General features: G+C 44.0%; 1 protein-coding gene across 2 annotated transcripts; it reads right to left on the bottom strand.

The window, feature by feature from the left end:
• Positions 1-15710: 15710 nt before the first annotated feature.
• On the bottom strand, positions 15711-40690 carry ATP6V1C1 (ATPase H+ transporting V1 subunit C1). 2 transcript variants are annotated; one of them, XM_081116449.1, is made up of 13 exons: positions 40492-40690; positions 32410-32580; positions 31205-31272; positions 27153-27238; positions 26722-26816; positions 25008-25099; positions 23869-23967; positions 20975-21043; positions 19559-19651; positions 19374-19467; positions 18557-18654; positions 17611-17737; positions 15711-16504 (listed from the first exon to the last, which is right to left on the bottom strand). In XM_081116449.1, exons 2-13 carry the CDS (start codon positions 32539-32541, stop codon positions 16409-16411), a joined length of 1149 nt encoding a protein of 382 aa, XP_080972575.1. In that variant the 5' UTR covers positions 32542-32580; positions 40492-40690; the 3' UTR covers positions 15711-16408. The 2 variants fall into 2 exon arrangements, with proteins under 2 accessions (XP_080972575.1, XP_080972574.1); XM_081116448.1 differs by having other exon boundaries at positions 40496-40690.
• Between the last annotated feature and the right edge of the window lie 31399 nt (positions 40691-72089).

Raw genomic sequence — 72089 nt, 5'->3', positions numbered from 1 at the left:
GACTGGGGATGGACTGGGATGACCTTATGGCCACTTTGAGCTCGTGACATATTCAGGGGGCTCTGCAGAAGGGGCCCTCTCCCCTCATTGCACGAACCAGGTCACCTTGTCTAAGAAAGCAAACTGCATTTTGGTCTCTAGTTCAAATTTTGTGCATAAAGAAAAAAAATTATTAGTTTTTGAATAAACTTTACTGAAGTATAATTTTCACACAATCAGCTACACCCATTTTATGTATAGTTTCAGTTTTGATAAATGGGTACACCTGTGTCACCATTATCCTAATCAAAACATAGGACATTTCCACCTTCCCCCAAAGCTCCCTCATGCCCATTTGCAGTCATGCTCTCCCCTCCCCCCAGGTGTCACTATAGATCCCTTTGTCTTATTACAGGATTTCATGTAAGTGAAATCATTCAGTGTGTGTTCTTTTGTGTCTGGCTTCTTTAGCTCAGTGTAATGTTTCTGAGATTCACTAATGTTATTGCATGTATCCATGTGTAATTATTTTAGTGGCTGGATAGTATTCCATTGTGTGAAAATGTGACAACTGATTTATCCATTCACCTGTTGACAGGCGGTTGTCTCCAGTTTGGACTATCTTGAATAAAACTGCTATGAGCATTAAGGCACACGTCTTCCTGTGGAAATATGCACTCACTTATTTCCCTTGCGCACATACCTAGAAGTGGAACAAACTGCATTTTTTAAGAATTCATCAAACGACCAGGAATGTGGGGGAAATGTGGTTTCTAATCACATGGCAAGTTATTAGAAAAGAAAATTATACTATTATAATACAGTGAGGATCCGAATGGTGTGGACTCCTGTGGGATGGGTGGGATGGCAGCAGGACAGGGTGTCCTGGAGCACACTCTGGATTTAACATTTCCTTGCTTTTCTCCAGTCTGCATGAGCTTGGGCAAGCCCATTACCTTCTGGAACCACCATAAAATGAAAGCACAGCAGGTTCTCAAATAACATCCTTTCATTCAATGTCATTTCGATATGTTAATGAGATACCACAGGGACTTATTAGCCTACAATAAAATTGGTTTCTTGTTTTGTTTTTTTAGTCATTTTATTTTTCAATTACAGTTGACATACAGTATTATATTAGTTTCAGGTGTACACCCCAGTGACTAACCATTACATTAACTTACTAAGTGATCACCCGATAAATCTCAAACCCATCTGACACCATACAAAGTTATTAGAATATTATTGACTATATTCCCATCCTGTACCTTACATCCCTATGACTATCCTGTAACAGCCAACTATATATTTATTTATTTATTTATTTATTTATTTATTTATTTATTTAAATATATCTTTATTGACCTCAGAGAGGAAGTGAGAGGGAGAGAGAGAGAGAAACATCAATGATGAGAGAGTCATTGATCGGCTGCCTCCTGCACGGCCCCTGCTGGGGATCAAGCCCACAACCCAGGCCTACGTCCTGATGGGGAATCAAGCCTCGATCTCCTGGATCCCAGGTCAATGGTCAACCACTGAGCCACGCTGGCCGAGCAATACGACTAGTGTTTTCAACCCTGCAATAGCAGGTTGCTTGTCTCCACTTTGTTCCATTCTTTTTCTGGAGTTTTAGTCTGGTTTAGTCTGGAGTTTTAGTTTAGTTTGGGATATATTTCTTTGTCTCCTCATCTTGGCAACTTCCCTGTGTTTGTTTCTGTGTACTAGGTAGAGCTGCTGTGTCTCCCAGTCTTAGCAGAGTGGCCTTATGTAGCAGGTGTCCTGTAGGGCCCAGGGGCACAGCCTCCCTGATCACCCCAGCTGGACACTCGAGGTGCACCCCCATGGGGGTTTCCTCTGTAGTTGAGCCTTGATCGCTGTTGGCGCATCAGCCGGAGGGATTTACCCCCCAGGCCGATCAGCTGCAAGGACTGGCTGCAACCACTGACCACCGACCACCCATCACTGTGGAAAACCAGCTGTGCAGGGGCCCACCCCACAGAGCAGGGCTTCCTTCAGCAGGGCTCTGGTGCCCACTGAGTCGCCCCTTGAGTGCGTTGCCTGTGGAGGTGGTTGGGTGGTGCTTTGATGTGGTCAGAAGCTGCCCACCCAGTATGCTGGCTCTGGGGCCTCCCAGGAGGTGCAGGCCAAGGTCAGCCCTGGCCTGTGCCCTGCCTGGGGCAATCTGGCAGGAGCTACAAAGTGATCTGTAGATGGCTGCTACTTTGTGCTGGGCTTGGAGGTGCCCAGGTGAGGCCAAGCTGCGAACCAAGGCCAGCTGCTGCTAGTACCAGGCCTGGGGCCACTTAGTGAGAGGTTCAGGGCACCCTGAGGCCAGATGCTGCTTGTTTGAGAGATTTTAGGAAAGTCTGAAGCATGAGCCAAGTCAGGCCATTTGTATGGAAAAGCCACTGGAAACAATTTGGGTGGGCCTGCAAGCTGGCTGGGGCAGGGCCTCGGGGAATCATCAGGGCAGCTCGTCCTGGGCTAACCTCCTGAACCTATCTCCAAGGCCCGCCTTTTTCTCTGACTTCCCAGTGAGCCCAAGCAGCCCAGCCTAGGCTCTCCTGTTGCTGCTTCTAGGCCCCTTCCTTGTTTCACTGCCCTAAGTATATTTTTATTGAGGTCAATAAATTTTTGCTTTCTTTTCTACACTTTGCTTTGTGATTGAAATCTTTCAAGAAGACAAGAACCAAAGTCGGGAACCTACCCTCCCACCTGAGCTGGGAGACAGGGGTGCTGTCTCCCTTGATGTTTACATTTCAAAGAGATGGCTCCCAGGTTCCTGAGGAAGAGTTCCTGGGTCATAAAGCTGACAAAATGCCAATCTTGTCTCGAAAGGATTTATATATTTTTCAAAGAGGGGAGAAGGAACTTACAATGACACGTTTTCTAAAGTCAATGCTCGCCCGGCTGGTGTGGCTCAGCAGTTGAGCATCGACCTAGGATCCAGGAGATGGCAGTTCAATTCCCAGTCAGTGCACATGCCCGCGTTTCGGGCTCGATCCCCAGTGGGGGGTGTGCAGGAGGCAGCTGATCAATGACTTTCTCATCATTGATGTTTCTCTCTCTCCCCCTCTCTCTTCCTCTCTCTGAAATCAATAAAGATAAATAAAAAAAATTTAAAAATTAAAGTTAATGCTTAAAGAAAAAGGAGAGGGAAATCGCTTCCTTTATTTTCAACAGGGGAAGTAAACGTCTTCTCCCTAATCTGCATTTGTCCTGACAGTTCACAGTGAATGTTCCCTAAAACTATGCACACAAAATAGCTCATTTTTGCTCCCAGATCCCAACCTGGAGCCTCAGGCTTTGGGATGAGCGAAGCTGAGGGATGGGAATGAGCTCCAACCCCCTGCAACCTCTGGCTCATGCACCGGACCCTGTGCCCAGCATCCGTCTTCCAATCCAACGCCTTCCACCTCCAACTTGCTTTTATTCATGAGGCGGCTGCTCCTAAGAAACCACCCTCCTCTCTCCTTCCGTTGCTGGCATACAGGCTTTGAGTTTTGCTCGAGTCCCTGCAATCCTTCAGGAGCCCCAGCAAGGTCCTCCCCTCTGGAGGCACCTGGGGTCAAGAAGGAACAAGACTCTCAGGGTGGCCGGGCGCTTTTTGGTTCCTTGACTGGACCTCTGAGCCAGTCACAGGAAACCCTTTAGATCCAAACCCGGCCATGACCTGCACTCTCTTTCCTGAGCTGATTCCCCCATTGTTCTGTCTGAAGAGAGACATCTGTAAGCTGCCTGATCCAATTGCTGCAGTTTCTCTCTAAAATGCTACCCATTTCTAAACGGTTTTAACTGGAATTGGGTGGCTTCCCTTTCTAATTAACTCAAGTGGCCTCTTCCCTGCTGGTGGCAGCTATAATTACGCCCCCCTTAACTCAGAGAGGGCTGTTTAAAATGGGCGAATGTACAAGGTGACCTTGCTGTCACCCCTTGTTTATCTGGGCTTGGTTTCTGCGGAAGAGAATGGACATTGCTGGACAGATGGGTTATTTTCTCCCTTTGGCTCAGAGGGATGTGCGGCGACATACACGTGTCATTCGCTTCATTTCGGCCCCAGAGCAGCTGACTCCGTGGGTGCCGCGGAGAGATTGTGTTCAGTGATGTGTGACACCGCAGGAAGGGGAAGACGGTTGATACTGTTATTATTTAAAATCACTTCCACCCACTGGGCTGAGTCACTGGAACGTCACTGCCTGGGGTTTTGCATCAGCCTCAAAAATATGCCCCTGGAGCTTTCCACTCCGTCTGCGCCCTTGCCTCTCTCGGGCCCCCCTGAAGGAGGGTTGCGGGGATCGTACGCACAGCTGCTTCTCTCAGGCGCCTACGTAGGGCCCCTGCATCTTCCTGACAACAGCGATGCCCATGCTTGTGCAGCACTTGACGTTGCCAACCTGAGCCTAAACGAAGGTTCTAGGAGGTTGAGGGACTGGACCCAAGGCAGCCGGAGAGCAGTCTGGACCAGAATCCAGGTCTCCTGCCTCCTAGCCTAATTCTGGACCAACAAGACAGGAAAAAGGACCTTTGGGTCTAAAAGCAGAGAGCCCTGGCCCAGCTGGAGTGACTGCGTCGGTTGAGCACCGTCCTGTGCACCGAAGGGTGGCCAGTCTGATGCGGGTCAGGGTGGGCACGGAAGGCAGCCTGGTGTTTCTCTTTCACGGGGACGCAGGCCTTTCCCAGCACAGCTCCCTCCCGCGCCCTGTCTCCTCTGCTGGACCAGCCCCTGGCCCACCCTGGCCCCTGCCCTGGCCACGCACGGAAACTCGCTCCACTGGCCGCTTTCGGGTCTTCCACAGATGTAAGGAACAAAGGCTACGTCTGTCCCCTCTGGTCCCCAGGGTGGCGCTCCTGGGGTTGGAGCTCCTACAGTACAAGGGGAACAGGATGGGGGACCCAGTGCTTCGCAACCCGGGGTGGTACCATGCCCCTGGGGGCATTTAGAAATGGGGGTAGGGGCCGTTCCAGTGAGCGGGCAGGACCAAACACCCTCCAAGGCACAGGAACAGTCAAACACCAAACGGCAACGGTCCCCGCCCCGAGACACGAAGACCATCTCGAAGGACACCCGCCTGCCAGACTAGAGAGTGTGGGAAGGAGCGACCAAATTCAGAAATGAGACCAGAATCCATGAGATGGGCAGGACGGCCCAAAGGAGGGCCCACAATACAGGACGTTCTGAAAACCCAGCAACGGCGACGTCAGAGCGTGGTCCCTGGCGCAGCGGCGGTGGCGGCAGCAGGTGGGTCCGTGGCCATCACCTGGGACCCGTTGGACGCAAAACCGCGGCCCTCCCTAGGCCTGCTGGACCCGGAGCTCCAGCCGCCGCACCTGCACCTGCGGGGGAACGAGCCCTCGGGCGACTGAGGAGCAGGCAGGTGAGAGCCCTGGTGGAAGGGCCGCACAGGAGGAAAGCGGTGCACAAAAGAAACGAGAGTTTCTGAAAACAGGAGCGATACACAGCGACACATGCGACTGAGTCGCGCAGAGCAGCCACTGCATTTGATCAAACAGGACGCCTTTGACGACTTCACCAAGATTAGCTTCAGTGGATGGGCGACAGTGACTTTCAGCAGGCCGAGGGCTTACTCGCAGGTAAACAGAGCAAAGAACGGGGTGTAAAAGCAACAGGCGGATTCAGTAGGGGCTACAGAGGGACATCGGACCGAGGGAGAGTTCTTAGGATAAAAGAACAGACGTATGCTCATATAACACAAACAGGAAGAGGAAAAACACTGGAAAGAGAAAATTATAGGAGTAAACACAGTGCCAGAGACCGTGCACCCAGAGGTGGGTGCTGGAGGGGAGATGGGAGCCGAGTGCGGCATGTGGAAGGGGCCGGGGGTGCCGCGGGGAGCAGGACATACCTTTCCAGAAGCGGGAGCACAGGGGCACGGAGCAGCCCGGAGGTGCTGGGAAACCAGGGCGTTTAGCACTTGGCACGAGCACAGTAGGGTCCGAGGAGTAACAAGCCCAGCTGTTTCCAGTTAAACCCCAGCTTGACCATTCACTAGTTGTGGGACCTTCGGCAAAGTAATTAACCTCTCTGAATCTCAGGCTCTCCCACCTGTGAGAGGAGAGGGCGGACCTCAGGCGAAGAGCAAAGGGGCGGAGTTGGGACCAGGCCTTGAAAAATGGAAGTTTGGAACAATTCCTGTGGGGACTGGGAAACAGTGGATCAGAGACCAGTAAGAAGAGAATGTGCAAAGATGGTAAAAAGGTTCACGACCAGAATGCAAAACCAGAGCGATGGAGAACAAAACAATGTCACAGCTCTGAACTGAGATTTTAATTTTTTCTGTTTTGGTTCAGCTTCTGTATCAAACAACACATAACCCAATAACCCCAAACCCAGGATTGTGTGGTTACTGAGAAAGCAAGAGCTGGCTGTGATGGGTTAATCTGACGTGCCAACTTGACTGGGGTACCCAGAGAGGTGGTCAAACATTATTCTGGGTGTTTCTGTGAGGGTATTTTGGGGAGAGATTAACATTTAAATTGGTGGACTTGAGTAAGCAGATTGCCCTCCCTAATGAGGGTGGGCCTCATCCTATCAGCTGAAGGCTTGAGGAGACACAAAGCTGACCTCCCCCCAGTGAGGGAGGATCCTCCTGCCTGATGGCCTCTGATCTGGGACAGCAGCTCTTGCTGGTTTCATAGCAGCTTCTGGACTTTGGACTCGAAGCAGGATGCTGGCTCCAGAAGTTTTGGACTTTCCTGCCTCCATGATCTTGTGAACCAATTCATTACAAAAGCCGACATATTATGTATCTCCTATTGGTTCCCCTCCTCTGGGAAACCCTAACCAACACACTGCCTAGCTGCAGGGTCTATCAGTCTTCCTCTCGACTTCAGCAAATATTTGAAACGGTTGCTTAGCAACACCAAGTTTCAGGCGCGCAGGCTTCCTTCCAGACTGCAACCCTCACAGGAGAGAAGGCAGGTTTGTTGGAAAGGGGTTCTGAAATAAAAGGGGGGGCAAACAGAAGAAATCACCCCGGTGAAGAAGTCAGAAGGGCACCAGAGTGTTTAAAAAAAAATTTTTTTTTGATCATACCAAATTAAGCAGCAAAGAATAGGGGAAACTAGAAAACCCAAAAAGGCAAGAAAAATAAGTTAATAAACAATGGCATTAACGAAGGAGGAAAAGAGAGGAGTCTAGTAAGTGTGACTGTTGCTTTACGGCCTTCGGACGGGATCTGGTGAGTTTTCGGAGGCTGGCTGAACCAGCACAGCACTGTGCGCCACCTTAGAGCTGGAGCGCTCGCTTTCCCAGGCAGGAGGAACTGAAGCTGGCTGCCTGGGTGTAAAGATAAGAGCCTGCCACATCATTTATTTTAGAAAAGAAATTCTGACGCAAGGGCAGGCAGCCAATTAAAATCTGGGAAGCTGTGAGTATGGAAAATGTGACACTTCCTTTCCACAGCAGTACTTAGTTACACCAGCCCCATCCCAAGCTGGACAGGAACACTTCTCAAGCAATCAATTCATGTACCCCAACATATCTCTGGAAGAAGGTCAGGATCCCTTAGAGCTGAGACGAACAAATACCTAAGCGACTCTAGAGGCAGAGGCCACAGAGCAGTTAGAGCAGCAGCAACTTAGACGATGGGACTTTCACTTCTTACATTAATGAGTGGAGATCAGAGCCCCTTCCTCCCAGGAAAAGCCTGTAGCAGTTTGGAGCAAACAGACAACTTTCCCCTCTAAGAAATGTGAATGTACCACATCTGTTTATCTGTTGGTTTAGCATAAGCTGATGGGCACTTGGGTTGTTTCCACTCTTTGGCTATCATGATAATGCTGCTACAAACTTTTGTGTACAAGTTTTCGTTGGGATGAGTTTTCAGTTCTCTTGGGGATTAGAGTGAGATCGCCAGTCCTATGACCTTGGTGGGTTTTTTGTGGGGGAATTTCCTTCCAAACAGAGTTAGTTAAAGGAAAACTAATTTCAATTCACATAAGATATAGAAGGCAAGAAGCAAAGAACAAACAAAAATCAAGTCCTATTTTAAAAATGATAGTACTAACAAAAATAGCAGTTAATACAGGGGAGGGCAAAGGTAGGTTTACAGTTGTTCGTGTGGGAAATAATACAAGAATAAACTGTTTCACAGATGCACAACTGTAAACCTGCTTTTGCCCCACCCTGCAGGCTGGACCCCTCCTCTGTGCCGGGTACCTTGCTAGAAGTTCCTGGGTACAGTGAGGTTTGATCCTCACAATAACCCTATTGTGTTACCTTAACTCTCCTACAGATGAAGCAGCTGGTTCAGGACCCAGGACGCCCAGCTGCCCAAGGTCACGCTCAGAAAGCACAGCTCTGAACCTGGCAGGTGGGGCAGCTCCAAGGGGCAGGAGAGAACAGCAGACCACCAGGGGAGCGCTCACAGCCCGCACCCCCACGGCCTAACTCCCCCGTCAGAGACCCTGGTCAAATTAAAAAACAAACATTAAACAACATTCTGCTTTTAGAAAAGATATAAAGAGGCAAATTAAAATTTGAAAAAGGAAAAATTCCAATTTGAGCACGGGGACTTCCTTCTGGGCATAAAAGAGGCGCTCTTCGCTCTTCGGGGCTGTGGGCAGCGACTTGACATTCCTGTGGGGCTGGTTAGCGCAGGCGGCTGGTTAGTTATTAAAGATCGAGAAGGAACCTAAGCCTCATGGACTAGGAAACTACGGCTTCCAGATACTTGGGGGACAGCTGCCCTGCCTGCCAAGGGGATTAACATCCCCCTTCCCACCCTGAGGAGGGAGGCAGGACCGGCTTTCCCACCCCCCAGGGGTTACTTTGGGGGAGGACAGTCAAGGGAAATTCCTCTGCTGAGGCATGCGCAGAAGCTAAGGCTGTGAGGGGATGGGCCCGGCACAAGCCCGCGAAGAGCCAGGAAAGAGATTGGATAGTTTGAAAGAAAGCTCACCCCTTCCCAAACCCAAGGAGGTGTAATCAAAGCTAACAAAGGCCGGGGCTTTATTCCCTGGCTCGCTCGCCCTCGCCCTCGCCCTCGCCCTCGGGTGAGCCTGGGTGCAGGGGTGCAGATGGGGAAAGGAGACAAAGCTGGACTAGGGAAGCCTGGAGCCTGTGCCCGGATGATGGCCCAGCATCCCCAGCATCTCTGGACCCTGGCCCTCCTCCTGGAGTTGGCGAGGACAGTGTGGGCCTTCAGCTCCAGAGGCTGGGCTTCTTTTGAGATGGAGCTAGTGAGATGGAGCTAGGCCATCTGGTAGTGGATGGGACATCGGGCACCTGGGGACAGTCTCTGTTTTCGCTCCAGTAGATCTTGCCACAATACAGCCCCTCCTCCTATGCACGTACCCTGGAAATGCGTTTCCTGCGATACCCTGAAAGAATCCTGTTTCCACCAGCAACAGGGTGAACGAAAGGTGAGCAGGGAGGGGGACAAGGCGGCCAGTCAGTCGGAGGCTGTCAATAGACTGGGAAAAGGGGGGCTGGGAGTGGAGGGAGGGAGGGCCCCTGAATGCTTGAGGGTCTGAACGCGAAGGGTGAGAGACAAACAAGGTGCAGGGAGCAGAGGTGGAAGCAGCAGCTAGCGGGGAGGAGCGTGCGCACTGACTGCGCTCCTTGCTCCCCGGTGTCCCGCAGAGTGGCGCCCCTGGACTCAAGAAAGGCAAGATCCACGCAACGTATCACTGATGAAAACCGCCCGCAGACAAGGTGCCAGTTCTGCACACAACTTGCCACTGTCCAAGGGATCCCTATACATTGCTAGCCTTGTTAGAGGCCCGAACTGTTCAGTATTTTATGAAACTTTTAAGTTCCTAAGAGCCAATAGAGACAAATAACGTGTTCAAGGACCCGTGCTGAGGCCTCCTCGCCGTCTCCCTGCAGAGCCTGGCGCAGCGCATGTCCCGCTCACAGGGAGCTAAGTGGGCACTGGCTGCCAGAAGAAATGATGCTCCTATCAGAACCACACAGCTGTGTTTTCAACCCCACTCATTCAGTATTTCCCATCAGAAATAGCTTTTGGTCTTTCAGTATTGCAACCAGTTTACCCTCTTGCACACAGAGGCACAAAGTAGGTGTAGTCATCTTCTGTGATCAAAGAGAAAGAAAGCTGTTGTGCAGCAATCTGAGGCCCATCAGCAATGATTGAGAGAGCAGTCTTTTCCCGTCCTCGTTTCTCAGACTCGTAGGGAAATGACATCTGACGATCAAAGTGAATAGAAGCCAGGCTGGCTCTTCCAGTCACAGGAACAGAAAAAGCCAAAGGCTATGGGCATACTGGAAACTCAAGGGCAAATGGCTCATTACTCAAATGTGACCAACTGCACCTGCACTGTCCAACGCAGTGGCCACTAGCAACATGGAGCTACGTACATTAATTCAAGCTAAATAAGACTTAAAATGAAGTTCCTTAACCAGCCACATTTCAAGGGGTCTACAGCCATAGGTGGCAGAAGCTACCACACAGGGTGACAGATATAGAATGTACATCATATGTACAAATCAACATACAAATCATCAATGTCCAAACCTTTTGGACAGTGCTGAACCAGACCAACTGTGTAGTCAGCTGAAAAAAAGCATGGGTCTATTCTGTACCCACTGACTGATGTTATAGGACTTTTCTAGACATATATCCTTAAGTATGTTTTTAGACTTTGGATTTCACAGATCAATAAAATACTTTTTCTAATTTTGGGGTTGCCAGGTTTATATTTTGTCAAGTAAAGCTGCCACCAGATCACTAGGTTCTGAGGCCTGCCAAGGCAGGCACTGTGCCTTCTTACTGCTCAGCATCATATCCCAGTACCTAAAACAATGCCTGTTCATAGTACGTGCTCACTATTTGCTGAATATATGCTCATATATATATGAAAACACACAGACAGAAATAAATACATATATCTTTAGTATTTTTCATTTTATCTTTGACAAGTGAAAATCTTGTCACTGGTTGGCACCAATCACCTGAAAGGTGTTTGGTTTCTACACACACACACACACACACACACACACACACACACACACACACAGAGGCTGAATTAAGTCACAGAATGAATGAGTCGTCTGACATTTTCTGAGAACTTTATGTTAATAAACACTTCTAAGAAAATATTCCAAATCAGAATGGGCTTCTCTAAATTGGCTGTGTTTCATAACCATGAAATAGCTCTGCTAGAAACTGTTGGCTTTTCAGCGGCACCAGAGTGCCATCTCGTGGTAAAATCAGTACCTGTGGATGCAAATCAATTATTATTTTAAAAAACAAGTTACTTTATGCTTCTAGTAACATTAAAAACCCGTACTGACGTGTAATCACTCCGAGAATCAGCCCAAATATGTACCTAAATAGTTTAATATAAAATCTGGTGAGCTGTGTTGGTGAAAAAGATAAATGAAAGACCATTTGTCAGAACTTGCTAACCGAGTCATCCCCATACCAGGAAATGGAGAAATAAGTGAAAGCTGCTCTTGGATTTAATATTCTGGATCATTTCTGTTTATAAAAAACAAGCACTACTTTCAAGTTCAAGTAGTGTTGTGCATAGTTTATTCCTTTTTTTTTTTTTTTTGTCTAAACCAACAATACCCCTGGCTTTCTCCAGTGCCTTTTCTCTATCTCAGGATCTTCGCTTGGCTTCCCCATGCACACCACCTGCTGCCCTTCGAAGGTCTGTTTTGGGTGCTCTTTTAAACTTTACAAGAAGTGATAAATCACACCCAAAGTGAGTTTTGAATTAAAAGATAAATATGTGACCTCGATCATTTCAGACAGTATTTGCGAATTTCAGTTTGATATACTATGGGCCTTGAAAGGGTACAGGACGCCTACATCGAGGAAGAACTTTCTGGTTCTATTGATTAATGATGCATAATGCTGCTTCAGGTGACGGGGTAGGGAAAACTGACCCATAATGATCGTATTGAGTATGATCTGTGTGAAGTAGAGAAGAGTCACAATGTGAGAGGGACCTCAAAAGGCTCACAGATCATGTCAATGACCCTATCTGGGGCTCCAGAGGAAGAATCTTTAAAAGGCCGTCTCAGACTGCAGTTTGGTTGACCGCGAGCATCCGAGTCTCCTGGGTGTCTGTTAAAAATGTAGATTATTTCTCAGACCTACTCAAGACCGCATTTCTGAGGGAGTTTGGCAATGAATCTGCATTTTTATTGAATTCCCCAAGAAAGAACCACTGTGGACATAAGTAGTTTCAATATTGAGCAACTGTTTGTGGTTTGCTGCCTGCCTTCTGCTTCGTTTAAACTTTTTTCTTCTTGCCCCATTTGACCATTCCTGGTATGAACAATGCCGTCCAGTTGCTCCTCAGCTCCATCTTCTCCAGCTCACCAAGCCCGGGTGGTATTCTTACAGCTGCTAAATCACTTCCATGGTGTTACTGCCCCTTTTCTCTCCTACGTCATGGAGCCCAGCACTAAAAATACTTCAAGGATAAATCCACTGGTGAAGAAAATGGTTCTGATGTCATGTTGTTTTCTTTTTTTTAAGCCAGAATTACATTCATATACTAACCTAAAGCTGTCTATGCTAGAAAAAATAATTTACATTATTGAAATGGGTAAACTTCAATACAGAGACAGATATGAAATTAGGAAAGTTTTCAGTAAGATTTCAATACATACTACTACTGTTATAAACAGTCTAGGACAAGTCATCTTTTACTAATGCTAATAGAAACAAAAACCACATTTTTCTAAACACCAGCAAGGTTTCACTCATTATAAGCTATCTTATAATATCTGGGTATATGGTTTTTAACCTTGTGTTATTTTTATTTTTTTAAAGGCAGCTGAGAACGAAGAAAAATAACCCCATACTTAGATCAATTTCTTATATTTTATTTCCAACATCTGGGAAGAGCAAAGACAAGTTCACATTTGCTAAGCATTTGTTATATACAAAGTATTAAAGGTAATTCTTGATTTGTGATCATTCAATAAAGCCACGTGGGTTATGTTCCACCCAGCCCACAGTGTCTGCTTCAGGGCAACTCTAGCAGGTGCAATCAGAGGCAGAGAAATCTCCCAGGTTGAGTAAGTTAGGCTACTGAATTAGCACCCAACACCTAGACACATCAGCGCCCATCAGCGACGAAATGTTCTGGGCTCCTGAGTTCCTGCCAAACACCCACACAATTAGTATCTCATGATCCACACCCAATGTCTTTTTCTTCTCAATCCTCACCTGAGGATATTTTTTCCACTGCTTTTCAGAGACAGTGGAAGGGAAAGAGAAACACCGACGTGAGAGAGACACATGGATTGGGTGCCTCCCACACACGCCCTGACCGGGGCCGGGGATCGATACTGCAACCGAGGTGCGTGCCCTTGGCCGGAATCAAACCTGGGACCCTTCAGTCCGCCGGCCAACGCTCTAACCACTGAGCCAGACCAGCCAGGGCCCCAATGTCTTTTCTATAGCGCTAACTTGGGCTCTGGTTAAGGAATGCGCTTGGCTCACTTACACAGTAAGTACCTAGTGGAGGGCAGGAGACATGGTATAAGGGAAAGATCTCGGCTGTCAGAACTCATAGATTCAAATTCTGATTGTGACTCAAAATTTGGGAGTTTTAACAAAGAAACCACTTAACTTTTTTGACCCTAAGCCTGTGCAGGTATAGAGTGTGGAACACCAGCCCTTCCAGCGTGAACAGGGGAAGGGACGAGGCAAGGGTGGGCGCGCCAGCTGAATGGTCTCAGCTCTGTCCCAGAGAACCAGCAGATTCGTCACAAAGCGGGCAAGCAAGGGGAGCAGGCCCTTTCCAGAGCGGCAGCCGCCATTGACAATATAAGGACTCCAACGCGACTGAAGCTCCGAGACACTCCAACTGCTTTAATGTTACATTACAGACGCAAACTACGAGTCTTCATCCTGCCCGCCCCCCACAATTACTTCTTTCTAGCCCTCACACTCCACAATGGCATGGACGGTGAAATTCCAGACTACACACAAGTGAAGCAGCAGCATAAGTGCATGTTTCAAGCACTTACCAGGCAACTTCCTAAGCTCCTTACGTGCATGTGGGAACTTGTTTACTCAGCACAACAGCCCTATGAGCTGGGAACCCCTAGTCCGTGACGGAGGGGCTGAGGTGGAGATCACAGCTGCTCCCTAGCAGGGCTGGGGTCTGGCGTCAGAGCCGCACTCAGCCCTCCGCTGTACTGCGACCCTGAGAAGAGTTATAGTGGAAGTGCCATAGTTCCAAACACGCGCTGGGATTTTAAACTTGACCCAATTCCTACCCACTCGTATCAGAACAGTATTAAAGTCTAAACCAAACCTCAAATCATTGTGTAGGCCTACAAATCTTTTACTTCAGTCAGCAAAACACATTACCCATGAGAGAGATTATACCCCTTTTACAGATACTAAGGCTCAAAGAACACTTGCCAAAGACAGAGAGCCAGAATTTTCTGATATCAAAACCAAAACTTTTCAGCTTCCTCTTATCCGAAGGAAAAATGAAAATAAAACCTGCATTCCATATTATGCAGCCGTAAAGAAGAAGGATCTCATACCCTTTGGGACAGCATGGATGGACCTGGAGAATATTATGCTAAGTGAGATAAGCCAGGCAGAGAAAGACAAACATCACATGATCTCACTTATATGTGGAATCTAAAGAACTTAATAAACTAATGAACAGAATCGATTTGATGACATGGAAGCATGGATCAGACTGACGAATGTCAGAGGGATAGAGGAGGGCGGGTTGGGTGGAGGGGGAGAGATTAACCAAAGAATTTATATGCATATATGCACAGCCCAAGGACATGGACAATGGTGGGGAGAGGGACTGGGAGGGGGGTGGGACAGGGTGGAACGGGTCATTGGGGGAAAAAAGGGACATCTGTAATATTGTTTTAAAAAGTAAACAAAAATAAAAACAAAAAAAACACCTGCATTCCAAAGATGTCTTGAATTAACATTAATAGATACCTTGGCAGTATGTGTCAAAATTTACACACACACCCTCTGACCTTCCAATCCCACTTCCAGGATCTCTCTTACAGAAATACTAATATGAGGAAACAAAGATATCTGTGTAAGGATGTTTACTAAAGCACAGTTTATAAGAGCAAAAATGAAAACCACCTAAATATCCATCCCATCGGCTGTATTATGGCACAAACACATGACAGAAAACCACGCAGCTGGTTAAAAGAATGAGGTAGCTCTAGACACACTGACATGTAAGATCTCTTCCGTACACGAGTAAGCAAAGAGGTGACAGAATATGTGCAGTATGCTTATTTTTATTTAAAAATAAACTCTCGTGCGTGCGTGTGTGAGACATACATGCACTGTGGGGAAACAGAAAGGCCTGGACAAATACATTTGAATTCGTGTCCTTGGGAGAAGCAATTAGGCTGGGGGCGGGGCGGGGGGAGCAGGCTACATCTCTCAGGTTTTACTTTTAAGTCTGTATTGTTTGAAGCTAATAATTACTTTTGAAATACAAAGGATTCTGTAGACTGATTTTCTAGAGAAAATAGAATAGTCTATAAATGCCCATAAAATAAAATGTAAAGTTCTTTCTCCCCCTTAACAGGCAGTGAGGGCACAGGAAGGGCAGTGTGGCCACAAACCCTCCTTTAAAAGCTCTAATGACGAGAAACTAAGTCATGCACTTAAGGCTGCAATGCTTCTATTTTCGGGCTGTCGTAAATGTCAAAATAAAGGCTTTTATAATTACAGATCTTTAAGATGTGTAAAATGCTAAGACAAAACAAATGACTCAAGCTGCATAGTTTTGCTTTACTTTATTCAAAACTGGCCCTACTTCCTAATTATTTGAAAACTGAGTCTAGTGTTCAAATGTAAATACTCATCCAGACAGTGGCAGAGCAAGTGAGCTGTGACACCATTCATTAAACTCTCGAGCTGGACTGCGACCCTCTGAAGTTACACACACACTACACCTTTGCACAGGTAATTTTATTCTCTCCTGTGGGTGTCAACGAAGCGCAGAGATTACAATTTGGAACATTCAGAAAGCACATATCTGAATATTGTCACATTTCTTTACATCACGATTCAGTAACTATTAAACAATTATGTCTACTAAATACAGTGAACAAAATGGCATAAACATTTACACCATTCCCTTGTAAACAAGGCTTTTGTGCACAACAGTAACAAATGGAATTATGCATATCACAACATAGATGAGGAAAGACCTCTTTAAATAAACTACTCTGTTTATAAATAGACTCTGATTTTTTTAGTACACATTTACAGACCTGATCAATAAAAAGAAACAAGACATACATTTTTCTTTTAAAAGAAAATGTTCAGAAATGGACCACGACGGGAGAACTTACCTAGGAAAGGGGGTCAGAAGCAAGCAAAGGGTAATAGAGTTAAAAGCACTGTCATACTTCAGCCTATTTCTGTTAGCATACACCAACACAAGGACAGGACTGTCTGAGAGGGGCTCATTTTTACTTGAATTCCAGCAAGTTGCAATCAATCTTGTAGTACACATAGGGGTAGTATTCCTGCTGACTCAGGTTTAAGCCTGGAATGTCCATAGGTGCCTATGAAAATCAGACACATTATTCCATTATGTACTCACAGAAAGCAAACAAAGAAATAAAGTATTGCCATTTACCCTCTATTAAACACCTACTCTGGACTAAGTTTATGCACTTATGCTAATTTAATCTGAGGTAGGCATTAGTATCTCCACTTTGCAAATGAGGAAACAATCTCAGACGGGTTGACTTGCCCTAGGAAGCACACACAGGGAGCAGTAAGGCCAACTTCAAGCATGTCTGACTCCAAAGCCTGTGTGTGTTTACCATGATCCTACCCTCCCTGTTTATGTACACTATAAAGAATTTTTTAATCTCAGGCTTGGGGTATTGAGTTTACGTGATACAAGGCTTATAAAATATTAGATCAAAATGAACCAAGTACTGTTTTAAAGATACCATATATTATATATGCATGTTGTAAGAATTTACTGGTAGGAAATTATGTAGCAAATATTTCAAACTTATATTTTATCGACAATTCCATGAAAATGAGGAAGGTCATTTCTTGCATTTTCTTTATCAAAAAAAACCTGATTTTTCATGGGTTCTAACTAATGCACAGGTGAGATATATCATCCTAAAGAGGAAAAAAAAATCAAGATATTTGAAATAAAAAATATAAAAGCCCACTACAATTTTACACAACAGCAATGACAAAAAAACATACTTTGCTTATATTTTCTGTTTAAAAGATGACATAAACACATACCATTTTAGAAAAAACAATTTGCTTTACGATGCTCATCTATTAACTCATCACCTCTACCAAATAAAGTTAAAATAACTACTATATTCTCAGCAATTTATAATTTTTGTAAACAACTAGTATCACTGGTTGGTTCATGTATTTCTGCCACTATGAACATCTGACTTACAGCAAGATAATGACTGGCTTTTAGAAATCCCAGCTCCAACTAGCATAAACAGGGTAAACAAGGTAAACGACTTGCTATGTTTATCTAACAAGCTAATTGGGAATCTCAAAATAATAATTTTAAAAAATGGGTATCACAATAGTCACTATCCCTTTTCTATCTTTTCCAGTAATTTTTTTTTCTGAAATTCCTCCAGTTCCTACTCTACAAGGCTATCTAATAAGTACTTACATCAATAATAGCAGCTGCACTGCTATCTAGGTGTTTATACAATTCATATAATACTTCTCTTAGTTTCTTCATTGTTTTCTTATTGGGCTGAAGTAGCATTGCTTGGAAGTTCACTGGCAAGCCATACCTTATAAGGAAACACAAACACAGTATGTAACACAAGTAAACACACAGACTTCATTTTAAAAAAAAATATCCTTACTCTTCTTTAATCATAGCTAATGGGGAGATGGCACCTCATTTTAATGACCACCTTTACGAGTTCAACTAATATACACAGAAACTCAAAACTTCTTTGGTCCTCCCTGTCTACTAGATATTTTCTCTAAAATGAGAGCCAATTGTCTACTAGGGATTACTTTAATTACTCTTCAATTTTTAAGGGAATCTATGAATAAAACAGTGATAATATGTAAACTTAGTAAATACTTTCACAATAAACAACATGAGATTACCCACATCTACTCCGAAAATTCAAACTACTTTTAAAACAGCATAGCTGCAGATCAGTCTGTAACAACTAATATGAGTAACATGTATAGAGGATCACAAGACGATTTCAATTTTATGTCAAAATATTAAATATTTTAGGTTAAATGAAACAATAATTTCAAAAAACTCATTAGTATACTGTGTACTACATGTAAATATCTAAAAGATCCTCTTCTAAACAAACACTGGATTATATTATATGATCTACTTTTAACTTAAATACATAAGAAAAGCATCAGAGAGTAGAGCAGCATGGACCTCTTTTCCTAAACCTAGGGCTAAGACACACGCTAATGTGCATGTCACAAGCTGTGTGATACTGACAGTCCCTCCTCATGACTGGCCCTTTGGTTTCTGTAAGTCAGTTCCCTATTACTGCATTATAATAGAGAGGTCCAAAATAAAGGCAAGTATGAGCTCTTCACATCCAAGTTTCTCAATTAACTTTCTTTACCTTAAAACAGACTCAACAAAAACCCTCAACGCTTTCACATGAATCCACGCAATAAATGCTTCACTGAAATTCACTTTCAGCCACCGCACAAGTGGTCCCTATAAAAGAGGGGGGAAAATTACTACAAATTTGGTTTTGAAAATGGCAATCAGGAATTAGATGAACCAACTGGCTTTATGAGACATTACTTGGTTAGGGTTAGTTTTCTCCCAACTAAGATAATATGGTTCATAAAGTACTTAGAAATAATTTTAAATAAAATTTGCCTTTATCTTCTTTTTCACTACAAGAGAATCACCTTTTCACAGGTCACATCTCCTCTTCCCTACAATCTTTTAGTCTTCACAATAATCCTGCATTTGAAGATGGCAAGAAAGGGGACACCAAATCCATTCCTGTTCCCCATCCTGCCTAGAACATAATAATTCTCCAACGGTTTAAATACAAATTGCTCAGGAAAACATTGCGGCATTAAAAAAAATTTGCCTCAAGAAAAGGAAAATTCTTACTGGAAAGAGAAAGTGACCACTTAAATAACCCCTTCCACTCCAGAGGCTTTAACCAAACAGTGCACTTAAAATTAACCTCTGACATGGATTTAGATGGGGAGTAATTTTAGGTTATGTACTTTAAGATAACTACTCGCAAATCTAAGTTTGTTTAGAGAAAATTCATTCTGATTATTTAATAGAAAAAATAATTAAAATCAAATGTCTTAAGGCAAAATCTAAGTTTTGCTTTCTTTTAAATCAAATAAAAGCAGCACCAGCTTTTCTTGTGCGTAACATTGATAATACTAAATATTAAGAACACATACAAACTGCTTTTTCTTGTCAGTAGAAAGCCTGTTCATTTCCTCTTTATCTGCTTTCATCTCCTCTTCATTATACTGGAAGTCCCGAACAATGAACCTAAATGTGGGGGGAAAACAAAACTGTCCACACCGTGTATAGGTGACTGAACAAGTTAAAAAAAACAAACAGAAAAAAATAATGATCTTACTTGTTTTCCCTGGCTTTGTGTCTGAAGTCATCAACTGCCTTCCTAAACAAGGTGACATTACAGAGGTAACTATCCTGGTCTTCGGAGAGAACACTAGGGAAAAAAGACAAAGGCCACTTAAAACCCTGTTAATCTGCGCGCTCACACCGGAGAGAACGCAGAGACGGGGGAGGGAGAACCGGGTGGCAGCCCTTCCCAAGCCGTCCCCGCGCTGCTCGTCTCTCTCGCCTCGGACACTGAAGACACGCGTGCCTCTGCTCTCTGTTCACCATCACAGCCCTGTATTTCATCTACTGCGTCCGAACCAATGACACTAAACATTAACTCAGGTACAGACCCAAACTCTAAGAACCATGCTTTTCAACCTACATCAGCACCAGGCTGGCAACTGACCAGCAGCTGGTTTGTTCCCAGAGTCTCCTTGCTTCCCTGCTAAGCACCCCTTCTCTCTGGAAACCTCGTTCTCTCTCCACCCCAGCCCAGCCCAACCCCCTGGGGCCTGGCCCACCCTCTACACTCCCATTACACCCTAGATCAAAAATTGACTAACACAACTGTCTAAATAACTTCTGAAAAAACGCACTTTCACGCATCCCAGATCTCCATGGTAAGCTTTAGAACAGGGGTGGGGAACCTTTTTTCTGCCAAGGGACATTTGGATATTTTTAATATCATTCGCGGGCCATACAAAATTATCAACTTAAAAATCAGGTATGAAAAAAGCCTAAATTTATTGAATTTTGAGTCCCGCCTACAGTTGCCTTGGCAGGGCCAAACCAAATGATTTTGTGGGCCCAGAGAAGTTAAAAGACTTACCCCAGGTCACACAGCAAGTTGGTAGCAGAACGAGCAATAGAACTCAGATCCCTGGGTCCAGGACTCTTTCCATTATACTAAGCTACCTCCCATATGACACAATGAAACTGGAAAAGAAAATATTTCATGGGCCTGGCCTTACTAATGCCACTTCCTTACTATCTCCTATACTTCAGCAGCCATTCTGGTACACTTCCTTCACAAGGTAAATGAGGTATTACAGACACATCACAGAGATACAATCATATTAAATGAAGAATTTTCAGAAGGTAGCACTGTGCAGCAGAAAAGGTGCCACACCAGAGACCCGGGTTCTAGTGCCAGCCCTGCATTAACAGATGTGTGACTCTGGGCAAACCACCTCCTTCTGTGGCCTCAAACTTCTACATCCATAAACATGAGTGGGTCAGTTTAGACTGTGCACTCCTTTCCAGGTATACATGTATGATAGTTACTATAACTCATTTATAAGGTGAAAAAGATGCTTCTAAAACTACCAATTTACCACACAGGAAAAAGGAAACATATTTCCTAACCCAACACCCAAACTGTAAAAGGAATTCTAGGAAAGAAGCGGGTTTTACAAAGACCACGACTTACTTGCTAGACCGTGGAACCACCATCTCAGCCAGCGTTTCGTACTGCTTCATCCAGTCATTGTGGTTCAACCTGCAGGAAAGGTACATAAGCACTGGAAAAGAAAACCAGTCCTGCCTCCCGCCATACCCAGAAAGAGAAAAATGATGGGACAAACAGGAAGTCTGGCTACAGTACATATACAGCAGATCTATTTAAGAAAAATATTAAAGTTTCCTACTGAGAATGTATTTCAAATGCATTTTCTGAGTGAAGTGGGAACTACAGCACACCCAGTAACTATTGCAGAGCAGGCACATCCTAGAACTAAGTTTGGAAAGGAAGTAAGTAAGGCAAAGTACAGATTATAAATTACTTTCAAACTTTAGGGTTGAAGCATATTACCTCATTTAAAAAAAAGAAAGAAGCCCAGCTGGCATGGCTCAGCGGTTGAGCGTCGACCTATATGATCCAGGAGATCCCAGTTCGATTCCCAGTCAGGGCACATGCCCGGGTTGTGGGCTCAATCCCCAGCAAGGGGCCTGCAGGAGGCAGCCGATCAGTGACTGTCTCATCATTGATGTTTCTATCTCTATCTCTCTCTCCCTCTCCCTTCCTCTCTCTCTCTGAAATCAATAAAAAATATATTTTAAAAAAACAAAGAAAAAGTCACACCCAACCATTACCATTTCTCGCCAGCCGCTGTTAAAAAGGCTGGGTGAAGCTGTATTTCACTGTAAGCACAGCACCAGGAAGTGCTGAGTAAATAAAGTGCCGGTAAACCACGCTGCCCCAGAGCGTTGCGCAACACCCTTCCCTACAGAACACTGGCTTTGGGGGTGTGGGAAGTGACAGTTATGTTCGTAATTTAAAATAAAGAACTGCAGCACCTGTAGGCCAGGAGAGAGAATAATCCATTGTTTAAGGTGCCTCGGTCCTATGTTTCAATTATGGTGTACAGAAAATTATGAAAACTTCTGGTTTTAAACACACATTTTAAATAACGGTTGAATGGGACAAATCTTTTATCTGGGCAAAGGTTATTTCCCTATGTATTACAAAAACACAGATACACAGAAATTTATTATAAATAATCAGTGTTCTAGTATAGCAGGGGTAAGTTACATAACTAAAACACAAAACAGCCAAACCTTTAGCTTTAAGCCCTTCTCCATACACAAAGAATACTGTATTTTTCAGTAAGGGGAAAAAATGCAGTCCTGGCTGGTGTTGCTCAGTGGTTAGAGCTTCAGCCTGCAGACCGAAGGGTCACAGGTTTGATTCCCAGTCAAGAGCACAGGCCTGGGTTGCAGGTTCAATCCCTGGCCCTGGTAGGGGTGTGTGCAGGAGGCAACCAATCAATGTGTCTCTCTCACATCGAAGTTTCTCTCTCTCTCCCTCTCTCTCCCTCTCTCTCCCTCCCTCCTTTCCTTCCACTCTCTCTAAAAATCAATGAAAAAAATATCAAGTGAGGATTAAGGAAAGAAAAGGGGAGAGGGGGCAAACAGAAGTCACATTATATTTTAGCCACTGTAAATTCGATGGAGGTGCTTTCTCTCCCTTTCCAGCAGGCATCATTTTCCAATATTCTCAGTTTCCCAACCAAATAAAAATGGAGAGCACAGCAAAGGAGCCAAGTAATTATGCTGCTCTGAAGAGCACCCAAATTTCCCATCTCAGTTGGATCCAGTTTAAGTCAGAAGTGAAAACATTGTGTTTCTCTCTCTCTCACACACTCTTATACACACACACACACACACACAGAGTTCTAATCTTCTAGGTGTCCAAAGGTTTCATTTTACCAAGATTAACTATGATCAAATGTTAACACAGAAGGTGTAATCTAAAAGAGATTTCAAGGGTTATCTAACCCAGCAAACTATGCCCACAGCCTGTGCCCATTTTATAAATAAAGTTTTATTAAAACACAGCCATATCCACTTGTGTACGTATTGTGTATATGGCTGCTTTCTGTTAAAACCACAAAGCTGACATGGCAGAGATGAGTAGTTATAACAGAGACTGCACAACTTGCAAAACCTAAAATACTCTCTGGCCCTTTACATAAAAAAATTTCTAAGCCCTGATCTATTACAGTCTTTGCTTTTTATTTTTTTTTTTAAGAGAGGGAAGAAGAAAGGGGTGGGGGCAGGGGAGAACAACACTGATGAGAGAGAGACACATCAATCGGTTGCCACCTGTATGCACCCCTGAAATCTAGGGGATTGAACCTGACATCTAGGGGATTGAACCTGAAATCTAGGTATGTGCCCTGACCAGGAATCAAACCCATGACCTTCTGGTGCATGGGACACTCCGACCGAGCCACACTAGCCAAGGCCATCCTTTGCTTCTTAGTTTAATTCATCCTAACCAATCATAAAGACTTTTCAAAAAAACAAATACAGCCTGGCTGGCGTGGCTCAGTGGTTGAGCACAGACCCATAGGATCCAGGAGATAACGGTTTGATTCCTGGTCAGGGCACATGCCTGAGTTGTGGGCTGGATCCCCACTGGGGTCCATGCAGGAGGCAGTGACTCTCTCATTATTGATGTTTCTATCTCTCTCTCCCTCTCCCTTCCTCTTCTGAGATCAATAAAGACATATTTTAAAACAACAAAGAGCTTTGTATTTTGAAAAATTGAAATCTATTTTCTAAATCAAATAATTTAACATTACTTAACTTTCTAATGAGTCAACTCTATTAAGCTGCTAAATTTGATTTGGAGTCTCAATTTATAACTGATGCCTCAAGTTATAAATTCTACTGTCCCTGCCACATGCTGGTTGACAGAATGAATGACAGGTAATAGTCCCTCTACACTTGGCTGTTATGGAAAACTTCAAATTAGAATATCAGATACAAATGTTTTTCTTGTATTTTAGCAGGTAAATATCTTTGCAGTAAAAAACATACTTGGGAACGACAACCAGCAATGTGACGAGATACTCTGAGTCGAGAACGAAGTCATCTTTCTTCACGACTTCTGCTAGACTCCGAGTCAGCAGACTTCCACTGAGGAAGGAGAGAGAAGCAGCAGACAATAATTACGTGCTTCAGTGACACACGTAAGGAAACACAAGCTCATTATATTCACGGACTATAGAGACATCTCAAAGAGGCATTAGTCTAGTGAACATTTTTCACTTTGTAATCGTCAAAATGTAGCTATTTCTCACCCCTGCAACCAAAGAAATGTCAACATTTATCAAAATCTGCCTCTAGTGTCTCCCTTTGTGTTTGCTTTAATTAATGTAACTGGGTCTTCTCTTGATTACATATATAATATCTTGACTAGGAAAGTGTTATTCATTAGATATCAATTAAAGTCTACTTCGTTACACTTATGAAATTATATCATTTAAGCACAACCTTTGGTTTTACTCCCTCTCCCTGGCTATCATTTGATACCAGGTAATTTGGGTTAGTTAACCCAATGACCAACTCTTTCAGTCAGTCTTCATTTAGTCTCCCAGGACTGATCCTTTCATAATGAAAATGTCTTGCCTGCTTGCACCACTGGTAGCATACATATCAACCAACTTTTCCTCTGGGACATAAATGCTTAACTTCAACAGTTAAGTGCTTAAAGCTACACTTGTAATAGTCATGCTACAAGATCAAAAGAAGTGTGTTCGATTTTAAGAAAACCTAATGTGTAAAAAACCTCAACTTGGAAAATAAATGAAGAACACGTATTACATTATAAAAGAATTCCTCGATAGAATTATTTTAAGCAGATTATGCCATCAAACTATGATTTTTTTAAAAAACAATTAATTTTTAGACATTTTTCCGTCAAGTGCATAAAAGGATAAACCAGGGCTGAGCTCATAAGGATCACTCACAAGTATTATTTATGAAACAAGTATAATAAATCAGTCTCACATCTGTTTTGACTACACTCAATTAAGAAACTTTTCTCCCTGAAGTGAAAAAATACCATTTTGATTATAGAAACAGCTGGAACTTACTAAACCCCAACAATATCTCATTTCAGTTATGCTAGAGTGCTTCTCTAATTCTTAATATACACAAATACTTGGTATGCTTACGCATTCTTTCGTTCCAAATTCTGAAGATTCCCTTTCAGGTTATTATATGCGGATGCTCGAGATTTCAGGTCATTGTCGATCTGAGTCACTCCCTTTAAAAAAAAAAAAAAAAAGGCAAGATTTTCCTAAACCCACCTCTACTAATACAATTAAAGTAGCTGTACTAAAACACTAACTTTAAAAAAAACAAACACAACTACTAGTTCCTGGTGTAAAAATATTCTATTTTAAAAGCATAACTTTAAGAGGCCATTTTTAAAAATAGCCTACTTTATTTGTAATAACCATGGTAATTTCCATATGAATTTTTTCTACTAAAGATAATGTTTTAGTCCACATGTATTTTAATTATTTACTGTATTACTCCTTAAACCTAAATGGAATCTAGGCCACCAGGTTAGAGATTACTAATTAAAAGGCTTTAATTCATACGGCTGAAGGATTAACTCCCCAAAGGAACTAAATTAGAGTTTTGTTGTCCAAAACTCCACTATTATTACACAAAATGTTTTCTCAATGTAATCTGAATTGTAGTTAAATTTATTTATAAATGTTACAAAAGCTGATTTTTCAGAGAGATGACTAAAACTACTAATACTTTAGAAGAAAACGCAAAGCAGTAGATTTCACATTTGAGCACCTTGAGCCTGGCGCCTTAGACCACTCAGCCATCCTGACACCCTGATTGGATATTTGAAAAATTGGCTTCAACTCAGATCTCCCATTATCAGCTGTGAGGTACCGGGTGAGTCCCTTCGCTTTCTCTGAGCCTGTTTCCTCATCTACAATAGTATTAAGAAGAACACTGTACCTTTGATAAGGTTCAAAAGAAAATAAGGCTCAGTCACAGTAAGAACCAGTTTATATTATCAAACCTCATTTTCATTAAATTATATGATGACTTTAGTTAAAATTCTTGATAATCTATTCAGTTACATTTCGCTATAGAGCACATGAATAAAAATAAAGTCACTGCGAGTCAGGGAAAGTCTGTCCAAGTAGTTTAAACCATATTTTTCACTCTTTCCAGGTCATAAAAATGTTGACAAACAATAGGTCTTTGTCTATTTGCCTCCTGATAATTTCAGGTAAGACTTTTACATTTTCTCTCAAGCTCCAGGACTTTGCAACATAAAAGGAGCCTTTAACTCAGTGAGTTCATGGCTGGGCTTCAGGGTCTATGTACTTCCTGAAACTGTACGTAAAATCATGTGGTATATGAACACAGCATCTTTCTGGGTAGAGAAGCAATACTGAATGTCAGAAGGCGTCAGAGAACACATAAAGTTTAATGTCTAAATCAGTACTGCACATAAACCTACTTAAGTGACCACTGCCATCTACATGACTCATAAATCCTTAACAGATTCCAATTTCCTGTTCTACATGACCTCAGTTACCCTAAAAACTTGTATAAATAATAGTTATAGAATTTTAAAGTTTCTTTTCTTATTTAAGCATTGTTGATGCAGTATTTAACTAAGTAAATAAGTAAACTACACAATTTGGATAATCTACATATGAAAGTGTTATACTTTTTAACATCTTTTTTTTTCTTTTTTAATAAAGTAGTAAGGGTGCCTCCTGTTTCTATCAATCACATATAATTAAGTTGCCTTGTCAAAACCTAGAGTATTTCCATAGCTAAATACTTATAAAATAAATGAAGCCACTATAAATCAATATGTCCTACCTGTATCATTTTTTATCTTACCTTGGCAATGATTTCAGAAATATTTTTCAGAGACTGCTTGATTGGATATTTAGCCATGTCCCACTGAAACCTTGTTATATAAGTAACCAAGTCGACTGAAATAAGGAAATAAGTTAATTACCGAGGAGAAGCAACAGAATTTTTTGTAGTTTTCTACACAGTAAACATTCAGATTTTAATGTTGAAATTGGCATTGAGAAAATCAGTCAAGACATGTCATCATTTCTAAAACATTCTGATTAAATAAATCTGGGACTATATTAAGTAACATGAATTAACTAGTAGTATCAGTAATTATTCAGTTATTATATTTTAAAGACCTATTATATTTAATATCCTATCTATAAATTTTTTTAAATTCTTTTTTTGTTTTTGTAGCTTAGTCATTCACTTTGTACAAGTCAACATCAAATCCTGAGACATTAGCTTACCTCCATTTGCCAACAGATTCTCCTGAACTTTATCTTTACTGTCCTCCAATACGTCAGCCATATATTGAGCCACTTTCTTAACCACCCTTGGGAGAAAAAAAAAATCAACAATCATTTTCAGGAAAAAGACCTAAATTCCATGCTATACAATGGACACATTACATAAAGACATGAATTTGACTATTTATGTTCCCATTACACATATCTATACAATATAAAATAAATGGGTCCTAACTCCTATAATGTTTTAAGGATAAAATAGACCAAAATTTTGTTTTATGCAAAACTCAACTGAATAACTATAGAGTTTTAAAGGGACTACATGACATGTTTATTAGTCTGGAAAAAAAGTAGTGAGAAACAGTCTACAAACAGCCACATATTATAAACTGAAAAACTGGGCAAGGGAGCTGCAAGGACCAAGAACAGAGGAGGAGGCAGAGCTAGCTAGCGTTCACCCATCATGTGCTTTCACTGAGGATGGAAGGGGTCCGCAGGCCACGGAGTACAACAGTAATGACGCGTCAACACTTGCAAGGAGCAATCCTATACAAAAAACTTAGTGCCAAGCTTCTGAGGCACTAGACATCACCCTGTAGATCCCTTCATTTTATAAGACACCAAGTTATAAAGAGAGTGACTTAGTCGCAGAAGTCACAGAATCACAAAACCAGTTAGTGGCAGACCTGTGACTAGGAACGTGGTGTCCTGACTCCAGAGTCTGGTGTCCTTTCCCCCATTCATGTGTGCCTCAAGGCCCTGAGTGAAATTCAAAGTATACAAGACAAAACCACTAACTTCTCATTGGAGAGCTACCAAGACATAGAAATGACTAAATATGAGGCGACCTGGGGTAAGAGCCAGGTGAGATTCCCAGGTTACGGAGAAGGGAGCATGAAGGAAAAAGGGTGACTCCCAGCTACTGTGACTGACTCCTGCTCCTGAATGGGTACCAAAGGAAAGGAGCGGGTATGAAAGGGTGACTCGCCAGGGAGCAAGTGCACTCTAGCCACAGGGCAGCATACGAGCCCAGGCCAGGAGAGGGAGCAAAGTCACCGGCATTCAGAGGAGGAGCCCAGGCTGCCTGGAAATGTCAGGCTGAAAAGGGGAAGTTCCGCCAGGAAGGTGGGCTGGGGCCAGACTGCAGACTTAGAGAGAGAGAGAGAGAGAGAGAGAGAACATGGTCAAAACAGGGTGCCAGCCAACCTGCTGACTGTATGTCAATGGCAGAGGGCACACTGGAAGACAAATTAAGAAACTCCTGCACAAGAACCAATAATAAAGACCAGAAAATTTGATAGAAAGGCGAAACTTGAATGGCCTCAACCTAAGTGGAAAAATTTCAGATAAAAAAGGAAAGCCATAAATCTTCAACATGTTTAAATGTGGGATTTGTACGTACACTTGGCTGTGCCTCCAAAACTCACCTCTTCCTCCAAAGGAGACAAACTACTATTCCCATACCAATTAAGAAGTATCTATAAACAGAATCATTTGCTATGAACATTAAAAAATGTGCACATTTACCTTAGAAATAGAGAACTTTCTGCTGTCAAATCTATAAATTTTAACACTGACTCAGAACTTCACAATCCCCCTATCCATCTCTACAAGCCTATGTCGAAGTATGCATGGCCACCTTTTAAAAAATCTGCTATCATGATTAATTACTAAAACAGAATAAACTATAATTTATTCCATACAGCACAATGTTTAGACTTTAAAAACTGGTACACTGAAGTCAGTGAGAAATCATCCGTCAATTCTACCAAGGTCCACCAACCACATGATTTTAAATTCCTCCCATCTTTCAGGAAGACTGATGAAGACAAGACTGCGTAACAGTGCAGAGAAAAGCTGACAAACTATACAGGTAACTTTCAATTCTACAGGCTAAACAAACTACATGGCCCCACTTTTTGTCCTGAACCCAGAGGAGTCTTGAGAAACTGCGGCTAACAAATATTCTCATCTGAAGAAAACAGAGTAAGCAACAAAAATAGATAAATGGGACACCAAAATTAAAAATTTGTGCTGCCCTGGCCAGGTGGCTCAATTGGTTGGAGCACTGTCCTGTACATCAAAACGTGGCAGGTTCAATTCCTGGTCAGGGCACACACCTAGGCTGCAGGTTTGGTCCCCGGTCAGGGTGCACACGGGAGGCAACCAATTGACGTCTCTCTTTCACATCGATGTTTCTCCTCTCATTCTGTTCTCTCTCTCTCTCTCTCTCTCTCTCTCTCTCTCTCCTTTCCTCTCTTTCTAAAATCAATAAACATATCCTCAGGATTAAAAAAAAAAATTGTGCTTCAGAGGATACTATCAAGAAAATGAAGACAACCCACAGAATGGGAGAAAATATTTGCCAGTCATCTGATAAGTGTCTAGAATATATAAAGAATTATTACAACTCAATAATAAAAAGACAAATAAGGCAATTTTAAAAAATTGGCAAAGGATCCAAACTAGACATTTCTCCAAAGAAGAAACACAAATGGCCAATAAACACAAGACAAGATGCTCAGCACATCATTAGCCATCAGAAAAATACAAATTAAAAAACACAATAAAATACTACTTCATATCCACTATGATGGCTATAATAAAAAAGATGGACAGTTAACAGGTGCTGTCTAGAACGTGGAGAAATCTGAACTTTCATAAACTGCTTGAGGGACTGTAAAACGGTGTGGCCACTTTGTAAAAGTCTGGCAGTTCTTCAAAATGTTAAAAACAGAGTTACCTTATGACACAGCAATTCTGCTGCTAGGTACATACCCAAGAGAAATGAAAACATGAGCATACAAAAACAATACACAGCCCGGCTGGGCGTGGCTCAACAGTTGAGTGTCGACCTAGGATCCAAGCAATCGGGGTTCGATTCCCGGTCAGGGTATACGCCCGGGTTTCGGGCTCGATCCCCAGGCGGGGGCGTGCAGGAGGCAGCCAATCAATGACTCTCTCATCACTGATGTTTCTCTCTCTCTCTCCCTCTCCTTTCCTCTCTCTGAAATCAATAAAGATATATTTAAAAAAATAAAAACAAAATGATACACAAATATTCATAGCAGCTTTATTCATATTAGCCAAAAAGTGGAAATAACCTAAATGCCCATCAACTAATGAATGAATTCATAAAATGTGGTGTATATCTATACAATGGAATATTATTTGGTAATACAAGGAAATTAAATATTGATACATGCTACAACATGGATGAACCTTGAAAACATTGTTATTAGGTTGAATTTTATAGGTATAATAATCCTTATAATTTTCTCAGAATTGTGGGGACTGAATGACATAATAGTCATATTCTCGCGCACTGTAACAGCATTACTGCTTGGAACTTTAACCATTTTATAGTTAGATACTAAGAAAACTAAAATTAATTAATGATCATCTTTTTTTCTGTCCTTATATATCACTAAACAACTAGTTTCTCTCTCTTTTGTCAGTTCCAATTGTGTATTTTTCAAAAGAAGTACTGTATTCAGGTGCCAGCCAATAAATTGTCACAATGGAAAATGATACGCCACAACATTCATTGTTAGGTTTAATAAATTTTTTTTTAAAAAGAAAACATTGTTAAGGAAAAGAAGCCAGTCACAAGAGACCACATATTGTATGACTCCAATGAAATGTCCAAATCAAGCAAATCCAGACTGTCAGAGAGATTAGTATGCAGTGGGAGGCAGGCAGCGAGTGCCAATGTGAACAGGATGTGCACAGTCAGTAAAAATATACTAAGACTGACTGTGGTAATGACGGCACTCTGTGAACACACTAAGAATCAATGCAGAGTACATTTTAAATAGGTGAATCGCATGATATGTAAAATGTGTCTCCATGACAATGATAATATCACACTTCGAACAGGTATATTTTACTGTATGTAAATTATATCATCATAAAGTTGATTACAAAGAAGAGTCATTATTTCTAAAACCATTCCAGTAAACACAGTATCCATGTGACAATGAACCCAATATCCAGGTAGCCTGATAACAGTGACTCTATTTTGCTCTAGTCTGTGCATATAAGTACATTACCCTTCTACAAATGCATCCAGTTTAGCCAGTTCATCCGACAAACCAACCAAGACATCCAGTGTGCCAACCTAGAGGGGCAATATAGCATTTTATTACTTAGGTTTCACTTCTTTTTTTTTTTTTTTTTTTTTTTTTTACACAAGATGATACAACATCTTAATTTGAAGGGCCCACAAAACTTAAGTTCTCCTTTTCTTTATTTCATAATGTATGAGTGTGGTTAAAAAATGTTTGTCAGACATCTCAAAGCTATTATATGTACCAGGTAATCCTCTAATGCAGGGTACAACCACTGTTTAAGACATGATGATTCTGCAGCGGCAGGCCTGTGCTTCTGCCTGTATGCCCAGTGACGGTGGGTCACTTGAAGCCGTGGTTTACAACAGCAGCTCTTAAGCACAGGGCCATGACTGTGCATGAGCGGGTCTGTAACTGAATTTATATGCAAAACTGTATGTATGTATGTAAATGAGCATGTTTTGGAAGAAATGTCCATAGTCTATATCAGTGTCTTGAAGGAATTCGTAACTCCCAAGATATTAAAAACCAGTCATTTTAAGTATTTCTTAAATAAATGAGCGCTGTGCATAACTAACTGCCTCATTTCTTAGCTACCCAGCAGAATATAAATTATCATGGTCTTTCCATTCTTTACAAAAGTTTAGTCAAGTTTACACTGGCAGCCTGCTTCACTTTGAGGCTGCTAGGTTACTGACTAATATTTAATAAATGTTAATCAGATTAAATTAGATTAAACAATTAGGTTAAATTTTCCAAGTATAATTAAAGAGGTGCAATGGTAAAACATTTACATTAGTAAGCATTATATAAATTTAATTATAGAAAAATGGCCTCACTGTGACATTTAAGAATATACATGACTACGATTTTTCCCTCTTCAAAGTCGTATTTGTAAATGTAATATATCAAATCTTTTCATAAGATTTCTCATTACAAATTAGATTACAATTTAGAAAAGCACAAGTTTTTAGGAAAAAATGTTACTTTGCTTTGGTAGCTCACTTCTAAAATCTCAATTTACTTCTTATCTAAAATCTGAAGATTGGAAAGAGCAAGACAGGTTTTAAATTATGCCAATGGCTAGTGGAGGAACCTGGATATACCATTTCTACCAAAGGGAAAGCAGAGACACTGTCCTCCCTTTCACGATGCACTCATCGCTATTCTGCACAGTGCGGTCTTACCTTTAAGTCAGGAATGTTGAACTTTGAACTAACAGCAAGATTATTGTTCTTTGTAGTTGCCGCATGCAATTTCTCCCATGTTTGTTGACATGTTTTCTCCCCAGGAGCTGATATAAGCCAGAACTCAGTCATGTTTGTTACCAGGTATTTCTTCCAAAATCAAGAGAGACTCTGAAACACAAAATAAAATGAAAAATAAATTTAGTATCGTTTGTTTCTAAAGTATTTCAGAGTCACAGGATAAGTGATAAGTATAACCCATTTCAAAAGTAATCTACCACTGACATGTGATCCCAAAGTCAAAATTACTTACCATATAAATGGTAAGAGGTGATTTACTTACAATATGAAAGAGATGATAAAGACCTAATACATGAAGTATCTATTTTTTTTTAAATTACAAAATATCCTAAAGTGGGAATTATTCAAGACGATGGACTACCTGAAATACCAACCACCAATAATTTCATTCCACAGAAGTTGCAGAGTCACAGATTTATGTTTCTTAAACCTTTAAAACATAAACTAAAATAGGAAATAAAATTAAAAAACATGCAGCCCTGGTCAGTGTGGCTAAGTTGGTTGGAGGTAGGGGGTTGATTCCCAGTCAGGACACATACCCAGTTTGCGGGTTCCATCCCTGGCTGGCGGACATACTGGAGGCAACTGATCGATATTTTGCTCTCCCTTTCCCCGCTTCTCCCTGGCATATATTTAGCTACCACAAAACATTTATACATTTGTAAAATATATATATACATGTATATATATATCTTGCCGATCAGCCCTGTATTTAAAAATATGACCTAGGGGTAGGGGTGGGGGATACAAACAACACTATTGGATCTGAGTGAGAGAGAGACTCTGGATCTCCTTTTTCAAGAGTTCTAGGTCCATTAAGAAACAACCAACCCTCTTCTACAGTCTTCCTCCCTCCCCCTTTTCCTCTCTCCCTCTCCCTCACACACATGAAAAAAAGTACAGAACCAAATGTATTCAGAATCTAAGTGGTAAAGCACAGAAACCAAAAAGAACTCATAAAAATGAAAATATAATAGTATCATTATTTCCACTTTAATATGCTTTCATTAGAACCATTAGCCTTATACTACCACTGCTTGTTTAACCTGTCCTGAAACTTGGAGGCTATCTTAGACAGAAGATAACTATCTTACAAAGCTGTCTTGATAACAAAATCAGATAGTGAACTTTATAAAGAACTTGATAGATTTAAATTCCCTTTAAAATGTAAGTTATAGTTAATTATAACAGACTTTCATAATTTCAGAAGCCCACTCCAATTAAAGTAATTCTACCTAGTCTACACAATTGAAAGTGAACTTAACATAGATGCCATTCCATATGCTTGCGTGTTTTTAAACTTCAGTTTACAGAGCATCTACATTATACCAGGTCCTGCTCTAAATGTTTTATGCATTATCATCCCAGTCATCCCAGCACCTCTATGGAATACATATCCTCCCCCCTCCACTCACAGAAAAGAAACTCAGAGTTAAACTGATATAAGTCTGCACAGTCAAGAATTGTGCTCTAAGATGATTTTTCCAGCAACACTGATAGAGCTGCACCAAGAGCTACAATCGAATGGCCGACAAACTGAACGCCAACTTAATGATGGCTAGACCAGACAAGCGCTCAGCCTGCCAGAGGACAACACACCCTAACTGGCTGGCTAAGGATGGAAGCCGCTCAAGGCACCAAGTTCTCAGGAGGCATCCAAAGATAACTGTGATTGAAAACAAAAGCAAACACAAAACCCTCACTAGCCTGCATGATAAACTTCAAATGTTAACTTCAAAGTTATTATGTAAATATAATTCTACCCATATTTTTTTTCAACCTGATTTTGTCACTCAATCTATTTTTAGAATTATTTATGGTGACTCATATAAATGTAGTTCATTTTATTTATTTTTTAAATATATCTTTATTGATTTCAGAGAGAGGAAAGGAAAGGGAGAGGGAGAGAGAGAGATAGAAACATCAATGATGAGTCATTGATCAGCTGCCTCCTGCACGCCCCCGACTGGGGATCGAGCCCACAACCCGGGCATGTGCCCTGACCGGGAATCGAACCCCGATCGCCTGGATCCTAGGCCGACGCTCAACCGCTGAGCCACTCCTGGCCAGGCTGTAGTTCATTTTAAATGCTATATGGTATTCTTTGAACAAACTAAAATTTATTATCCACTTTCCTCTGGAAGATAGTTGTATTGTCTTACTTTCTGGCTATTATAAACAAGTCTGCAGTGAAAAACTTTGTACTGTGTATCTCTGTTTTTGTGAGTTTCTCCAGGACACACAGAAGTACAACTGCTGATTTGAAGAGTATGACAATGTGGTAGAATTATCTCAAAGATGAAGGCAACAGGTCTTTCCATGCTCCTATGCAATGTGACTGCCACTCCTGCCATCAAAAGGTGGAGTCTATTTTCCCTCACCTTGAATCTGGGCTAGCCTGTGACTTGCTTTGACCAACAAAACACATGGAAACCACACAGAGCCCAGCCTCAAGAGACCTTGAAACTTCAACTTATGTTTATTGGATGGCTGCCCTCAGACCACCACAGAAGGAAGCCAGTCTAGACTGTTGTAAGATAAGAGGCTACATGGCAGAGAAACAACACACTATAGCTGACAACCAGCATAAACTAGCAAATGTGAGTGAGGCTATCTTGAAGCTTCCAGCCCAGCCAATATCCCTGCTGAATGCAGTCCCATCGATGAGCACAGGTGAAAAAAGCAGAAGAACCACCAAGACAACCCGGAGAACCAGAGAAATAAGAAATCACTGTGTTAGACACTAAATTTTGAGGTGGTTTTTTATGTATCATGAGATAATTGACAACGACCAACATCAACTCTATTGGGTATTGCCAAATTGGTCTCCAAAGCAGTTACCAACATAAGTTCCCACGCAATGGTATACACTGTTCATAACTATATGCTTACAGATTACAAAAGCACACATAAAAGAGGCTTCTTTAGCTGTTTATATAAGATAGTCTCTCTTAAACAAAATATCTGAGGCAAATATGGCAAAATGTTAATACCTGTTAAATCGGGGTAGTGGGTACATGGATGTCTGTTAAATCTAAAATATTTCAACTTTCTCTGTACACTGGAAATATTTCAAAATTAAGTATTTTAAAACCTGTTATAAGAATTAATTTATGATAAATTAAATAGGCAATACTTAGCAAACTTATAAAAAGTACAAGTTTAGTGAAATTTCATATAGAATAGACAGAGAATAGTCTAGTTACCAAATTAATCCACTAAGTACAACTTTTCAGTTTTTTGGTGTTTTGTTTTTTTACAACTTTTCTGTTTTAACCCTATGGATATGCTGTTTAATCTGTTTATACCCTCTTATAACCAAGTTTAATATATTGAACACAAACCTTTTTGATGTTTCAGGACTTTTTTAGCAAGTATTTTCACACCCTGGCCGGTGTGGCTCAGTGGGTTGAGTGTCATCCTGTGCACCAAAAGGTTATGACTCTCTGACTTCTGTGGAATGAAATTATTGGTGGTTGGTATTTTGGGTAATCAGTCTTCTTGAATAATTCCCATTTTAGGATATTTTGTAATTTTTTAAGTGTTAGATACTTCATGTATTAGGTCTTTATTTCCTCTTTTATATTAAATAAATTACCTTTTACCATTTATATGAATTTACTTCCAGGTAAGTAATTCTGACTTTGGGATCATATGTCAGTGATAGATAAGTATAACCTATTTCAAAACTAATCACTTATCCTGTGATTCAAATACTTTAGAAACAGACACTTCAGATGAATATATATGTTTTTGGAAAGAAAATGAAATCCATGTTGTTAAACACAATTCCCTTCTTCTCTCAGTTGCATGGAAACAAAGAGTCAAAACTGATGTCCACTGGTTATCATGTCACCAAGAACCTAGACACCTCCACCTCTTCTGCCTGCTTCATATAACTTATGTTTTTATTCCTATTTCCTTTTGTTTCAGCTCATATTTTGGAAGCCAGGAAAAAAGGAAAGTAAATCATATGTTAAACAAAAGAGAAAATTATTAAAAAGGTATACCAATTAAATGTTGGAGTTCCTCAAGACTCAGATCTAGGTCTAAGTCACTCTGTTATATGTGCGTATGAATGTGTGTACATAGTTTCTCTCTTGATGATCTTATCTAAGCTCAAGGAGATTTCAGTCTAGATGCTGAACACTCTCCCAAATTTGTATCTCCAGCCCAGGCCCCTCCGCTGCTTCTAGAGCTGTACCCAACAAGTCTCCACAACTGACTAAAGGACATCTCCACTTGGGTGTCTCCAAAGCACCTAAAACCCAACAGTTCTTGTCAAACTCATAATCTCTTCCCCCAGACCTGGTTGCACTCCAGTGATTCCTGAGTTAGTACAAGTGTCAACTAGAATTGTCAAATGTCATCAAGACAGCAGCCCATACATATTGGGCACTTCCTGTCTAGCATCAGTCAAAACACTTTACATGTATTAAGTCACTTAGTACTTTTAAAACAACTCTATCAGATGGGTAGTAGTTACAAATGAAGAAACCAAGAAAGTGCCTCATTATGAGAGATACCACATAATATGTATTCATGTCATGTATCACGAAAGAATATATTATATGCTAAAGATAAATGTATTATATGATCTCAGAGCACCTTCCTGAGGGACACTTTTTATTACTGTCTCTCTTCCAAATAAACTTCCCATTATGGTAAGTGGAAACACTGATAGTTTTTCCTCCCAACTGTATCCTCAGTACCTGGCACAGAGGCTGGTATACAGAACCTCAAAAAGTATTTGTTGAATATTCTTGAATTAATAAATAACTCTGAGGATTAAATGAGATAATATAAAGCACCTGGCTTATAAAAGATTAGCTCCTTTCACTTCCCCTATATTTTTCAAAAATTAACTTAATGAAACAATTTATATACAATAAAATATACTCATTATAAGAGTAGTTTCATGAGTTAATGACAAACATATACATCTGTATAACCAAAATCCAGTTTAAGAACATTTGTCATCCCAAAGCCTTCCCTCATACTCAGTCCCAGTCAATCCCTACCCTATCACCAGCCCTGGGCAGGTGCTAACCTGCTTTCTGTCACACTATAGATTACTTCTGCCTGATCTAGGATTTCACTGCAAATTCATGGGAGCATACATTACGTACTCTTTTGTACCTGGCCTCTTTTGCTCAGCATGTCTTTGACATTTGTCCATGCTGAGTGTATCAGCAGTACTTCATTCTGTTTATTGCTTAGTATTCCATTACATGAATGTACTAGTTTGCTTATCTATTCATCTGTTGATGGAAGTTTGGATTGTTACTGGTTTGGGGTCATTAATAACAAAGGTGCTATGAACATTCCTCTACAAAGTTTTTTGTAAAAATATTTTTTCATTTCTTTCGGATAAACATCTCCAAGTGGAATTTCCTGCACAGTTTTAAAAGCAGAGTTACTCTAATCACCTAACTCTCAGCATTTACTTTAGTCAGACCCCAAGTGCTGTTTCTTTAGATTGTATCTAGTCTAGTCCCTACAAGACGTACCAAAAGAGAAAAAGATCTGGGAATCCTGAGACACAACGCTGAGGCTCAGTCTTCAGCACCATGTGAGACCTGCCTGTTGACAAAAGAACCCTGACTGACAACCTGAGCACTCTCCGCTCCCTTTGCTGTTCATTATCACCTCCAGCTGAACTGTAAACTGAAGACCTTTGCCCAAGCTTACAGAAAATAGTTTTAACCAGCTGCCAATCCCTTGAAGCTGTCCTACTAGAAAGTTCACCCAAAGTTCTGAACCAAAGATTACAGTGCACTTCAAGAAACTCACCCTTCTCTCTAGACATTATTGTGGTTAAGTACTGTGTAGGTAACTAGCAGGAACAATACACCAGCTGCTGTAAAAGTTTTGCCAGACTTGGACAAATCACTTTATCTGTTTCTTAGTTCCAAAGTCCTAGCTGGGTTCTTATTTATACAATGAATAGCATTTTTACCTATTTCCCACAAAGACCTGTGAGAATAAACATGAAAGGTAATTGAGTCCTCCCTGTGACTAACTACTGTTCAATAAAACATATTCTGGAGTAGATGACATTACCAAAGGATATATTTGGAAAGCCAAAACGGATTTTTGCAAAGAAGTCTTCCATCAACCCCAAAACGACCCAGCCCCCCATGTACTTCAGGACTGCTAGTTGTAACAACCCTCAGTTAAGGGTGCAAATAGATTCATTCTCCCTTCCCCAAATCTTTAGCGCCTTTACAGTGAGTAAAGTTAAACATCCTCCTTAATTACCTTTGGAAAGAGGTAAGGTATCTTGCCTTCCAGTCTTTCAGAGGCCCTTCACTTCCTGCAGGAAAGTTTAAACTGCTTTGCCATCTCTTGGTGAAATTACAACAATGTCTCCCTGAAGTGATCTCTCTTCCTTCACTTTTGCATCCTCTATTCTCAAGAAAAATTTCTTTTCAAATCCACATCTGACTCATTTTGCTGCCTATAATCTTTACTGGTTTCCCTCTGCTTTTAGGAAAAAAAGCCCTGCTGGGCCTGACCCCAGGCTTTCCCCACCTGCCTGCCTAAGTGGCTCCCTCCAGCTTCAGCCATGCTAGCCCTCCTCCAACTTTTCCAAAGCTTGATTCCTCCTTACATCTCAGGGCATTAGCATATGCTGTTCCCTCCGCCTGGAATGTTTTCACACATCATTCAAAAGTCATAGCCTCCAAAAAGCCTTCCTTGAACCTTTTATAAAGGCCCCATGTCCTTTATAAACTCTTACACATCGCTCTGGTATTCCTTCAAAGCAAATTTCAGACTTAAATGATTATTAAAATCCATCTCTCTATGAGAGACCCTGTCTGTTCTCTAAATCCTAGTACCAGCACAGTAGCTGGTATATAGCTGAATATGTGTTAGTTGAATGAATAAGTAAATAAATGACTCAAAAGTCTTCATTACCTGATCCCAACTTTATTTCCCACTTCTCCGCAATTCAAATCCATCAAACTGGATTTTTCACTCCCCTAAGCAGCACTTTTCCCCTCATCTTCAGGCCTTCACCTCCTGCGGCTTTCCCTGCCTAGAGAGTTCTCCCTGTTTCTGTTTGAATCCCACTGGCTGGCCAAGAGACCTAACTCCAGTTCTCTCTCCTCCAGGGCATTTCGTGATGATGCCAGTTCATACATCTGTGCCTGTTCCACAATTCCAAAGCACTTAGCATTCTTTCTGATAATTACACATAACCTCATAGCACTTCAATGTGTCATGCGTGTGACTGTCTCCCCAACACTGGTGCAGACTCCTCAGACATCCCACTCCTGCAGCCCCAGAGCATTGCTGAGCACTGAGCGCTCCCTCAAATGTTTATCCCCTGACATACCACGTTTTTCCTCTGCGACTCTGAGCTTCCCCTAACTCCTGTTTCTCAGGTTATTCAACTGGCCTTAGGGATGACTCTCCCAAGTTCCTTTCCAGGGTTTCTTGCCTACCCTCCCCCCACCTAATAAATGGTTTGAATCCTTTGAATTCTTGTTCTCTCCCTGCCTACAAGGGCCTTGCTTCCTCCGTGAGGCCCCTGCCTACAGGGAGGGGCTCCCCCAGGCACCCATCAGGCCCCTACACCCAGTGAAGGCTCTTTCGCTCGCTGTGACCTTACACACACCACCCCAGGTCCTCTTCTGGGCCACCCTCTCACCTTCATTCCCCTCAATCAAGGGCGCCTGGATAGGCTGTGCCACCCCCTCCCTCCGGCAAGAAGAAACGTCCCAGACCCGCAGCGTTTCTCCTTTTTGCCTCTGCCATTGAGAACCCCCACCCCCCTCTCGCCTCCTTTCTCTTTCTCCCTCCTTCCTCCTCTTAAAGAAAGGGAACCTGGGCCCAAGGTTACGAAGAACCGGTGGCGAGAAACCGGTCACAGCCACCCAGCCAGCTCCAACGCCACAGCCTCGGGCCCCGCGCCCGCCCCCATCCATCCCGGCCGGTGACCGCAGCGCCAGCGTCGGCCTGGCCGGCGCTCCCAGCCCGGGGGCCCTCGCTCACCGACCCGGGCAGGTGCCGAACGAGGAAGCGGCAGCAGCAACTGGTACGGCGGCGGGCAGCCTGGCAGACGTTACGGGTTCAGCGCTCCATCCCTCCCAGACCCAAGCTCCGGCCTCACGGCTTCCTCCAGCCCAGCGCCCAAGGAGCGAGTCACGTGCCAGCGGGAGCAGTCAGCTGACCGCGGCGCGCGCCCCGCCCCGCCCCGGGCGCGCTACTGCGCAGCCGCGGCTCCTCCGCGGAGGGCGGGGCTGGGAGGATCCGGGGCCTGGGGAAGCCGGGGGCGGGGCTTCCCGCGGGGCCGGCGGCGGGCGGGGTCCCGTGCGCCCCTGTGAAGGTCGCGGCCATCGCCGCGCCTCAGGTTCCCCGCGCCCTCAGGAGCCTGCGGGTCGGCGCCCGCCTCCAGCCTCCGCACGGGCTTCCGGGCTCGCGGTTTTGTCCAGACGGCGCCGGTTCCTCAGTAACGTCCCTCCTCGCCCGCTTCCCGCCCCGGCCGCTTGAACTTGGTGCCTCCCCGGCGCTGCCTGTGCGCCGGGAGCGCGGTTCCTTCCCTTAGGGTGACGGCCGGGGCGGCGGCTCCTGGAGCGGGGCGTCGCCTAGCGCGGGGGTGAGGGGTGCGCGGAGAACGCAGCTGGCGGGAGCCGCGTGGGCGCGGGGCCCGGGGCGGTTGCGGGACGGGGGGGGGCGCCCCTCGGGGGCGGGCGGCGAGGGCAGCCGGCTCGGGAGGACGGGTGCTGGTGCTCTAATTTAGAAAATAGCTTTGGAAATGGCGGAGAGCTTCGTGATGTTGTGCTTTAGCCCTTTTAGATTCGCAGAGGGGAAGAGGGAAGAACCGAAGGCCGCAGCCCTTAAACGGAGGGAAGGAACGGACGCACGTGGCTTTAAACCCGGCTGGGCCGCTGGGTGCTTAGGCCCCTAAACCCGAGGTCTCCGCGGGGGAGTGGGGCGCAGGCCGCGCCCACGGGGGAATTGGGGGTGAGGGGAGCGGCGGCACCCGAGCGCTCATTGCGCTGAAACAGCCCCGCCACTAATACAGGCCCTGAAGTAGTGACTGACTTAGAAAGCGTCCATAGCTAATAATGTATTATTAGCATGTGAGACGATCTTTTAACTTTAAATATATATATTTTAAATATATCTTTATTGATTTCAGAGAGGGGAAATGAGAGGGAGAGAGAGAGAGAAACGTCAATGATGAGTCATTGATCGAGCCCCCAACCCAGGCATGTGCCCTGACCGGGAATTGAACCCCGATGGCCTGGATCCTAGGTCGAGGCTCAACCACTGAGCCACGCCCGGCCGGGCATATATTTTAAATATATATTGATTTCCGAGAGAGGAAGGGAGAGAGAAACATCCATGATGAGAGTCATTGATCGGCTGCCTCCTGCGCGCCCCCTATTGGGGGTCAAGCCCACAACCCGGGCTTGTGCCTCCACCGGGAATGGAACCGCGATCTCCTGGATCCTAGGTGGATGCCCACGCCTGGCCAGGCAATGGTCCTTGAACTTTAAAAAATAATCCTATAACATTAAACCCAGTTTATATGACACTACCAAATCCACCATGGAAAATCAAAAAAAAAAGTTTCTGGCTTTATGATCCTGGGAAAATATCAAGTTCCTAACCTATCTTATAAGATTAATATTAGCACCTCGTAAATTTTGAGATTTGAGATAATGGGAGTGGGAGTTCTTTAAAATCATACTCACTATATAATTTTTATTATATTTATGACTATTATATAATTCTCCAGCTAGGCTTTATAAATATCCATTCCAAAATGGTATATAAATTTCGCTGTATTTATTGAGAAAATAAAATACATGCATATACACACACACACCCCAAGCAAAGGGAGTGACTACAACCCAGAAATAAAGGGTGAATTATGAAAGAGAGAAATACTAATGGGATATAAATGAAAATGATATTGACAACATGAAAGCAAGCATGAATGAGCCTGCCAGTTGGAATTTAGACAGTATTTCTTCACTTTAAACAGTTCAATAAGAGCTGTAGCAAACTAAGGGTTCCTCTCAATAAACACAAATTTTGCAATCAAGGAAGAAATAAAAGTCTCTCCCTACACCTATAAGGTTGCTGGGTATGGTAAATTATAAAGAAATTGGGTCCAGGTCCTAATAAGACCTTTCTCATAATTTCTTTTACACACATCCTTTTCTTTCTGTTCCTACAAGGCACTACCCTGGTCCGGGCTCTGCCTTTTATCACTTTAAACCTGGACTACTGCAATATCTCTAAAATGAATTCCTCTCCATGCCCCTGCCTTCACTACCAAACCCAGAACAATCAGAAACCTCCAGTGAGTTCCCACTGCCTTTAAATTCATGTCCAAATCCCTGACCTAGAAGGGCTCCAACATTAGACCCACAGTTATCTTTTCAGGAATGGCTCCAAATATGCCTCTATACAAACTCTTCAGTTCAACAAGCAGGTTACTCTGCATCACCCACATGCTCCTTGTAGTTCCCTTCCTTCAGCCTTGGCCTTGTATTAGACATGAAATTCATTGGTGATAGATTGGGGAGGCAGGAGAAAGCAAAGCAGGGAAATCTCTGCGAGTAGATAAAAAGTAAAACAGAGACAAATACTTCTTTTACAAGGGTGGGTATAGGATAGTTAACAATGAATGTTTATATCACATGGAGATGGTATTTTGGGCAACAAGAAAAGGGGTTCTGTAGCCTTTGCTCAGGTGGCAGATTGTGCCCTGAGGGGTCTGGAAAAAAAGGGGATCACTCCATCATTCCAAAGGTATGTTATCCTAGATGGAAAAAAAAAAAATAGACCGGCTAAGTTAAGGTAAAGATTGACCTTTGTCAAGGAGGCTACAGGCATAGGATGTGACTACCTGCTATGACTTGCTTTAGTTGGAATTTTTATGTTCAGACCATCCTATGTAGTTACTTTCAGTCTCCGAGTTTGTAAGACCCACCGTGAAGGCCTCCCCTGAGCTTGTCATGTTTAGCGTGTGGCCCCTTTTTCATCTACAATGTCTTTGTTCCAAATTACATATATTGACTGGTGATATGCTTGTTCTTTGCATTTCTATTACGCATGTGTCTTACATATGTGTCCCTTCACTTCCCTGTTCAGGACCAAAATGCAGAACTCGGACAGCATTAGGAAAAAAGGAGATTCTTTCCGATGTGATCAGCGGCACAAAATCATGTGGGAGGCTAAAGAGAAAGCTCTTTCTTCGTGGGCAGAGGCTCTTCATACATTTCATTCTCTTTTAAAATAAACAACAAAGTTTCCCCATCATGCTGAATTTGTTCTTGCTGTTTCTCAACCCGAAAAGCAACCTACGAGACGGTTACTACTTAGGAATGTAAAATACGTGGCTCTCATGCTAAATCTGTGACAATCCTTCCTCACATGGAAGGCTTGGAAATTAGCAATTTAAATCTCTCTGAAACATGCCATGGATTTACTCCAGAATTTCAAAAACCCAAAAACATACTTCATTCAGTTACACTAAGGTTAGGATTTTGTGATTTACATAAGTGTTTTTTAATAAGTAAATATTTCACTCTCTATAAAACTGAGATAGGAAGTATAGTTAGAACACACACCCACTTTAAAAGATTCATCTAGTTCAAGGAAAACCCAGACCTGGGGCTTTGAAAAATTGGACACCATACATTGTGAATGACACAGGATTTAAAATTTCTGGAGGGTGGAAAGTCCAATTAGGAGGTTGGGTTATAACCTGCAAGATTGCAATCTCCATTTCTTGGGAATTCAGACACAAATGAGCATGTCAAGAACAGCCCAGTTGTTCCTTGGAAAGCTACAGCATTTTCTTCTATCCCGATGTTCTTACATAGGCAAGGCCCCCTACTTAACGTTTTATCCCCAAATCAGCTGGGGTGCTTGTTAAAAATACAAATGCCCACACCCAACGCCAGGCCAACAAACACCCCGTGGTGGCTGACTCCATCAATCCACAATCACGTTTCAAAAAAAAGGTTGGTTTTTGTTTGTTGTAACAGATCCTCTGCCTTCTCTTTCTGAAGCAGGTCCTTCCAGGGTGCTGAAGAGCCCCCAGGTGTGGTGACCATGCCCAGCTCTGTCCTCCTGACACCTCTTTCTCCTCTCTCCCTTGTCATTCCCCTTTCTCCACTGGGCCATGAAGCCCGTCTGACGAGTGGTGAAGGAAAACGGCAACTATTTCTTATAGAAGCTTTTTTAAATCTGTGGCTTTCAAGGCCTCAATTCTTTTTTTCCTTCCATGGATCCATCTTTGGAATACTGGTTTTAAATACATAAAATAAAAAAGAGACCAATGACATCAAAATGCTGCTTTCATAATATGTTTTAAAGTGTGACATAGTAAAACGTGTTCTTTATTAAAACGGAGGCAGGCCTAGTACTTAATTTCACAACAGGATGAGTATAAATGGTATTCTGAAATATTCACAGCAACTGTAATGTTACACAAAACTATGATTTCTGCCGGTGACAAAGTCTCAGTGCCAAGGTTTGTGGGCTACATTTGCTACCATAGTTAGTTAAATATTAATAAGAAGGAAGCAAAAGGAATTGGACATCATTGAGCCTAATGGGTTGGGACACGGAGCCTGTTTCCTTCACCAGGAAGCTACAGCTTAACCCTCTGGTCCCCCCAGGTAGGGAGCAGCCCACCCTCCCATACAGAATTGGGGGGGGGAGCAGGGGGAGGTAAACACAAGTGCAATAGAAGTCAAAATGGTACAGGGGGAGGGGCTTGACCATAGATACTGTCAGTCTAACCTGAGAAAGGGATGGTTGGCTGGGGGTGTGCACCCATCAGAAACCAGAGAAAGCTTGGGAAGTTGATTGGTTATTTTGAAGAAAAAAAGCTCGTTCTCTGTCCTCTCTCTCTCTCTCTCCTACCTGGTAAGGCACTGGCCAGTTCGTTCATATGCCCTCTAGCCCAGGAGCATGCAACCATGTGGGTCTAGCGGCAACTGGGGCCCACAGACGGCATGGGCTCCAAAGGACTAAGCTTTAGTATGAAACAGAAACTCTGGACACTGGCCTTTGTCTTGGCGGTGATGAAGACAAGGTTGGACTTTTTCCATGGTGGGACAGAGAGAGATGGGACATTGGGAACCCAGGAGGGGAACTCCTTTGATTTTGCATCTCAAATAAATGATCTTGCCACACCACAATCTCCAGCCCACGGGTCCATGAAATGTTTTTCTCTCGATCCCGGGAAGGAACCTAAGTCAACCAACCACACATTCATAATCAGGAGGTCAGTTAGATGAACGTGACAATTAAGATATAACTTTTTCTTCATTCAAGTTCATGAACCCCTTGAATTCAAGGTCCTTGGCCTTGGGACCAGGATAAGAAACTTTGCCTTAATCAAATGGATTAACTGTGGGAATCCCAGTCTTTGCAGCTGGCCAGTGAAGGCTCTTCCTACACAAGCAGGGTGTGTAGTGGGGCTTTAAGCCATTGGTCTCTGGCAGTTACCGAGCAGTTAGCAAGGAATTACATCTGTTTGGAAGCTTCTCCTCCTGGGGTGCTTACCTGTGCTCTGTCCCCACCCATTTCACCTACTCCAACTAAGCTTCCAGGCCTCCCCCCACCCCCCACCCCATCCTCTGGAATCTTCAGCTGCTGCCCAGGACCTCGCTGGACCAGGCCCCTTTTCCCTCCACATTTCAGGCTGGACCCTCCAGCTTGTACCTGTTCCATTCGCTCCCTTGAGCTTTTTCTACTTCCCACTGCGTCCCCTACAAAGCTCCCATCGTCCCCTCTGGGAGCTTACCTGGCTGTGTTCACCAGTCTGTCAACAAGCTTGCAAAACCCTTCAACGATCAAGCCCCATGAGAGAGACAGAAAAATGCCATTCCAATTGCGGCACTGATCAGCCAGGTTTGGAAATAAATTTTTATGCTCTGTGGTGACAGGTATCAGTGACAGACACTTGCGTAAGTTATCCGACGGCAGCCTCACTGCTTACCAATGCACCCGTTCCCACACCATCACAGGCACTTAATACTCTTAAGAGAGATTATTTCCCCTGTTTTACACAGGAGGAAACTTAAATAAGAGAGCCTCAATAACATTAAAAAAAGAAAATGATGTATTAGGGAGTGTTCCCAGAAACAATCACAGGGAGAGTAAGGAAGTGGGGCAGGAAAAAAAAGGGGGACCGAGTAAGGGGACACCAAGCAGAGGAGAATTGGGGATGGGTCAGAGTCCATCTCAGGGCTGTCCCATCGAACAAAAGGCTTGGGGACTTTTCTATCCCCATCTCTGCCAGTCATTGATTAGAGGCAGCTCCTGGGCCACGTGGCGGAGGCGTCATCACCAGGGATTCTGGCTCCTTAGGAGCCCAGGTGAGGCGGGCCGTGACCGAGAAGCTGTGGCTGGTGGCGGAAAGCAATGACAGCATTGCTAAGGTGATCTCGAAAATGGAGCAGCTAGGAAACAAAGTACAGCTCTGATTTTGCTACTATTTATATTCATGTGGATACCAACGTATCATTCAGTGCTGGAGAGAAAGCAACCTGAGGTGAGTAACAAGCACGTCCTTCCCGTCAGAAGGCCAAGGCTCTGTTTCCAGTTTTGTCAGCATCATGACCTTGGAGGAGTCATTCGTCCCTGTGGCCCTCAGCTTCCCCTCAGGACCACGTGCACCTTCGAGACAACACCGAAGGCGCTAAGTAAACACTTTGTGGTGGACTGCAATTATTATTTTAGCACCGCAGGAGTTCAGGTTGTGTCTGGCCTCCCAGCTGCCTTCCTGCTGGGTCTCCAACAGCAAGACTTCCTCTCATTTGCCATGTGTCTGTGATTCCCCCAGGGGAGTTTGCTTTTGTGTAGGTGATTCAGCTCTTCAGAGGGAACCCATGACAGTCATGTGAGATGTGTTCAATTTCGCACAGTTTCATTGTGTGTTAGTCAGGGGTTACCAGATGACTTTGCTTTTCCAAAGATACTGCAAAGGAAAAATCATCCTGGGTTTTTTTCTAGGAGGTTTAAAAGAGGGAAATATAAGTGATTTGTCTCTTTGTGAGGATCCATATTGTGATGAAGAAATAGCAAAGGGTGTTATTTCTTTCAGTAATGTGGAGTAAGTGACTTGCTTTCCAGTCTCAGGGTGAGATTTGTTCCATTAGGCCGGTAATGTAGTTTATGGTATTCTACGCTTGATTGGCAACTGGAATGAACTTCCGTTATTTGCAGCAGATTCGGGTGTGAGGAATGTGACCCATGGGTGTGGCAGACACGGAGATATGCCCCCAGGTGCCCCTTCAAGGACAGGTGTGCTGCGCAGCTCCAGGGAGTATGGTTAGCATACAGAAGCATCGTCCGAGGTCTGAGGTCAAGGCCTTCCCACGGCAGCCTGCATCCAATGGCTAAGGGAGGTGGGGATATAAAGGCATAGCCATTTGGGCCCAAGTGAGAAAACCGACGAGCAATACTTGCTCGGGAGTTTCCTGCTGGGTTGCCAAAGGCTTTGCTGGGCCGACGTCATAGTTAAGTTCTTCCTCAGTGCACTCCTGGTTCAGTTAGTGGGAATTAACCTGCAACCGAAGGTGCTGGGAGTGGTCCCAGAAAGCAGGCATTAGGGTGCAGGTTTGGAGGTGGACCACACTCGACCAGGCTGGCCGTGAGAACCCTTCGTCCCCGGTGGCAGGTAGAGCCCAGATCCCACCAGCACGGGTGGCCCTTCAATTGAAGTGGGGGTGGCTTAAATTGCACTAGGAAGTACACTGATTAGATACACACTACGCTTCCTTCAAGGACTCAGGGGGAAAGAAAGTTTCTTTGGTTTGCAAGAATTTGTCTTTTAAAAAAATATATGGGTTTTTGTTGTTGTTAATCTTCACCCAAGGATATCTTTTCCATTGATTTTTAGAGAGTGGAAGGGAAGAAGAGAGGAAGGGAGAGGGAGAGAGGGAGAAACATCAATGGGCTGCCTCCTACATGCCTCCTACTGGGGGGTGAGCCCCGAAAGGGGCATGTGCCCGACCAGAATCCAACCAGTGACCTTTCGGTGCACAGGACAATGCTCGGCCACTGACCCATACCGGCCGGGGCTGCAGGACTTTTTCTTGGATCTAAGGTACTTTGAAGGCTGCGCTGGGAGCCGGCAAAGCCCCCATTGAATCATGCTTGGTAAGTAAGCTCAGCCTGATTTTCTTTAAGCTGTGGAGCGCTCACGAATTTGCGAGTCATCCTTGGGCAAGGGCCGCGCTCATCCCCGCCACTGTTCCAGTTTTAGGGTATGTGCTGCCCTTCAAATGGAGAGTTACAGGATAATTACTGTTCAACACCAGGGAGCAGAAACTGACGCTCTCAAAGTTCCCCCACAGTTTTCATTGACTTTTCTGAAGCTTACTTCCCAACATCTGAGTAAATATACAAAGTCAATAGTCTTCTTAAGTCATTGCTATTGTTGCTGGGGCTGGAAGCCAGATCCTTGCATCTGCCCTGCTTCCCACAAGTGTCCGTAATGTGCCAAATGGACAGATGGGTTGTGTGCTCTGAAACATCTGGCAAGCTTGAGCTGTGTTTGGCGACAGAATCACACATGTGGCCAGGTGCTGCACGACACCAGAGGCTAATCTAGCTGTAGCTTGTTTGACGCTAATATACAGGGAGCAAAAGACATGAACATGGAAATCTCACACTTGCAACAGAGGGGTGTTTTTTCCCTATGATTTGGAGACACAAATAAATCTAATCAAACTTTGGTACTAGGCCCAACATTTGGCACTTTTCCCTCCCCTACATGCAAGACATCCCACCAAAAATAGGCCTTATCGAGACTCCCTTTCGTAAGTTGGCTGCTCACCTGGCCTTTTCACTGTGGCCACTACTGTTCACTACAGTTCTTAGGTGTGGTTCACATGCTGGGTACTTAAGAGGTTCTCTGACTTACAGCTTTACAAATGTAGCTAATGAAATGAACTTGGTACAGCCACTTTGGAAGTCCGTTTGGCAGTTTCTTACAAAGTAAACATCCTCTAACCATATGATCCACCAATTGTGCTCCTTGGTTCTTACGCCAAAGAGTTGAAAATTTATGTCCACACACAAACCCGCACACAGATGTTTATAGCAGCTTTATTCATAATTGTCAAAACTTGGAAGCAACCTAATATGCCCTTCAACGGGTGAAAAGATAAATAAGCTGTGGTCTGGACAATGCAATGTTATTCAGCAGTAAAAAAAATGAACTATGAGCCATGAAAGACATGGAAGAGCCTTAAATGCATATTACCAAGTGAAAGAAGTCAACCTGAAAAGGCTCCATACTCTAAGATTCCAACTATATGGCATTCTGGAAAAGGCAAAATTATGGAGACCATAAAAAGGTCAGTGGTTCCCAGGTGGGAAGGGATGAGTAGGGAGAGCAAGGAGGATTTTCACGGTGTTGAAAAGACATCATTTAGGATACCCTACTTACCACGCTATACGATGAATATACATCATTATATGTCCTTCCAAACCCATGGAATGTATAACACCAAGACAGAAGCCTAAAATAAACTGTGGACTGTGATGTGCTAATGTTCACTAATTGTTACAAATGCACCACTCTGGTGGGGGGTGTTGGTAGTGGGGGAGGTTATGCATGTGTAGGGGCTCGGGGTATATGAAAAATCTCTGTATTTTCTCCTCAATTTTTCTGTGAACCTAAAACCACTCTAAAGAAGTAAAGTCTTAATAACAGAAACAAATAAACAAGTGAGCTCTCTGCAATAGCCGCCAGTTCAATTAAGCTACTATTATATTCATTCATTTATTCGTTCTAAAAATATTTTTATAGTACTTCCTCCATTCTAGGCACTGAGCTACTGAGCCAAGGGCAGGAAGCAACACTACAAGTAATATGCAGTGTGTGTGTTTTTTATATATAAACCCATCCTTCCTCTATAGTGAATTGGTAAAAACCCTTAGACAGCTTCATCCAGAAGTCTCTCCATGTGGTTCTGATCGGCTACTTTTTTTCTGTTGCTCAGTAAACCTTTTCTGCCTCACTCGACTCAAGAGTTTGTGCTGTTGCTGGTAATTAATCCCAATGACAGGAAATTCTGTTTCTTCATTCAGACATACACAAGCTCATTCTCTAAGTTCAGCCATCATTTTGTCAATAATATTCATGAATATTGGTTATGGCAGAAATCCACATAGTGCTGGAATTTAAGAAAATTCTTCCTTTTCAATCTATCTTTTTCAGTGTCCTGTCAGCTCCTTTGCCTGGAAATTCTGCTCTCACTGTCCATCTGAACTTTGGTAGAGTGTTGAGAGGGTTTTCACAATCGCTCCCTTGTTGAAGGAAGTGGAAAGCTCCCAAATTGAGAACAAATTCCAGGTAGTTAAATTACTTGGAAGAGTTTCCTCTGTTCCTCAGAAGCTCTTGAACTCTATGACACTTCCTGCTCAACACCACTGGAAGTTTCCTCTTAACTCCCCCAATGGCCATGATCTCTTCCGTAGCTACCACTTGAATTAAGGGATTGCTAATATAAAATAATCTGTCTGGTGCACAGAACAGGAAGTGGATGGTCCTGGGGGTGGATAATTGGGAGAAGGTCAGTGTGTCTCATCGTGAGCTTCCCATGAACCTCTTCAGGACCTGAAGCTGATCCCCCTGCTCCCCTGACCTGCTCAGTTGGGCAGACTGTTCAAACCCCAGCTCGAGCCCACTTGCCATAGGTCTATAATGACCATTTCTTTTCCTTTCTGTATTTCTAAGAGAACTTTTTTCCCTGGTCGGTGTGGCTCAGTTGGTTGGGTGTCATCCTGGGCATTGAAAGGTTGCCGGTTCGGTTGCTGTCAGGGCACATGCCCAGGTGGTGGGCTTGATCCCCGGTAGGGGGCCTGCAGGAGGCAGCCGATCGATGTTTCTCTCTCTCCCTTCCTCTCTTTCTAAAAATCAATAATAATAATAAAATCTTTAAAAAGAAAAAGAGAATGTTTTATTTTCAACAGTCATATTTAAGGTCAAGAGCACAATCTTGAAAATTGCATAAAGCTGCCCATTTTGGATGGCAGATTTGGACAATCTGAGTCAACTGACTTTCAATCCATTCTAGCAAACGGTCTGAAGGCGGCTTCTTCTGAAATTCACTCTTCATCATTACTAGGACTTGATCAGGTCTGCTTGCCAAAATCAACCAGGCGATTTGCTTACTTAATAGAAGAAAACAGTTCAAACTATTTATCTAGTAGATGTCATGTTCTTATCTCCAGATCCCTGATGCCACCAAGCTTGGTGCCCATTAGTGGAGGAAGGGCGGAGGAAAGTGGGAGGAAATACCACGGAGTCTGTGCAGCAGGTGAAAACAAGCGAGATGAATGGACAACAGCGCTCTTAGCTCTTTGAAACATAGTGCGGGGCAAGGAGAAAATAGTAAGAAAAAATAAAATTTATAGCACATGCTCACAAAACAATATGCTTTATCTCATAAGGTGAGGGCATATTTAAAGAGGTACGAGAAACACATGAAAGTGGGTACTTAAGTTGAGGAGTGGGGGTTAGGAAGGAAAGAGAGAAAAAATCATATCGAACAAGAGAAGGCCTGCTGAAAATGTGAGCCCAAATGGTCGTAAGAACTGAGAAGTAAGATGAACCCCTTTGAGGCCTCAGAAAAGGCACATGTAAATAATAGTTCAGAAACATCATCTGAAAGACGTGTGTTCCCCAAAAGCAGACTCTGTGATCAAGCACGTTTGGGAAACTTAAATTAAATAAAGCTAATCAGGTTTATTTGCTTCAGGTGGTCTCAGAACATATCCTATTTTAACCTTAGGCCCCAGCCAAGATAGGGATGTGCAGTCTTTCCCAAATTTCTTTGCTCTTCGAATGCTCTATGCCAAATGCTGTTTTGCAAAACGCAGAACAGGCGATGCTGCCCTAAACATTTACCCCAGTTACCTTCTTCCTCAGGACATCCTTCAAAATCCATCCCTGCCTGTGCTCCAAGTCTCCTGTCTTCCCATGAAGCCCCCTCTGCAACCCGCGGTCATCTTTATTCTTATCTTATTGAACGTGACTTTCTGGCCTTTCTCCAAAGGCCAACGAGCCGTAAGATCAAAATACTTTTCTGTTGCTGCAAAATACTTCTTACTGCAGCGGTAAGATCAGAACACAGCAGGCCGACTTGACTGTTGCTTCTGCATAGCTGTTTCCTTGAGGATGAATGTGGCATGATTTTAAACCTACATCCTAGCTTTTGGTGAAGTTGACTTGAATAAATTACATGGAAGGTCCTTTCAGCCAATCATTTCACAGCGTCTAAGCGATTGAGGTTAAAGTAATATTTACTGTCTGCCTCTCTGACTGGGAGGCGAGAGGAGATGGATCGTATTTTATAAAGCATCCCAACAGCCACAGGGAACAGCTCTCTTTGCAAGGTTTTGGTGCTTCCATAAGTTTAAGGAAGAGAAGGGGTGCGACAAGGAAGCCAACAGGCTCCCAAACACAGCCTCAAGTCAGCTGATTTCTTAGCTTTGCCCAGCCCTGTTCATCACTAGTGTTCTAGGATGGAGAAGGTGATGGTGATGATGATGATGATGATGATGATGGAGAAAGAAGAATATAGAGGTGGCGGTGGTGGTAGCCACCTTAGAAGTCCATGCTTCAGGCCAGGTACTAAGCCAAGCACTTCCTCTGCCCTCACAGGTCTAACAAGAGGGGCCACTATAAAGCCCCTCTGACCAGCACTGCCTTCCCCACCTACCTCCCCATAGACCTAAAATCTCCATCCTTATAGACCATTTCCTAGAGTCCCTCCTACATCTATAAACATGCCACCAGTATTACACTGGTGATACCTTTGTATAAATTTGTTTACTATGGATTTTTAAAGTACCCAACAGAAGACCTTGGTAAAATACCCAGCTTTGCTGTGGGGAGAGGGGGTCCTCTCTGGAAGAACAGAGATGAAACAAGGCGATGCCCTGGTCTCCTCCTGGTGTTTACTTAATGAAATACTTGACATTCACTCAGAACCCATCATTTATAAAAGATATTTTCGAGGTCCCTGGAGTTCTAAAGATGACCATAGATTGCAATCTTTGCTCTTAGCACTCATCAGGGAGCCCATCACAAACACACACTTTAATATGATACAACTGCTTTACTCAGGCATGAGAATTACGTATGTGAAGTACCCAGCCCAGATGCTCAGCACAGAGGAGCTGCTTTCTTCTGCCTGTCCCTCAGTGGGAGTCAGAGAAAGCTTCACAGAGAAGCTCTGTGTCTTGGAGGGCGTCGGAATCTTCCAGGCAGCGAGTGGGAGGCCACAGCGAGGTGCTGGTGAGCGTTTAACATCCCGCAGCCTAGGAGGGGGAAAAGCCCTGACGTGCAGCATTTGTTCATTCCCGCGGCCTAAACTCTCAAGGTATCACCGTGATGTCACTGAACAGAGTCGGGACTAGATGTGCGTGGGCTGGAAAGAGGCAGCTCCAGCGACCGGTGGAGGGACCAGATGGAGGGAACAGCACACGCCAAGGCATGGAGGTCCGAAAACGTCTGGGGATTGGTGGGCCACTGTCCCTCAGAGAGTGCGACTGGGGCTGGAAAAGGGAAGGAAATGGAGAAGCTTGGTCTGAACCAGCTAGTCCTCAAACAGAGGACAGGTGTCCCCTGTGCTGGGAGAAGCCGATCATGAAAGAAGAATTTGGCAAACAGTTTGGGAAGAGATTGCAAAAGGCATCGAATTCGTGCCATTTTCTCTTTTATGCAACTGATAGTGATCTGAACCATCCAGGTTTAGAGGAATAACTGGAGGGCAGGGAGACTGGGAGTAGGGCGACTGGTTAATAAATTTTCAAAATAGTCTTGAAAAGAGATCGAAACTGCCGATGCTTAACATCTTTGGGCCCCAGCTCCACCATTTTAATACTACTCATATATTTTCTACCTCAGTGGGTTCTTTAACTCAGGTCTCTGGAAAACAACAAAAGGAAATAATAAAAATAATTTTTAAAGCACTGCTAAATATAAACTATACAGCATAGCGCTTGGCTCTATCGAACATAAATGTGCATATTTTTAATACAGTGAATTCTTTTATGAATCCCTGCTCCTCCACAGCTGGGAATAGCTTATCTGTTTCTGCTAATCTTCTTATTGCTCATTTTTATTGCCTCTTCCCGAGTCTCACACGGGTCCCATTAAGCTCTCAGATTGGTTCTATATTTGCTTGCTGCTCAGTTATACAAGTGCTCACCCCCTTTCACGCCCAGAAAGTTTGTTTCTGCAGCTGCAGCGCCCCTGCTGCTTGGGCAGCCGAGCCAGGTTTCCTTGGCCCTGAGCGCTGGACCTGAGCTCCACATCCACCCTGGAGACGTCACGCTTTCTCAGGCCGCCTGCCTTGAGCAGCACTTCTGGCCACCTGCCCGAGAACAGCGGCTGTGGGCCTATGTCAGCTGACTGCTTAGACAGTTCTAGAACCCTGGTCAACAGCGGTCCCTAAGGTGGTCAGCTCCCTGCAGCCTCTGTGGCTTTGCCACAGGCCTGTGGGTGCTCTCTAGGTGCACGCATTTACCCTCGGAGGTGGGCCCTCCCTTTATAAAGGGAGGGGCGAGTGTGACGACGTCTGCAGAATCCCACACCAACTTTCTCTCGCACGCCTTTATTTCCCCCCAGTTTTCTTTTCCTTCTGTATCTGGCATCAGAACCAAGCGTTTGCTCCCAAACGCTGGGATGGCATTGCCAGCTCTTCTGTCTTTCCCAACAGCAGGTGGGGGGAGCAGCAGCAGCAGCGGCAGAGCGGGGAGGTGAGCTGAGTGAGGGTGGAAAAGTCCACTGCACCGTCCCGCTCCCCCTCAGTCTAACCTCGGAGCCAAGAAGGCAAGCCTGCTCACTTCCCAAGCACGCTGGCATTGATGCCAGCCCACGTCCCGAGCTACACTGGAATGCCGCGGTGCAGAGTGTGGGCCTCGCTTTATCACCCGCCAGCGCGGGGACCTCCGTAGGATCACCAGGTTTAGCAGAAACTAACAAATGCAAACAGGACCCCTATTTCAATGATCAGATAACTGATAAATAATTGCTAGTATAAGTATTTGCCCATGCAATATTTATACTAACCTATTCCTTGTTATTTATCAAATTTGACTGGGTGTCCTGTATTTTATCTGGCAGGTTCCTTAATTTCTGTGTCTGTTTCCTTACCCAGATCTTGAGGATAATGGGGCTCTCTACCCGAAAGGGTCGTCTTGAGGATTAAATGAGATAGTATACGGAAAATGTTAGGAACCTGTCTGCTGGCACACACTGATAAGTGCCACGTGGATATTCAGTAGAGCGTGGTGAAATACGTGGACCTGGGAGTGAGTTAGACCAGGTTCAAGGTGGCCTTCGCAAGTTATTTAACTTCTCTGTGCCTCAGTCCCATCATCTACAAAACGGGATAGTTACAGGCCTACCCTTACGTTGTTGAGAAGAGTAAATAAGACAACATATGGAAGTCATTTAGCACGATGCCTGGCTCAAAGTGAATGTGGCAAACAGTATTCTGTCCTAAATAGTCATAAGAACCCCCTCCTTACTTCTTTTCATCTGTCCCTTGGCCATCTGTGTGTCCTCTTTGGAGAAGCATCTATTCAGGTACCCTGTCCGGCTTTTAACTGGCTTGTTGTTTTTGCTGTTGGGTAGTATGAGTTCCTTATAAATTTTGAACACTAACCCCTTGTTGAGTGTGTCTCCCATTCAGGAGGTTGCCTTTTCTTTTTGTTGGTGGTTTGCTTTGCTGCGCACAAACATTTTCCTTTGATGTGGTCCCCTTTGTTTATTTTTTCTTTTGTTTCCCTTGCCCAAGGACATATATTAGAAAAAATATTGCTAAGAGAAATGTCAGAGATTTTACTGCCTGCCTTCTAGGAGTCAAGGCTCCCCGGGCGATTCCGTTGGTCAGCTGTGGCTGGGGAACGCTGCTTACGCTGCTTTAAATGGAAATTCCTGCCTGACCTGTGCTTTTTCAAAGCACGGAATTCTTTTAAACTGGCTTCAGGTGTAACCAAACAGAAAGAGCATTTTCCCTTCAGCACATAGAGCCAAACCCTGAACACCGAGAGCTGCAGTGGAGAAATTAGAGTTGCCGTATCGCTAGCACCACGTAAGGAAAACAGGAAAGCTATTGCTCAGGAGCCCGAGTCCCTGATAGCTCACAATGGGGGGTTTTTAAGGAATTGGGGGGAACAGGGATGCGTGTGTGGTAAGGGGCTGGAGCACTAGATCTACCTGGACAACCTCCCCGTCTCTTCTGAAAGGGTTCCAGTGTTCCAGCCCCAGTCATGTCCTGATCCTTTGTGGGGAGAGGTGAGACTTTGTTTCCCAGTGCAGCTGGGGTACAGGGTGGCACATGCGCGGCGCTGGCTCTGGAAAATAACTCGAGGATTGTGTTCACCGCCCATCTGCTTTAGGGAGCAGAACCAGTTTCAAGCTGGTCAGTGGGATTTGTGTGCTGTTTCACAGGTTGAGCGCTAAATACCTTTTTTTTTTTTTTCCTGCTTCTGGACAGTAGATAAAGCAAGTCTAAAATGACTTGATGTTCTTCCAAATTACTGTGTAATTAACTATCATTGAATAAACTTCATGTAACACTTTGCCTGTGGCATATTCCTATATCCTGTTTAGCCAGCAAACGGAAAGCCAGTTTTCCAGTGTGGGGTAAACTCTGCCTTATGGGAGCTGATTACTAAAATCACCTGATGGCCCCAAAGGCAGGAACAGGAATCACAAAACTACAGACTGTGAGAGCTGGAGGGGATGTTGGAGCAGAGCTTTCCAAACTTTAAAGCTCACACGAATCACCTGGGGTCTTGTTAATGCCCAGATGCTGATTCAGTGGGACTGCAGAGGAGCCTGGAAATTCACGTTTCTAACAAGCTTCCAACTGGTTCCGGGACCACATTTTGATAGCAAGGCCTTGGAGTAAGTCTGCCTTACGGAACTTTTAAAAATTTCCAGTATCTGATTCTACTTCACTAGACCTGAGGTGGGGCCTGAACATCAACATTTTCTCAAAGTTCCCCGACTGAAGCTAATGGGCAGCCAAGACTGAGAACCACCCATCTGGCAGCTAAGGAAACTGAGGCCCAGAGAGGTGGAAGAGTAAAAGGGCCAGCTGACGGTCCCACATTTCAAAACCAGCTACAACAGCCTTCCTCCTTGATTACATAGACACAGAAAGTAGATCAGTGGTTGCCAGGGGCTGGAGAGAGGAGGGAAAGGGGGAATGACCCCTAGTGGACACAGGGTTTCTTTTTGAGGTGATGAAATTGTTCTAAAATTAGACAGTGGTGATAGTTGCACACTCTAAACGTACTAAATGCCGCTGGGTGTACGTTCTAAATGGGTAAATTTTATGGTATGTAAGTTATAGCTCAATAAAACTATAGAAAAATATTTAAACTTTGCTATCATTTTGCTTCATCTGATTAAAAAAATTCTAAAAGCAGTGGATGGGGTAAAGAAGGGAGGGGGGTACAGGGTGTGTATAAAGAGACTGACACCTGGTTGGATGTTGGCTAATCCAGGGGTGTTTTCAGCTGAGCTTTCTTACCCCTTAAAAGCCACCCTCCTCCCCACACCCCATTAACTACCAGTTCTATGGCATCCTGGGGCTCCATTCTGTTGGGCTTTCACCTGCAGGTGACATTTCAGGTCACTGTCAGGTCACAAGCATCTCAAAGGCAGACCCCTACGTTTAGGGAAAGAAGACATTTCTCCTATGCAAACTTGGGGTACAATTAGATCATTTCCTTCAGATGGCTTTTCACTTCAGCAGCAAGGAAATAGGAAATAAGACTTTTTTTCCATATAATTCATCACTATCATTTTAACATATTTAAGGTTTATGCATATTTGTATTTCAGAAGATTAAGTGCACCCCAATAATAAGTAGGTTGAGTGTGATCAACAACAATCTGTAAGTCACCGACAGGCCAAATTGTTTAAAAGGGTATGTCCACCAATTTAACAATAAGGGAAAGAGATTCTGAAATCTCACATTGTTAATCTTCATAACAAAGGGTGACAAAAATGTCTTCCTGGGATTTGGTAGTGTCTCCTTTTCGATTTTACCCAAAAGGGCTGGTTTCAAATGACTCAGGCGGATTTAGATACCAGAGCATTCCATGTCCCCAAAGGACATTCTATTCCTCCTACTTAATTCCTGAAGTTCAACCAATCAGGGGAGTCGTTCCCCCAGTCACTGGACTCTGGACTAATTGTTAATCTACACACAATTTCAAGGCCGTTAACCAACAGAGGATTTCTTTATACACATGCCTCAAAAACTTTCTCCGAGGAATGGGAGGGTGAAAGGAGGAAACTGTAATAATTCTTTCGTTGCTCCGGTGAAAATGGAAAGCCCTTAATGAATTGATGCGAAGGCAGATATTCAAAGCCATTTGTTTTCTGGGAAAGAATCAAAATCCTTTTCAGCACACAGGGTGGATTTCCAGTCCACTGAAGTTGCTTAAGAAGTCTGTGATATAAACTGCATTTTTGTTCTGTGGCATCTTTTAACCTGCCTTTAAGAGAAGATAAAAGACACATGGAAAGGTTTTCCCCCATTCTTCCCGGGAGAGGCTAGAATAAATTCTTGTGACTCAAAGTGTGGTCCTTGTGTTTACTGGTGGAAAAACAGTACCAGGTGTTAAACGGTTCAACAACCTCGGTACTTGAGCTCTGGCTAAGAAAGAATTCAGAGCCAAGGCTCAAACTATAAGAGAATGTTTATTTAGAAAGTCCCAGGGGTACAGAAGTGAGCTGTAGAAGAAAGGAATGGGCTCAGGAAAGGAGTTACAGAGGCAAAAAAAAAGGGCCCTTGGAGCTCAGGAGAGTCAATGAACAAAGGAAATGCACCTGGAGGGAAGAAGAGGGGGAAAAATTTGGTGCTGGGGGAGGGGAAGGATGAGGGGAAGCACCCTGAGAAAAGAAGGGGGTGGGGAAACACACGGGCATGCTCCACAGGGAGAGCTGCACTGGGTCCCTGTACCAGGAGCTTTTGTCTGGAGGCCTCAGGGGAGAGTTCCCCGAGTGTGCCCCCTCCTGGTCTCCACTGTTTGGTCGGTGCCAGGCGGTCATTAGTCAATGCAGCTGGTCCTGATGGATCACTCTGATTTTGCTGCAACTCTGGGTCATTATTGTCCTATGAAGTACCCTTGCCCATTTTTTAAAATTTTATTTATTATTGATATTTAGAGAGAGAAAGGGAAAGAGAGAAACATCGGTCAGGTGCCTCCTGCACACAGAAGGGGGTTAATTTAAGCCATGAGGCGCTCTTAGAGACGTCACCAGCTCCTAATGTTGGTCCTGATATACCCTTTTTATTTTTTAGAAGGATCCCCACTTGTGAAAGACTAGACGGGAGGCCGAAGGGTGACTTGGCATCTCAACGGACTGACACAGTATGCAAGGACATTATTCAATATGGCAGCAGCAGGCCTGCGAGTCCGTTGGATGCTGAAAAGGTTGTGGTATCTGCAGCAATTCAGATTGTTCTGGGGGTGTGACCTGGACATGTTTGTCCGGCTGCTCTGCTCTTGTGTCTTTTTTCTGAGCCTGACTCCCCAGCCTTCCCGCTGATTCTGTGAACACAATATCCTTCCAGTACATTCCAATAAATAAGTTATTGAGAGTCTGTTTCTGTAGTAGAGGCTGTGATGAGCTCTCCAAATTCCATTTCAAGTCTGAAGGATTTATTTTCTCAGCTGTTGAGTGGGCTGCTGGCAGACAGCCCTCAGCTGTCAGCCCTCCTCCGAATCGCCTCAGCTGAAGAGTCTCATTACCCAGGATCACACCCCCTTGACTGGGGAGATCTGAATCCAGAGACTGGTCAGCAGACGGTAGAAAGATCTTACCCCACCTGGTTGCCAGATAAAACACACAACGTTCAGATAACTTCAGACAAGAAATGAAAAAGTTTTTGAGTAGAAGTATGTTGTGTTATATAAGACATATTTATGTTAAAAATTATTCATTGCTTATCTGAAATTCAAGTTTAATTGCTCATCCTGTATTTTTATTTGCCAAATCTGGCAACACTAAAATCACGGTAACTCCAGAGGACCACCCCAACCCTAGAGCATTCTGTGGGGTTAGCTGAGGCCTACAGTGAGACTGCATTTTAGCTCATCTTTTTCCTCTGCCCACTCCTGCTTCTGTCTCTTCTTGTCCCTTCCTTAGGTGGTGATCCCAAGACCATTCCTGATACAGGTGCTTCGAGCTGATCTCAGTCTCAGAGTCTGTCCCCCACTATTTCTGTGTTAGCTGTGATGCCCACACCTGCCACTTTCCAGCAGCCTGCCCTTGAGCTCCTGGAGTTGGAAGTGTCTGGAAGTTGACCCCAGTCCCAGTGGCCCTTAGCCAATGGCTGACTGGTGCAGAAATATGGACATAGCTCATTTGCTTTGGGTTGGGATAACTGAGAGGCAGAATTTACACTGCAGAGCTCCCCTTGGGGATCACCTGAGGCTGGAGCTCTACCTGAAATCTCACCCTTATCTGCCGCCTTACCCACCGCTGTCCTGCTTGCCCCGCATCCTTACCTGTCTCCCCTGGGAGCATTTCCTTAATAAATCACTTGCACTTGAATTCTTATCTGAGGCCTATTCCTAGTGAGCCTGACCTAAGACAGCAAGTAAGTAAATAAATGATAATCTGTGGTCAGCCTACAAGGCAAGTATTGTGATAGAGGACAATGGTGAGATCTACTTTAGACAAGGAGGACAGGAAAGGCCACCCAAAGAGGGAACATTTCAGCCAAGAAGGAACCATATGTGATAAGCCAGGGGAGGAGTATTTCAGGCAAAGGAAATGGGAAGAACAAAGTTCTCAAGGCATGAGAGAGCTTGGCACTCGGCATGTCCTAGGAATTGTCCAAACACTGGTGGGGACAGATGGCAAGTAGTGATGGGGACAGGGACACAGGAAGGCAGAGGCCAAGTCATATGGCACCCTGTAGGCCACGATAAGGACTTTGAAGTTCACTATGAATGATAAGGAGTACCACTGGAGCATTTTCAGCTGAGGCATATTATCATCTGATTAACAGTTTAATTTTTTTTTTTTTTAAACCCTCACCTGAGGATATTTTTCCCAGTGCTTTTCAGAGAGAGTGGAAGGAAGAGAGAGAGAGAAAGAAACATGGATGTGAGAGAGACACATGACTTGGTTGCCTCCTGCACATGCCAGGGGTGGAGCCTGCAACCGAGGTATGTGCTCTCAGCCAGAATTGAACCCAGGACCCTTCAATCAGGGGGCCGACACTCTAAACGCTGAGCCAAACCCACTAGAGCATCTGACTAGCACTTTTACACGCTTGCTCTGGCCACCCTGTGGAGATTATAAGTGGAAGAAAAGCAGTTGGGAGGCTGTAGCATAGCCTGGTAGTCCAATGAGTGGCGTCAGCTGGGACTAAGGACATGGAAGTGGAGAGCAAAAGTGTATGTTGTGGAGGTAAAATGGACAGAACCTGCTGTGGGAACTAGCAAGAGGGCTTAGTTAAGAATGATGCTCAGGTTTCTAGTTTCAGCAACTGGCTGAATGTTGGTGTCTTTTACCAAGAGAGGGATCACTGGGAAAGAATCAGGATTTGGGGATAGAGACACCCACCTATAATCTAATTGTATTCTCACAAAAGCCCTTTAACCAATGAGGAAACTGGCGAAAAGTAGCTGACTCCAGCTTACAGCTAGTACAGAGTAGAGCAGAACTGAAACCCTGATCAGAATACTGACCCTGGCAACTCTGGGTGGTCACAGCAGGCCACCCGTCTTATTTGCATAAAAGGCCCTCTGTCCCCAGAGAGACTGAAGAAGAGTTTGTACCAGATGTTGAGGTTAAACAGGATGGGGGAGGTGAAGATGCCCTAACCCCTCCGGAGACCCATCAGGGAGCTTACCTTGAAAATTATTTTAACTCCTATCAAACTTTGGCTGGAAGAGCACCTAACAAAATCACCTTCCACTGGGGACAGAAAAGTGATGCCTCTTTACAGCTTCGTGGGGAACGATGGGGTAGCTGGGGTTTGCAGGGTGGCGTGGCCAGGGCTCCGGCTCTCCTCCCCACCCGTGCAGCCCTCTCTCCAGCCAGGACCAACTACCTGCTCTTTGGCGAACGCAGCAAGCTCTCTCACGCCTTTGTAGAGACACAGGCTGTTCCCTCGGGGGGGGGGGGGGGGGGGCGGGGGACAGGGAGAGAGGTTCCTCCCAAACCCTTTACCTTGTTACAACACCTCCTTCGCCTTCAGGACTGAGCTCTAAAATTAGCCTCCCTGGGCAGTCGCCTCCGCTTCCCCGGGCTGTGTTAGTCACCCCTGCGTCCTGTTGAGGCGTGTGCTGTGGACTTAACCATCCCCACTGGCAGGTGGGGAAAACCTGAACCTGCACAGCCACTGAGCAGGAAAAGGCATGGGGCTGGTAGGAAGCACTAGAAAATTCTGTGTCAAGTGAGCCGGGTGGGGCAAGAGAGTTTCCAGATGAGCCTGCCAAGCCTGGCTGGGTGAGGACAGGGACCCAGGAACGATGGCAGTGAAGGTAGGGAAGGCCCATTTGAGAGGCAATGACATGGGCTATTTAATTTTCCTTCTTAAGCCTTTTCGTACTGAGGTTCACAAGTTGAAAGTATTCCTTGATGTCTTTTCTCTGGAACTTCTGAGAAGGGCTGTGGCCATGAGGTCCCGACTCGGTTTGTCTGCCCCCCCCAAGAAGAACCCAAGTGTGGCTCTTCATGAATGGCCCTGGGCTCATCCTGTCAGCACATGGCACTGTGCAAAGCCAGTTAGAGAGAACTAGCCCTGTTTTATAGCTATCGCTGGGTTCCTACTAGAGTTTGCATTCACAGCATCTCCCACTTATGGGGTGCTTTACAATTCATAAACTACCATATTGTTTCATTTTAATGTTCACACAAAATCAGGGTGAGTCTGTGTAAATCCATGTTATAGATGAAGAAATTGAGGCTCCAAGAGGTCAAGTGCCCTGACAGGAAACAGCAGCCAGGACTAGAAGCCAGGTGCCCCCACTGGTAAGGACAGTACATACCTAAAGAACCATCAACAGATGCTCCCCAAGGAAAGGCCTTGTTTCCTCTCCTCTCAAAGCCTGAGAACATTTAATTGCTTGACCTTCAGAACTCAGGAAGACCTTTTTGACTGTGGCTTGTGTCCTGGCCAACACAAGCATTATTATAGGGACTTGCGAGCACAGGGGCAGTTTGCAGGGTGCCCTCAGCAAATCAGGAAGCATTCCATCACAGGCTGGTAAATAGCACTACTTCCATAAAGGAGAGATGGTTCCAGAGAAAATAAACATACAGCAAATTGCTCCTTGAGGTAGGAATGTTCCAGTTGCAGGTATAATAGAATGCATTTTACAAGGAAAGAGCAGATTGATGTTGAGGGATAGGAATAGGAGGTACTGTGAAAATGGAGAAGCAATACCAAAGAGCAAAAATTGGGCTGGAACCATTGAGGGGGAAAAACAACAACCATAGAATGTGGTCCAAGAGAAAGGCCGCGAAATGTAAAAGATAAGCATTTATTTAACAATCCGAAAGTAAAAATGAAAGACATTTGAGGTTCTGGGTTGAATCAATGTGTACCAAATCCCACATGGTGTTTATGCCGTGGGAGACATCGATGACAAGAGAGGGAAAGCTCACAATAGCCGTATTTATTGAGTTCTTGCTATGTGCCAGGTGCTGCCCTAGGGCTTTAACAGACACAATGACCCTCTTATTATTTTGCAAACTATATAGATGTGAAGCTAAGACATGGACAATGTAAGTCCCTTACCCGAGGTCGCTTAGCTGGTTGGTGATGAAGGTAGGATGTGAGTCCAAGACTCTTGAACTGATGCTCTTAAACCCTATGCTGTCACCTGAAGCAGATGGTTGGCCTTGGCAACTCAAGGTATATAAGGTAGTATTCAGACTAATGTTTAAATCCACTGAATTCTACATAGTGATTCTAGCAAATGTGTATGTGGGGGAGAGGACTTTGTATAGGAAGTGATAGAAACAGCAAACTAGCTTAAGCTAAAAAGGTTTTTGGCAACAAACTAAGGTGGCTACCAGAATGAAAGATGAATTTGACAGTTAAGTCTTGGGAGTTCAGGAGACAGAATTTCTGAGAATTCGGCTCCTAGAATCAGGGATTTTAAATCTCTCAGGTCTCTCTCACCTCTCACCCTGTTTCTCTTCTTGGGCTGAATTCATTTTCTCCTGTTGCAGGACAATTGCTGCATGGGGTAGGGAATGGCCTCTGGTAGACCTGTGTTCCCAGTCTAGTAAGCAACTCCACAAGGAGAGAGGAAAAAAGCCTTCTTCTTTCCCTCTTTTTTCCTAAGGTAAAAGAAAAGTTCCCAGGGAAGAACTATGGTCCAGCTTGGGTCATGTGCTCAACCAAGGGCCAATCACCATGGCCCTGGGGGCAGGGTTCTAGAATTGTCAGCCCCCACCCACTATGGTCCCTGGAGCTTTGACAGACCTTGTCCCAGAAGAAGAGGGCTGCTGTTCTAGAGAGTAAAAACAATAAATGTTCATGAGAATTTGGACTACTGGCAAGAAAATTACAAAACATCAGAAGAGATGCAAAAATAGCCAAGATCAAACAGTTTGATAGCAGGGATGAAATGCTTAATAAACTTTGGAAACACTATATAATGAGAACAAGATTTGGGCATGATGAGAGGAGATTTATCTAACAAAGCAGAGGATCTAAAGAGCAATTTAAGAGATGAATTAGGATTCCAGCTCCGAAACCTTTAAACAGTTCTATTATTAAGGTAGATGCATTCTGGGAGAGTTGACTAAGGCAGGGTCATGCCCCTAGTTTGTGCCTACTAAATATTAATTCATTTTGGTGACAGGTTTTATTAGAAATTATTGCTTGCAGCACTTACATATTTATAACATATTTTTAGCAGAATAATTTGCATATATAAAATTCTGCATAAATGCAACCAATAATAATGTATTACAGAGTCATTGGGCTGATGTTTACTCTTTCATTCATGTATTTATTCATTCATCTGTTAGTTACTAATATTGAGTAGATACTATAATTCAGGTATTCTGTTAGGACTAAAAGAGGGGAGACAGCTATAAATAAATTATGCCTGGATAGGTATATAGTAGACACTGTGGTGCACTGCCAGTTTCCCCTTTCAAGGCTGAGACCCTTGCCTCCACCTATAGGGAGTGTATTATTGTTAAACCTCCAAGATAAGTTCATCCTCAGGAATTGCCCTTGGCTGATGGGAGCTGCCTCCCTCTAGGGCTCAGCTGTCAGCATCCCAGACAGGCCAATGACTGGTTGTTGAAAGGGTACAAGGCCAGCCTCCTTGCCTCCACTGGAGATAACACTGAAGGGTCATCTCAGCCCCAGAGCTAAGGCCTCTGCTGTAATTACAGCACAGTTCACCTCCTTCCTTTGCCCAGACTTGCTTCTCTCACTCCTCTACAGGTGTCCTTCCTGAGAATATTCTCCAAAAAAATCTGCATGCAAATCTCCATTTCAGAGTCTATTTTATGGAGTACTCCACCTAAGACAAAGTGCAATTTAGAAAATTCTTATCAGGAAAAGCTGTCATATTCACAAGTTACCAGAACCTGCTTTCCAGATAGAAAACACTGGTCACGCCCTAGCCGGTTTGGCTCAGTGGTTAGGAGCATCGGCCTGCAGACTGAAGGGTCCTGGGTTTGATTCCGGCCAACGGCACATACCTCAGTTGCAGGCTCCATCCCGGGTGCCAGAGGCAATGAATTGATGTGTCTCTCTCACATCGATGTTTCTCTCTCTCTCTCTTTCTCTCTCTCTCTCTCCCTCTCCCTCTCCCTTCCACTCTCTCTGAAAAAAAGAAAACAATCGGCACCTTAGAGCATGTCCTGGCTTGGAGGAGAGTCACCTGGAAGCCCCTCCACGTAGTGTAAACTAGGAAAGAAGGTAGCCTTTGCCCTGAAGGAAGAGAGTAATAGAATATTCTTTGTAGCATGAGGAAGCCTGGCTCTCCCAATTGCCCCAGTGTGCAGAGCTGATCTTCTGGGAGAAAGGGGATATTTTGCATAGGAGACCAGGAGTTTCCTGGGAAGGGAGGAATAGAGACTTGAACCCTCCCTCTTATGAGGGTCAATGTTATTATAACCTCTGATAAATGGGATGGTTCCAACTGAGGTCTCCTGGTGAGCGAGGAGAAAGGCTCCAGAGAGGAAATTACCAGGAGCAAAGGGGAAGTCCCTGGGAAGCCCCTCAAGTCCAGCCAGCCTGGTATGGAGATGGGCTTTGAGAGAAAGATTATAAATTACAGAGCCAAAGAGAAACATTTCTAAGGATTATTCTGAAGAAATCATCACCTTTCCTCAGAGGATCACTTGACTGGTGAGGAATATTAATTTGCAAGACTATCATCTCAGTAGAGAATGACTGTATACTGTTACACAAAACCAACTTTCCATATCAACCCCCGAGGGCAGTAACAAGAATCAGCCACAGCAGAAAACAGGAGCCTGCTAGGGGCCTGGCGAGGTTTTCCAGTTCTCGTTCTCGAATGTGGGCTCCTGGCCTCCCCACTAAGCGTTGAAAGGAACCCGTGAGCAATGCATTTAACACTCAGAAGAGATTCGGTTGTGTTGGTACTTTAATCTGGCCAAAGGGGTCATACAGGCTACAAATGACCCCAAAACAATGCGTGGAGTAGTCCTTTAGGATGAGGAAGGGTGCTGCGGAGGAAGAAGTCCGAGAGGAGGGCCACCAAGCTAAGCCTTCAAGGCTCAGCGGGAGTCTGAGGGTGGCCCGTGAGGTGTGGGAGTTGGTCCCAAGCACATCCCAGGCTCCAGGACAAAATCACAGAGGCAGGAAGGCATACTGTCGCCTATAAATAATCTAAGTGGGACTCCATGAGTGCTGTTTAAACCATTAACTTTCTGGAATCCACCTACGACGTTTCTTTTGGAGGCTTTATTAAGTAGGTTTTACTTAGGGCTCCAAGGTGGGCCCTAAGAAGGCTGCTGCGTCCCTCCGGAGAAACCATGGGCTTCCTCCTAATGACCACCAGCCAATAGCCCTCCACTTTGTGAATTAAAGCAGAAGGTAACGGGTAGGTAAGGAAAGCCACAAAGCACAGCACGCTCATACTGAGTGTGAAAGACGCCGCAGAGCGGAACTGTTAGAAGCATGGATCTGGGTGTCAGACAGACCCGAGCTCCACTCTGCTTCTTACTAGCTCTGTCACTTCTCGCTGTGTGACCTTGGGCAAGTCACTGAACCTCTCTCTGCTTTAATTTCCACATTTTCAAGCGCCTGCATCAGAGGTGTTGTGAGGACAAAGTGAGTCAACAAACAGATGCCACTTAGTCAGCTTTGATAAAATGTAATGTAAGCATAACCTGTTCCTATAATTGGGATCAAAATTCCTTCTTTGTCCATCACTGTCTGATACATGGTTTTATATCCTCAAAGTCCCAGATGGCTACTCAAGCTCCGGTCAGCACGCCTGCATTTCAGACTCCAGAAAGAAGGAATGAAGAAGGACCTCATGGCAGAATCAATACCCCTTAAAGACATACCCAGACGGCCCACGTAGTACTTTTATTTGCATCTCATGGACCAGCAGGAGACACAGGGCCACAACTAGCTGCAAGGGGTACTGGGAAATGTAGTTTTTTCACTGGGTGTGCTACCAGCAAAAATGAAATTGGCATTGTGTTCCTAAAGACGACAGGGAAAACGGATATTGCTCTTTGTGCAAGCTATTTAAGTTCAAATTTTCGTTTTTACATTTGTAAAACGGGAGCAATAGTGCACACCGCATAAGCTGCCTGGGAGGGTCCGCGAAGGAAAGACTGAACACTGCTAGCATGGTGCCCAACACACCAAACAAACATCACTGCCAGCATAAGAAAAAAAAATGTACCTCCGAATACGTTCAGAAATAAGCCAGGCAAAACCAAGTGGAACAGAAAGAAGAAAAAATATCTCTGCAAAGATACGCTGATAACTTCAGAGAGAAGCCTGCTCCGACAATGTTCCAGTTTTAAATATCACATCACGGCGCTGTGCTGCTAACAAAGGGCCATTGTCCGCCTCTCAAACTCACTGTTCTGAATCTTTCTGGTCTCACCCACCATCCAACGTCTGTCCCGCGTTCTAGACCAGTGGCTCATGAACCTGACCGATCCTAAGACTCACTCACCTAGAGAGTTCTGTAAAGCTACAAACTCTCAGTCCCCAGCCCAGGAATCAACCCAAAAAAACTATATCTGCCTCAGCTGTGTCAAACTAATTCTGGGTTTTCTGGACTAAATGACTCAGCAAGTTGAATTTCTACCTAATACAGAGGAATGCATTTTGAAACACAAACATGGATTGAATGTTACTAGGAGTCGGGTGCTGCTCTAAGCACTTTACATGGTCTCACTCATCTAGGTAGTAGTATTCCCCTTTATACAGATCAGGAAAATGAGGCACAGAGAGGCTAAGCAACTTATTCAAGGTCACACAGCTAATACATGGGAGAATTGGGAGCTGGGATTCAAGCCCAGGCAGTCTGGCTTCTGAGAGACTAATCTCTATCCCCTGTCATGCTCCAATCTATATTAAACAACTAGGGAACTTCAAAACAAATTGTTTAAAAATGTGAACAACCCTGGCTGGGTAGTTCATTTGGTTAGAGCGTCATCCCGACACACCAAGGTTGAGGGTTTGAACCCTGGTCAGGGCACATATAAGAATCAACCAACTGGGGAAATCGACATCCTGACATTTATATAGCATATTTTGTGCTTCTTTGAGGTTTTAATTCTTTCCCCCTTTTAAAATAAGAAGGTAATTTTTCTCTATCCAGTGTGATTCTTCCAATTTCAAAAGCATGATATTTCTACCATGTAAGTAAATAAAGTGCTAATGAACTAAAAATAAAAAAAAAATCAACCAATGAGTGCATAAATAAGTGCAACAAGTCGATGTTTCTCTCTCTCTCAAATCAATCAAAAAATAAACAATAAACATGTGAACAGACTTCCTCGAAGCATCTATTAAGTAAAATGCAAGATAATATTACTCATGATCATTTATCTTCCCGAGCACACTGTGGCACAGATAAGTCTGTTACAAAAGTATTTCAAGATTTCAAGGCAGCCATGACAAATAGTGTTGAAACTATATTTTTATGTGTGTAGATGTTCACCATGGTGCTCTTTCTATAAACAACTACATCCCTACCCACAAATACACACACACACACAGTGATGCCTAGAGAAAGTCTGGGAGGAAACACCGCAAAACATGACAGTTAATTCCGTGTAGTAACATCAACCTCTATTTATATTTATGTGAAACAGACATTCGGATTTTGTCTAATAAAAAAATTCTCAAGTTTTCAAAATTAGGTACTTTATGTATTTTGATGCAAAAACAACATAAAACAATGCTATCCTCTCTGTTTTCTCAGAGTCTTTTAAGTCCTTCATTTGAAATTCCACCTCTAAGGCCCTTTGAGGAGGAATCTGAGGGAAGCATTGGATTGCAGGTGTGTTTGCAGGGTGGCCCGGCTATTGGTTTGACAGTCTAACGGAGGTGAGTTTAAATCTTGGCCTTGAAGCTTCGTGGCTGAGACGCAAATGTCAGCCCGGTCACTGAACGACCCTGCCTCGCTCCCTCACCGGTGTGAAGGTCAAGGGGCAGATGGGTTCCCCAGGGCTGAAAACACGTGCACAGGTGCTGGCTATAAGGTAACGACTATGGTTAGCAAGCGGCTGTCATCCCCAGGCTATAACGCAGAATTAGTCAATGCCAACACCAGCACCTTTTTGGCCAATAATAAAGACTGTAAATGACTTACTAATTAGAAAAGCATGACATTCTCCTGAGTAAGCATCCATTCTCCTGAAGACATCTGGGAGTGGCAAGGGCCGGGCTGCCCCGAGGATCCAGCTGAGGTTGGTTCACAGCGCCGATTGCTTCTAGTTCAATGTCTGTGTTACCTGGGACAGGCAGGCGCCCTCAGCCCCGACCTCCCAGCTCCTGAGCTGTCTGTTTTCCAAAACACAGATTCACGTGTAGTCATACCCTTGGGTCCCTTTCTTGTGTCGCTGGGGCCTGGCTGTTCCCCGCCTACCCAGGCCCATCTCCGGTGCTCTCATGGCAGCTCTTAAGCCCTTGCCCTCCTCGCTCTACCTCCCTCTGCTTCCCCCCTCCCCGGCCCCCATGCTGCTGAGCCCGCTGTCTTGGAGGTTACCCGTGACCCTCTTGTTGCCACAGCCAGGCCCAGCTTCATCCTCCTGTACCTTGCTCTATTAATCATTACTCTCTCCATGTCTCCAGGTGCCTTTCTTTCGGTCTGTAAATATGCTCCAATCTCCGGTAGCCTGAAAAAAAATAAAAATGTAATAACCTTGTACTCATGTCGCTCCATGTCACTGGCTCAGGTCCTATCGAATCCTGAGACACTGCTTTGTAAAGGTCACCAGTGACCTATTGCTTGTTGGTCGATGGCCCGCTGTTGCGCTTGACGTTCTTGGCTCCTTCCTCCTTCCTGAAACTCTCCTCTCGCTCATCTGCTGCCACTTCCTGCTGCACCCATCCTCCCGCCCCAGTTAAAATGAATAAATGCACGCGCACACACACCCACACACCCACACACACACACACACACACACACACACAGCTAGGGGCTGTTTCTTACCTTCAGGCCTTTGCTCTTGCTGAAACTGCACCACCACGGTCACCAGAAGGCCCCTCCTCACTGGAGTCCCCACCTCCGATGCCCAACCCCGACTTGTCACCCTCCAGGTCCTCCCCTCCCCCAGGTGAGCCATCCCGCTGCTCAGGCCCCACTTCCCCAGGAATCCCCCCTTAAGACCCTTCTCCCACCTAAGCCGGGTCAGGCGGCCTTCCCGGTGCTTACGTAACACTCACGTCTTCTCACACCGTATTCTTGTTCTGTCTCCCTTGATGTGGTGCCAGATACACAGTGGGAACTCGATAAATGTTTATAAAGTTAAATACCCAATGGACTATTATCAACACCTGTCTCTGTCCCCTGAGTCTTAAGTAGCAGGGTACAGGGCAAATAAACTCCCAGGGAGTCAGGGAGTTAGAAAGCAATCAGAAGCAAGGGGAAGCATTGCATAAGGGTTGACCCTGTGTGGTGAGGAAGTTGGAGGGGATAGGCAGAGTTTGTTTGGCAGGACTGAGAGGGGCCGTCATGAAAAGAAGCTCTTAAAATGGACCGCCAGTGCCCTTGGGAAGGCCGACTTCACCTTCCTCTAAGCTCTTCTTTCTTAGGTTCTCTCACAAAATCACTAGCTAAAAGGACGCAGGAGAAATGTAAAGCAAAGTCTATCCACTTTGCTTCCTCCTCCTTTCTAAAAGAGCCCAGTTACAACCACGTTGCTTGAAAACTTCCAGCTACATGCTATTTGTTTTTATGTTCCAAAAATGAGAAAGAAAAAAAGCCTGTTTTCAAAAACTTAGAAGAAATAACCGCAGGCACAGTTTATTATCTGCTTGTGGGCATCTCCTTTGTAAGCCAACTATTACACCATCAAGAACAGCATCCAAGAATTTCTGGATTTTTAGTATCTTTGTTATTGCCTTTTTTAA

The sequence above is a fragment of the Miniopterus schreibersii genome (assembly GCF_964146895.1).
Source record: "Miniopterus schreibersii genome assembly, chromosome: 17".
NCBI classification, from domain to species: domain Eukaryota; kingdom Metazoa; phylum Chordata; class Mammalia; order Chiroptera; family Miniopteridae; genus Miniopterus; species Miniopterus schreibersii.
Note: the sequence above shows the minus strand (reverse complement) of the source record. Positions and strands in the feature narration are given on the sequence as shown.

Coding starts and splice junctions, on each gene's coding strand:
- ATP6V1C1 (XM_081116449.1), bottom strand. CDS start 32,541: ATGACTGAGTTCTGGCTTATATCAGCTCCTGGGGAGAAAACATGTCAA. Junction 25,100..26,721: donor TTTCTGAAATCATTGCCAAG/GTAAGATAAAAA, acceptor TTTTTTTTAAAG/GGAGTGACTCAGATCGACAA. Junction 19,468..19,558: donor CACAAAGCCAGGGAAAACAA/GTAAGATCATTA, acceptor CCCCACATTTAG/GTTCATTGTTCGGGACTTCC.